We start from the raw sequence: 72,089 nt of genomic DNA, 5'->3' as shown, positions 1-72,089 counted from the left end.
ACAAATGCATTTGCAAAGAGCAAGTTTTATTTTAGTTACCTTTCTACCGGGGGATCTCTGAAGTAGCACCTAAGCTCTCATGCAGAGGTAACTCAAGCGGGGATGCAGGCGGGCAGAATTCAGCCCTGGTAGGAGATCAATGGGCCTGCTGCATTCGCCTATATTTCAAGGCTTCAAGCAGGTGTAGCCTTGCTGTCTTTCTCACAGCAAAGCAAGAATCTCAGGCACAATGATGAGGTGCCTTAGAGTTTCTCACATGCCTATGTTATCTAACAGAGAAGTTCTACTCATCAAGCACACAAGGTCAGTAAAACAATTAGTGTGATGCATGTGCTTTTTCTACTCCAGAGCTGCAAGTCACTTGAGTGTATTTACATTTAACCAACCTCCTCACCATTCTTACGCTATATTCCCATACCATGTCCCTGTTCATTGCAGGGGGGTTGGACTAGGTGACCTTTGAAGGTCCCTTCCAACCCAAACTATTACATGATTTTAAGAAAGGAGAAAAGGCATAAAAGTGGCAGTGATGTTCAAGGTAGGGGGAAAAAGGAAAAATCCTGGAGAAGTCTTGAATGGCAACCAACTCTCCTCATACCTTGTTTAAAAGTTTCTTTGTACTTGAGTTAAATTGATTGTCCATTGTTTCCTTTTGTACATGGATGGGAATATAGCAGAAAATTTGGTGAGGAATTTAGTTAAATGTAAATATGCTCAAGTGACTTTCACCTGTCTGTAGAAAAAGCACATACATCACACTAATTGTTTTGCTGACCTGTGGGAAACTACAGCGGGTCTGTGGAATCCTTGACAGAGAGTATGGGAAGAGATCAGCCTTGAAGATATTAAGGTTTATCCTTGAGAAGGATGGGAGTAAAGGAGTATCTGGAGATATTAAGTTGTACCCATGAGAGAGAAGAGATGTACCCGTGAGAGAGAAGGGAGTAGGAGAGTAACATGGATGATAGCAAAATTAGCCAATGAGATGTTACTGCTGTAACTTGTAACCAATAGTGAAGAGACACATGAATTGGTAAAACTGTATAAAAATGCACTTGTAGCAATAAATGGCATCTACTACTTTCATCCTGGAAGAACTTGGTCCATGTCGTTTGTCCATCTCATCTGTGACATCTGGTGACCCCGATGTGATCCTGCATGAAGAAGTGTTGGAACAATAAAGGACTCAGCATTCTGATTCAATGTGAATCATGCCAAGCCATTTATTACAGAAACAAGCCTCCTTATATATGCAACTATTCTCTGATCACGCGTCCACGCTCCAAGCATGCATTCACTGACTGGATATCATGCATGTTCACGAGCTGTCCACGTGCTGAAGTCTCACCGCTGATAGGAAAGCCGATCCACGCCATGCTGAGGCCCCATTACTGCAGAGTTGCTCCCACGGCAGGTCCTGCCTTCAGCTCTCTAAGTTGGCCTTGAAATTCCTGGCTGGTTCAGTAACAAATCTCCATCTAACAGCAACCCCTCCACAAAGAAGGATCTCGCATGAAGAAGAGACAGTGGTGAAGCTGTGACAGCCAAAGACGAGCTGTGGAGATGGAGCCCGGTACAGCTGACAGAGCAGCAGGGGGGAGCTGCCAAAGATCTGGATCCTTGAAAAGACATCACGCCAAGAGTAGGTGAGCTACCGGGAACATGGGGGGGAACTTATTTAAAGAAGAGGGTGCTATATTATCTACATGGAAGCTACTTCTGAAAAAGCAGGGTGTTAGCCTTCCGGAACTGACTTTACGAAAAATGTTACTATGGGGCAAGATGCAAGGTTTAGAGGTTAATATGGTGACATCACTTAGTGTGTCGCAATGGATGGACTTGGGAAATAAACTGTTTGATAATGCTACCCAAGGGTCCACAGAAGCAACTGAACTCTTAACAATGTGGTGCTTGTTATTAGATGTGGGAGGTTTGAGGGATTTTCTTGAGGTTGTTGTGTGGATGGGTTTCTATTAGATGGAGATTTATTTCTGAACTAGCCAAAGGAATCTCAAGGTCAGCTTGAAAGCTGAAAAACAGCACCCTGAAAAACAGCAGTGAGACTCGGGCGCGTGGACAGCTCGTGAACATGGAAAATATCCAATCAGCTAATGCATGCTTGGACCGTGGAGGTATCTGTTTAAGCATATCATAGTTTGGCAAGTCTTTGCCTGTTATATGGTACAGTAAGTTCACAGACTGTTAAATCATGAGAAACCGTTGACTCAAAAAGTGTGTTTTGTAATATTACAGAAGATCATGAGTAACTTAGTTCCTTACCGCGTGAACGTGATGTTAATATTTTGTGTGTAATAGCTGTTAATTTTCTTTCTAGAATGCTAGCTTTATTCCAATATCCAGACTTGTGCAACTCTGTGATAGGCTATGTCTCATCTCGATGTGCTGGATTTGGCTTTTTTGTATGCACATCAAGTAAAGAACCCTGGTTTTGGGATAACAGTTGTAGTGCACCAGATGAGACACAAAAATAAAAGCCTTGCCCAGTCCAGCTTGCTGCGGCGGCGGGGGGGTGGGTGCCGATTGGGCTCCAGCATGCACTGATCTGTTTTGTCAGGGAGACCCAGTGGCACCACTACCAGGCTGAGCAGTAGGCGGCCCAAAGGTGCAATGCAAAAATTGAGATATTGTCTTGAATAAGTGTAACTCTGATCTATCTGCGTATTTGAACTTGGTATTTGGTTTTCATATCTGAGCTCAGTATTTTAATTTGCATATTTATATTTGGTACCAAAAGAATTTTGTTTGGGGAGATAATTACAAAATGGGAACCGGTTCCACTGCTAAAATTCCACCTTGCTCCCCCTTAGGATGCATCCTTATGCATTAGAGTAATTGCTTATATTGTTATCTAGCAATTTTGAGACCAGAAAAGAATTTAAATTGTTAAACTCTGCTTTGCATTGGAAAAAAAAAAAAAACAAAACACCAGACACAACAAAAAACAACCAAACACCTAAATGCTATGATGGATGTGAACCTGATATTGTATGAGGTTGTATTTAAAAGTTGCTGGAATGTGAACTGATTTGGATCTAGGAAAATGGAATAATGGATTGATGTTTAATATTTTGACATCTGTAAATTGTGAAAGGTAAACGGGGCTGAGGAATGCAACAACTGTTGAGCTAATTGGAATTATGTATAAAACTCAGCTCATTGTAACCGAAGAGTTTGCCAGAGCCTCCCACTTTGCACCAGCAGTTACGCCAGCTGCGTGGCCTTGGCTATGTGTGAACTGCAGCAAGAAGAGAAAGAACAACAAAAAAAGGAAAAAACCTGTTTTCCCGCTGCTAAGCAGAGAAAGGGGGGCTTTACTCCCCCTGCTCCGTCTTTTTTTTTTTTTTCCTGGAGTATTGTCATCCATCCTTGTTGTGGCACTGTGTTGCTTCTTGGCTTTGAATCAGGGGTTGTTGGTGTTGTTTCTTTTTGGCTTCTGTCTTGTCTCCTACGTTTTGGCACATCTGGGGAGAGAGCTCATCATTTTACCTCCTTGCTGAAGTCAGTCTTTTCACACTGGTCAGCTTTTGGGGGTCAGAGTGCTCAGTGCTTCTCTGGGTCAGACTGGTATGAATTGGGGTGTGGAGTGCAGCCAGGTTGGTTTGATGTGGAGTTCGAACTGGTTTGTTTTCATGCTGGGCTGGAGATCCTGCCATCCCAGATGAGGGCGAGAGGGAGGTTTTATTCCCCCCTCCCCGGTGATGTTACTGCTAGGGAACTTTAATACTGCATGAAGGAGTCTGACATTGAAATTTAAAGGCATTGCCAGCGGGTCCATAGTTCTAATGAAGCTGGGAAATTAAACCGAAACATTTATTTTAATATACTTATTCTGTGGTAACTAGTTGTAAGAGACTTCTTAATAAATTCACCATGCTAGTTTTTGAGGTCATGGGAGAGAATGAAAGAAGGACTGTTTTTTGAGACCAATAGAATGCCAAATTTGGAACAAAGTTTTAATACATGAATTCTTGTAGTTGCCAGAAAGTCCTATACCTCTCTTCGGTCAAGATTTGTTAAGTAAATTGTAAGCTCAAATAACGTTTTCTGAGAATTCTGTTTAGTTGCATGTCTTAAAAGAAGCTGCTTGGATGGTGCAGATCTGCTTGTGCAAGTGAGAAATCTCCAAGGAAATTTCGAATGCTGCATTTCCACTAGTATTAACAGCCAATGTTTCAATAAAGCAAATACTACACTGATAGAACTGAAAAAGGACTTTGATCCGGTAAGGGAAAACAATATCCAATAAATATGACAGCTGAAATGGAGTTGGAAACTTTGAAGAATAAATTTATAACAATCTTACAGGCTGACTGCATTCAACTGGACTTGCAGATTTGCCTGTTTATAGCTACAACACAGAAACAACCTGTGGCTATTGTGGGACAGTATGATGAGAATGCTAACAGACTGATATACCGATTGTTACTCTGATCAAGAAATGCAGGGAATTAATGTAAGTCTTAATAGGCCATGATCCTTTTGTCATACATGTACCATTTGTGAAATTTAATTTTGATTTTTTATTTGCAATCTATGTCCTTGTAAATTGCATTAGCTGATTTTTTTAACAGCACAGCTTTTGGTATGCCTAAATGTAAATTGATGCAGAACCTGCAAGTCTTTAACATCAGGTCACAGACCATACTTGTAGTTGGTCTGATCCTACATACTTGCACAGTTTTTGTTTATGGTTCTGGGAAGTCTCATAAAGCTGTAGTGGTCTGGCGCGAAGATAACAATTGGCATCATTTTGTAAAAATTATTGAAGGTTCAACCCAATTAGCAGAACTTGGCACAGCTTTACATTACTTAGAGCTTTTTAAGGAGGAAAGTCTAAATTCGATTTGTGATTCTGAGTACGTATTCAAGGTCCAACGCACGTATCTGATTTTGAACAGGTTTGTTTTTCTTTTGTGTTTTTAAACAAAAAGGGGGGAGAAGTAGGGAAAACACCACAAAACCAATTGTCAAAAGCATTGTATGTGATGAATCACTTCTGTCTAAGTGGTGCAGCCTACATTTGCCCTGTGATGAAACACTTTGCAAGCATGACCCAAAACCATGCTATATCAGAAAACCTACATTAGTTATGGTCAGATCACTAGTTAATGATAAATGGAAAAGGCCACATGAATTTATAACCAGGGGAAAAGATTATGCTTGTGTCATTACAGGCCGAGGATTGAAGTGGATTCAACAAAGATTCAACGGATGCAGATGGACAGGAGGGAGATAAGTTGTGGGGACTGTTTCAGATGTAAACCATGGATCCTAATTCAGTGTTATAGGTGCTCACAGACCTGGTGGTCTAGAAGCGTATTAGCAAGCAGGTGGTGTACCTTCTGTGGAGAATGGCAATTTGAGCAAACAGCAGGAGAGCCAAAAGGGTGATATTACACTTAGATAGTCAATGCAAAAATGAGGTAAAATTATGAGACATTCCTACCATAGTATCTACTGCACTCCTTCTCCCTAGTCTAGCAGCTGGTAAAGCTTTAGGAGACATATCAAAGTTAAGCTATTGGTCTTTTAAACAGGCTAATCTAACTTCTGAGATACTAACTCAATTAATAGTAGATGTTGATGGTATTAGGCATGTTACACTTCAAAATCATGTTGCTATAGATTTTTGTTGTTATCGTAAGGACATGGTTGTGATGAATTTAAGAGAAAGATGTTATATTAACTTGTTTAATCATTCTGGATCTCTTCATAGTACTTTAGACAAACTAAAACAGTACGCTAATAAGATTGTCATAGTAGAATTATGGTTTGACAAATGGTTTAAAAGCTTTGAAATAGGTGGGTAGTTGTTTGATCTTATTACGTAAGGCTTAGCTACATTATACGTAATTGTAATCACTGTTGTTAATCATATGTTGTATGCTGCAGTGTATTTCAAAGATGATTCTGCGCGTTGTAAACAAGGCCTGGCTGGTTCAAAAACAAAAAGGGGGAATTTTGGGAGATTTGAGGGGTTTTCTTGCGGTTGTTGTGTGGATGGGTTTCTATTAGATGGAGATTTATTTCTGAACTACCCAAAGGAATCTCAAGGCCAGCTCAAAGGCTGAAAAACAGCACCCTGAAAAACAGCAGTGAGACTCGGGCACGTGGACAGCTCGTGAACATGGACATTATCCAGTCAGCTAATGCATGCTTGGAGTGTGCACGCGTGATCAGGAAATAACTGCATATATAAGGAGGCTTGTTTCTGTAATAAATGGCTTCGCTTGAATTCATATTGAATTGTGTGGAGTCCATGATTTTTCGCCCTCGCAATTAGAGACTTTGAAAGAGTTAAAAGAGCAACAGGATCAGGCAGAGGCAGCGAACAGGAATGGTCTTCCTGGCTCTCCTGGGCCAGATTCGGAGGAAAAGGTGAGATTACGTATTATTCCGAGCCCCCTGTTACTAAAGATTTGTCAACACTGCCCAAGTCTGTGTTATCTGATGATATGGATAAGGGTCCGCGGCACTCTCTTGGAAAGTTAAAAGGAATAGATGAGGAGCGTACGTATGTGTGGCCTCGAGATCAGGCAAAAATCATGGAAGTCGTATACATATGTGTGGCCCCAAGATCAGATAAAAGCTATGAAAGACTCACATGAAAAAGTAGCGTTGGGTTATATATGATCTCGGGAGGGGCCCCATCGGAGCAGCAGTCAGAGCAGTGCATTCAGCCGACTGCTGTGCCATCATCAATCGTGGTTCAAACGTCTGCTCCACTGTCATCAATTGCGGTTCAATCGTCTGCCTCACCACCATTAATCACAGTTCAACCTTCTGCCCCGCCGCTATCAGTCACGGAAGAAAAAAGTGGACTTTTTTTCCTATCCCCCCTTGCCCAGAGATTCACATGAGGAGGATTGTCCTGTGGTGAGCCAGAGCGAGTCCAATAACACAATTCCTATAAATTCAGGTCCCCCCAACTTGCCCCCGCCCCCCTCCCGTGCTGCTGCAGAGCAAATTCCTGAGGGTGGGGATAGAGTTTCAGAGCGTAAACCGAACTTACCAAAAAGCTGGGATTTACCTCCAGCTTCAATTACAGTTAGACCACGGGACCCTGTGCGTTTTTGGAAGAGGGTGAAGGCTAAAGCTATGGAAATAGGGGACTGGGATCTATCGGAAACTATATCAGTTCCTTCCCCTGTTACTGAGCCGCCACTTGTTGAATCTGCTGGATCTACGGTGTTTCCTGTAGTATATCATAATCCTGCAGAGGGGGAGCCCCACAAGCACGTTCCTTGTTCCTGGAAAGTAATCCAAGATTTGCAAAAAGCCACTGCCCAGTACGGCTCTAATTCCCCTGTGATTATGCAGCTGTTATGTTTGTTATCCATGGAAGCTATGACTCCCTATGATATTTCTCAGGTAGCTCAGATTATTTTTCAACCTGTATAGCTCACGGTGTTTCGAAGTATTTGGCAGCAAAGGGCTGAGGCACAAGCAGTGGTAAACATACAATACCCAGACACTGATCCCCGTTCTGTTAGTGGTGTGGATGTGTTGCTGAGCTTGGGACAGTATACTAATCCTCAACTTCAAGTGCAATGGCCTCCTCTGGTGCTGAAACAAGTGAAGGCCATAGGGATGGAGGCTATAATTAGAACAGTAGAGTTGGCAGAACCAAAACAAAGATACACCACTATCAAGCAGGGTCCTAAAAAGTCTTTTCTTTCCTTCATTGAAAAATTACAAGTGGCTGTTGAACGTCAGGTGTTTGATGTGCACCTTCGGGGACTGTTGGTAAAACAGTTAGCTCGTGATAATGCTAATGCAGATTGCCAGAAACCGATTGAAATTTTGCCAGGGGATTCAACTTTATAAGCAATGATTACTGCTTGTGCTAAGGTCGGTTCAGTGGAACATAAAATGACTGCACTCGCTGCTGCTATGGCAATAGCAAGAATACAAGATCAAAAGTGCTATGAATGTGGTTGCAATAGTCATGTAAGACTCATCTGTTCACGTAAAAACAAACAGGTTTCAAAAGCTGCAAGCAGACCTGGCTATGATACAGCCTCAGTAATTTGCTTCAAATGTGGAAAAAAAGGACATTTTTCTAGGCAGTGTCATTCTAAGTATCATTCTAACGGACAGCCACTTCGTCAGGGAAATGACAAGAAGAGCATAAAGGGGCATGTGCAGACACAATTGCCTCCTTCAGCAATGCCTTGCAACCCTGGCAGCCCGTTTCTGGGGTCAGTGCACAGGCAGCCCTCTGTGACAGACTATCAGGAAAAACCAGCGGAGCAGCCGGGATGGATGTATCCAGCACCCACACAGTAACTATAACAACTCAAGAGGTGCATAAAGTGCCCCTGGATGCTTGGGGGCCAATTGGTGGGGGACTGAGTACCCTGCAAGGATTAATGGTACACGTGGGGGTTATTGATGTGGACTATACAGGATAAATTTGTGCCTTGGTTTCCACGGCGACCCCACCTGTGACAATACAAAAAGGAACACGTTTAACTCAACTTGTGACTTTTTTGAGTTCTGTTCCTAGGACTGAGCAAGTTCTTCGTGGGGGCAGTGGATTTGGTTCAACTGGAAAGCCACTTGGTTTTTGGTCTCAAACAGTGTCAGAAAAATGGCCACAAATGGTTTGTACACTCATAATGAATGCTTTTGTCCCCAGCCAGGTGAAGCTTATTGGACTGCTTGATACCGGAGCAGAAGTCACTATAATTTTGCAACAAGACTGGTCTCCTTCTTGGTCCTTGGTTTCAAATGCTGTGGGGGTGATGGCACTAGGTGGAGTCGCAAACAGTTTGATGTCAGCTAAACCGATAGTGATTGCTAATCCTGAAAATCAAAGGGCTACAGTGAGAACTTAGGTGACCCCAGCCCCATTGAACTTGTGGGGGAGGGATTGCTTAGGGCAGTGGGGAGTACGGATAACTACAGATTTTTAGCATGGGTCACTGTGATGCAGGGTGTTTCTCAGCCCACTTTAGCACTAAGATGGTTAACTGAAAGACCAATATGAGTCGATCAGTGGCCCCTTGCTCAGGAAAAACTTACAGCCCTGCAGTCTCTTGTGATGGTGATGGAACAGCTAGCTGTGGGATGCATAGAGGTCTCACATAGTCCTTGGAACACTCCTGTGTTTGTTATCAAAAAGAAATCTGGAAAATGGAGATTATTACATGACCTACGAAAGGTTAATGAGGTTATGGCAACTATGGGAGCTTTGCAACCAGGTTTACCTTCTCCTGCAATGATTCCAATGAAATGGGAAATTGTAAGCGATTTGAAAGATTGTTTCTTTACTATTCCTTTAGCAGAACAAGACATGGAAAAGTTCACCTTTACTGTTCCATCTGTAAATAATGGAGAGTCAGCAAAAAGGTATCATTGGAAAGTGCTGCCACAAGGGATGAAAAATTCACCTACCATATCACAAGGATGATCAAGGGAGTAGAGCATCTCCCTTATGAGGAAAGGCTGAGGGAGCTGGGTCTCTTTAGTTTGGAGAAGACTGAGGGGTGACCACATTAATGTTTACAAATATATAAAGGGTGAGTGTCACGAGGATGGAGCCAGGCTCTTCTCGGTGACGACCAATGGTAGGACAAGGCGTAATGGATTCAAACTGGAATACAAGAGGTTCCACTTAAATTTGCGAAAAAACTTCTTCTCAGTGAGGGTAACAGAACATGGGAAAAGGCTGCCCAGGGGGGTTGTGGAGTCTCCTATTCTGGAGACATTCAAAACCCACCTGGACGCCTTCCTGTGTAACCTCATCTAGGTGTTCCTGCTCCGGTAGGGGGATTGGACTAGATGAACTTTTGAGGTCCCTTCCAATCCCTAACATTCTGTGATATGTCAGTGGTATGTGGCAAAAGCTCTGAGTCCGGTACGTGCTTTGTTTCCATCAGGGTATTGCTATCATTCTATGGATGACATCTTGTTGGCCACAGGAACGCCACAAGAATTGAGTGATATGGAAAATAAGGCACGTGAGTCATTAAATCAGTACGGGCTGGTTGTTGCACCTGAGAAGGTGCAACGACAACAGCCATGGCTTTATTTGGGCATGAAAGTTTTGGATCAGTGACACCACAACCTATAAAGTTGCAAGTAAAAATCAAAACACTGAACGATGTGCAAAAATTGGCAGGAATGATCAATTGGGTGAGGCCTTCTGTAGGAATCCCCTCTTCTCAACTGCAGCCATTGTTCGACCTATTGCGAGGAGACACTAATATTTCTGCCCCTTGCACTTTGACAACAGAAGAACAGCAGGTAATTGCAGAAATTGAACAAGCAATCAGTAGTAAACATGTATGGAGAATTGATTTGACAGTGCCTGTACAAGCAATTGTTTTGATTGATCAATGCATTCCTTTTGCTATGATTGCACAATGGCACGAGAAGTGGGGAGATCCTTTACATATTTTAGAGTGGGTCTTTTTGCCAGCCAAGTCAAAAAAGACAGCCCCAGGTCTTTTTGAACTGGTGCCTCAGGTGATTATTAAAATCAGATCACGTTGCATGGAATTAATGGCAAGAGACCCAGAAATGATCATGCTTCCTGTGCAAAGTCATTATTTTGAATGGTGTATGGCTAATAGTTCTGCACTACAAGCAGCTATGATGAATTATATGGGTCAAATCAGTTACCATTTGCCCTCACATCCAGTGATTAAATTAGGCAGTCAGGTAAGATTTGGTCAGAAGCAATTGAATCAATCGAGCCCAGTAAATGGACCTACAGTGTTTACAGACGGATCAGTAAGGACAGGTAAGGCAGCCATTGTTTGGAAGGATGGGCCACAATGGCAACATCGAGTAGAATATCAGGAAGGATCACCACAAGTGGTCGAACTTAGAGCAATGACCATGGTTTTTCAGGCCTTTCCTGGCCCTGTGAATATTGTGACAGAGTCTGCTTATGTGGCTGGGCTTGTACAATGGTTGGATAAAGCTGTATTGGGACACGTGTCTAATGAAAAGCTATTTGGTATTTTAAAACTGTTATGGCTTGGAACTCAGAAGCGTCATCATGAATATTATGTCATGCTTGTTAGAAGTCATACTACATTGCCAGGCTTCATAATAGAAGGAAATGCAAAAGAAAATTCTCTAGTTTCAGCAGTGACTTTAGGACCTGCTCATGATGTTAAGCAACAGGCAATAGCCTCATATCATTTCTATCATCCAGGTTATCATGCTTTGAGACAACAATTTGGCATCTCAAATTCTGAGGCACATACGTGCCAACCTTGACAGTGCCTGCATTTCCACTTGTATAACCTCAGCCTGGGAGCTTAGGTGCTACTTCGGAGATTCCCCCAGTAGAGAGGTAACTAAAATAAAACTTGCTCTTTGCAATGCATTTGTGGCCTCTGGTTCTTCTTGCGATGTGCCTGCGTATGTGTACACAGTACATGTGTGTAGTAGCAGCATGTTGGCAGACATGTCTACAACACCATTTTTGTTAAAAGAGATTTACTGTGTTCCCAGGGAGTTGGGAAGCTTTGGGGGTATAAATCCCCTTTTTGAAGCTGTGGCAGAAGCCAAGTTGCAACCTCTAGCCATTCAGGGCCAGGCTGGACAGGGCTCTGAGCAACATGATCTAGTTGAAGATGTCCCTGCTCATTGCAGGGGGAATGGACTAGATGATCTTTGAAGGTCCCTTCCAACCCAAACTATTCTATGATCACCACCTTTCACTGGAATAGCCTATAAGCTGCATATAGGTCAAAGTCTATAGGCTAGCTTCCCCTGCTCTAGACAGTGCAATGTGGCACTTTTGTAGATGCTCTTACATAAATCATTTTTAACCTAACTTTTCCCTTTCAATGAAATATTTTACTTTTTTTATATTGCACATTGGAAATAGTTATTTCCAAAAACCTTTGTTCTATAAGGGCATAATTACACCAGCATGTTTTGGTGACAGCAAAAGAAAATGAAATTTCCAAGTATACATAAGATATATATCTGAGTAGCACAGGGACAACTTTTAGCTAGGAAGTGACAAGTGCCCCACCCCAAGTTTCTGGTGAAATACTTGCCCTTACTGACAGCCAGTTGTACCATTTGTTCTGGACGTCACGCCCCTCTTTCGGTCAGGTGGCCTATTGTGATTGGCTGGAAGCATCCATTACCCCACGGGCCGCGGGGGTGAGGGTTTATTTTCACCCTTAGCCCCAGCTATTGTAGTGGATAGTCTTGTACTCTGAGCTTTGTTATTTCTTATTGTTGTGTGTTAGACTTTCGCCGTCCTGGACCACAGGTAGGGGGTGAGCATGGTGTCGGTTCGCTGAGCTGCCGGGGTTGCAGTTCGGTTTCTGCGGTGGGCCTTGCTTGTGCCTGCTAGAGTGCGGGCGACGGGTGGTACCTGGGGAGGAGTCGTCGGAAGCTGGGTAGGCTTTAGAGCACCGTTCGACTGGCCAAGGCTCTGCAGGAGCCGGCCAGGGTCTGGCGGGAAAGGTGTTGTGCAGTGGGACCGGAGGGCGATGGGCGGGTGCCGTGAAGCGCCAGTGGGCGGTGATGTGGAGTGGCAGCAATGATGTGCTTAACATTGTTCGCGAAGGTCGTGTGAGGACTACGTCCCCCGTGGGGCCCACCGGGGTGGTGTGATTAAATCTTCCAGATGTGCGGCTCGGAGTGTGTTTATGTGCTGTTTGGCTGTCGGACAGCGGGTAGGCGGGTGCACATGTATTGGCTGGGCCGCGGCGTTAACTTCGGATTTCCTGTCGCATCAGGGTGTCTAGCGCAAGGAGCTGGCGATCCACTGCCGCAGCGTTGCGCTTCCGCGTTGGGCAACAGTGGGGGTGGGGTGTGCTCGCGCTTGGCGCTCCTAACGTAGCAACATAGTAGCTTCAGCCAGCTGCTCCTCGTATTCAAAGTCACTTATCGAATAGATCTCGATCACCCCAGGGCCAGGTCGTGAGATCAGGCAGCAGCGGGCAGGAGGCGTCTGAAATACAGTTTTGTGGGGCAAGAGGTGTAGGGTAGGTAGCAAACACATTCTTTGTGTGGATGAGCAGCTGTATTCTCACAGCTGCACAGTGCTTCTCAAGCCTTTGGAGCACCTGATGCTCTTATATAGACAGGATTTTTCTATGCAGCAGAGATAAGGATATATATGTTTTCACTTTTATTGCTGTCTCTGAACTTACTATTTTAGTATCATCAATAAGACAGGAATTAATTTGGTGAACTCTTTTGCTGCCACAGTGGAAGGGTCTGCAGGCCTGTTTTGCCCTGTGTTCTCTCTCTCTGACCCATGTTTCCTTATCTTACTATAAATGCTTTAAAATATAGTGGAAATAAGAATTATACAGTGAGGAGGAAATCTAGGAGGAGGGGAAAAAAAAGGTACTAATCAATTAATACCTTTGTGCAGAAACCTTGGGGAAATTTTTATGTAAATCCTTAAACTTGTAGTTTGATCAAGTTTAATTTTTGTACCAGCTATTGTTAACAGTCTAAACCTGTATCTGTTCATAACTGCTTAATTCTTTTAAGTTGCAACTTACAATCAACAGTAGTTGCAATTATATTGTTCTTAATACCCTTATAAAAGTGCTAAACCTGACTATAACCTTACTATTCAGTCTAATAGTAATAAGGTACAGTAGTGCCCAGCTTTATGGGTAATTTTATATTGTACTGTAGTAAAAGGTGGTGGGTTTTGGTTTGGATTTTTTTGTTGTTGTTGTGGTGGTTTTGTGTTTGTTGTGTTTTGTTTGTTTGTTAGTGAAAGGTAAATGGAGGGTTAAAGCTCTGTTTAACTGTCAGTTATATCATCCATGATAATCATAGATTGCATTTGTGTACTCTAATGTGCATTAAAAAGTTACAGAATATGAAGCTTGCTAAGTGGTTTTGGTATATTGGCAGGTTTCTTTTGCCTGTTAAGATATTGGGGAGGGGTTGTCTCTGAACAGTTGAAGTACTGATGTTTCAAGTGTCCTACAGCTATATAGGAAAACAGTATGTCTTAATTTTTCTTAACTAGTTATTATTTATATGCAATTTTATGTAGGGTTTTAGCTGACATAAGTGGGGGTGTATGTGTATCTATTGCACAGAAAATAGCAAATAATGTATATTAGAAGATGTCTTCCGTGAGCACATCTTGGCTTGTTATGATGTTTGTATAGGGTGGTGCTGTACAACACTCTATATACATGCTTGCATAGTTGCATGTAGAAATGAATTAATGTCAGAGGACTGCAATCAAGCAGGTCTCAGTAGAAATGATGGACAAGGTCTCAAGAATGACTTGCTGCTTCTACCAGTGGTTGGCTGCCTTCTGACATTGCTCTGAATACAGGAGAATTCCTTGGAGCATTCCCATAAAGAGGTGCAAGGAAAAGAGATATGTAGCATTGATTTCCTCCTCCCGGTCATTTCCCTTATTGAAAGCTTTTCTTCCCACCACCCAAATTAATGTTGCTTCTGTTAGCAAACTGCTATCTTGATGTTGGTTAAGAGCATCAAATTAGTAATGTAGTGTATAGGGGAAAATTTTCATATGTCACAGAATACCAGGTTGGAAGGGACCACAAGGATTATCTAGTCCAACCTTTCCTGGCAAAAGCAGGGTCTAGACAAGATGGCCAAGCACCCTGTCCAGCTGAACCTTATAAGTGTTTAATGTTGGGGAATCCACCACTTCCCTGGGGAGATTATTCCAATGGCTGATTGTTCTCATTGTGAAAAATTTTCCTCTTGTCTTTTCCATGTGACCCCTTGTAAAAGGGAGGCTCCATCTTGTTTGTAGCCACCCTTTAAATACTGGAACATGGTGAGAAGGTCTCCTCATAGCCTTCTTCTCTCAAGGCTGAACAAACCCAGTTCTCTTAGCCTTTCCTTGTATGGCAGGCTTCCTGGTCCTTTGATCATCTTTGTGGCCCTTCTCTGGACCCTCTCCAGCCTGTCCACATCTTTTTTGCATAGTGGGGACCAAAACTGAACACAGTATCCCAGGTGTGGCCTGACAAACACTGAGTAGGATACTGACTTGTTTATCTCTGCTGGTGATGCCCTTGTTGTTGTGACCCAGCTTTGCCACAGCAGCACACCATTCACTCATACTGAGCTTGTTGTCCACCAGGACCCCCAGGTCCCTTTCCACAGAGCTGTTCCCCAGCTGGGTAGATCCTGGCCTGTGCTGCACTCCTGGATTATGTTTTCCCAGGTGCAAGACCTTAAGTTGTTGAACTTTGTAAGATTCTTGTTAGCCCACTCTTCCAGCCTATCCAAGTCATCTTGTAGGGTAGCTCTCCCTTCTGAAGTGTATACTTCCCCCCTCAGTTTGGTATCATCAGCAAACTTCATCAGGGTACACTTCATACTGTCATCCAGATCACTTATGAAGATATTAAACAGTGTTGGGCCCCATATTGATTCCTGGGGGATCCCACTTGTGACAGGCTGCTAGTTTGAAAAGGAGGCATTTACTGCCACCCTCTGGGTGTGGTCTGTCAGCCAGTTCACCACCCACTGCACAGACCGCTTGTCTAGACCATAAAGCGTCAGTTTCCCTAGGAAGAGGCTGTGGGGAAACTATCAAAAGCCTTGGAGAAATCCAGGTAGACAGTGTCCACTGCTTGCCCTATGTTAACTGAGAATGTTACTTTGCCATAGAAGGCCCACCAAAAGTCACTCACCTCTTCTGGTCATGTAATGTATTTTGATTTGCTGTCAGAACCAGCTACTCCTACCAGTTTAGAATCATAGAATGTCCTGAGTTTGAAGGGACCCACAAGGATCATCAAGACCAACTCCTGTCCCTGCATATGACAACCCCACAGTTCACACCATGTGTCTGAGTGCGTTGTCAAGTCTCTTCTTGAATACTGTCAGGCTTGGGGCCATCACTACCTCCCTGGGGAGCCTGTTCCAGTGCTCCACCACCCTCTGGGTGAAGAACCTTTTCCTAATGTCTAGATGTCTAGCCTAAATCTCCCCTGGCACATCTTCCTGCTGTTCTCTTGGGTTCTGTCATTGGTCACTAAAGAGAAGAGTTTGGTGCCTGCCCTTCCTCCCCTTGTGAGGAAGCAGTAGACTGTGATGAGGTCTCCTCTTAGTCTCCTCTTCTCCAGGCTAAACAAACCAAGTGACTTTAGCCGCTCCTCATACGGCTTCCACTGCAAACCCTTCACCAAGTTCGTAGCCCTCGTCTGGACACTCTCTAGTAGCTTAATATCTTTTTTTTTATACTGTGGCGCCCAGAACTGCACACAGTACTCCAGGTGAGGCCACACCAGGGGAGAGTAGAGTGGGACAATCACCTCCTTCGAGTGGCTGGCAATACTGTGCTCAATGCACTCCAGGACACAGTTGGCCCTCTTGGCTGCCAGGGCACACTGTTGGCTCATGTTCAACTCGACATCGACCAGAACCCCCAGATCCCTCTCTGCAGAGCTGCTTTCCAGCATATCATCCCCCAGTCTGTATGTACAGTCAGGGTTGCTGTGTCCCAGGTGCAAAATCCGGCACTTGCCCTTGTTGAACTTCATGCAGTTGGTGATTGCCCAGCTCTCCAATTTGTCCAAATTCCTCTGCAGGGCCTCTCTGCCCTTGGGAGTGTCAACAGCTTCCCCCCAATTTTGTGTCATCAGCAAACTTACTAAGCAAGCCCTCAAGTCCTGAGTCTGAGTCATTTATAAAGACATTGAAAAGTGCTGGCCCTAAGGTGGACACCTGTGGAACCCTACTAGTAACTGGTCACCAGCCTGACATAACCCCATTTCCTTTAACCCTTTAAGCCCAGCTCGTCAGCCAGTTGATCACCCACTGCATTTTATGTTTATCCAGTTGTATGCTGGCCATCTTGTCTAGGAGGATACTGTGAGAGACAATATAAAAGGCTTTACTGAAATCCAAAAAGATTACATTGACAGACTTCCCTTGGTCAACTAGGTGGGTAACCTTGTCATAGAACAAAATTAAGTTGGTCAGGCAAGACTGTCTGGGACCAATGACTGTGGTGTCGTTCAGATGTTTTTTGATAACTCCCAGAAAAATCTTCTCCATGATTTTGGCAGGAATAGCAGTGAGGCTGACAGGCCTGTAGTTGCCAGGGTCATCCCTGTTGCCCTTCTTGTAGATTGGGACAATGTTTGCCAGCTTCCATTCTTCTGGGGCCTCTCCAGATTCCCAAGAGCATTGAAAAATCACAGAGAGAGGTCTCGCTATGATGTCAGCCAGCTCTTTAAGCACCCTTGGATGAATCCCATCAGGCCCCATTGACTTGTAGGGATCTAGCTGGGTAGCAAATCCCATACAAGTTCTGGATTCATTGGGAGTTTATTGTTCTCACAGACATGGTTTTCTAGCCCAGGGTAATTGGGACCCTCAAGTCCATCATCAGTATTGAAGACTGAGGTGGAGAAAGCATCTGTTTTGTCTGTGTTCCTGTTCATGAGGTGACCGTGCTCATCAAGTAATGGGCCAATGTTATTTCTAGTTTGTCTTTTGCCATTAATATATTTTAAAAAGCCTTTTTTAATTGTCCTTCACAGTATTGGTGAACTTCAATTCTAATTGAGCTTTGGCAGCTCAAATTTCCTCCCTACAATGGCAAGCAGCATCTCTGTAGTCCTCCCATGTTGCCTGACCTTGCTTCCATTGACAATGTAATTTCTTTTTTTGCTGTATTTCAAGAAGATCCCTGCTCAACCAAGGTGGCTTTTTGCCTCACCTGCTAGATTTTCAGCATTTTGGAATGGCCTGGTCCTGTGCTTTTAGTAGGTGGTACTTAAAAAATGACCAACACTGATGGGCCCCAATACCTTCAAAAGCTCTTTCTCAGAGAATCTTACTAAGTATTTCTCTGAGCAGCCTGAAGTCTGCTCTCCTCATATCTAGTGTTAAGGTCTTGCTGGCAGTTTTTCTCCCATTAGCAAAGATTTTAAACCTGACTGGTTCGTGGTCACTGTGGCCAAGGGAGCCACCCGTTGCCACATCTCCCACAAGACCCTCTCTGTTAGTGAAAATCAAACTTAGGAAGGTGCCTTTCCTGGTCAGTTCCCTTAGTACCTGCACCAAGAAGTTATCGTCCAGATGTTTCAGGAATATTCTGGACCTGTTGGTGCCAGCTGTGTGATATTCCCAGTTGACATCTGGCAAGTTCAATACCCCATAAGGACAAGGGTAGATGATTTGGAGGTTTCACTTAGTTCCTTAAAGAATAACACATCAGTGTTGTCATCCTGGCTGGGTGGCCTGTAGTAGACACCCAGGATGACATCCGCTTTATTTGACTGACCTTTAATCCTTACCCAGAGGCTCTCAACTTTGCCATTGCCAACTGCCAGATCCATGCACTCTGTTACATACAGTGCCATCCCCCCACCTCTCCTACCCTGCTTATCCCCGAGTAGCCTGTAGCCATCCATCATGGCACACCAGTCACAGGATTCATCCCACTAGGTTTTGCTAATGCAAATTAAATCATATCCGTGGGACTGGGCCAAGGCTTCTAGTTCATCCTTCTTTTTCCTCATGGGCGTAGGCCCATTAGTGTAGAAGTACTTCAAGTGTGGTTGATTGTGCCCTTCACCTCATGGCACAGTCTGAGGAATCTTGCTGCTAAGCACCTCCTCAAGCTTTGGTGTGCTATCTCACTGCTCATCACTGACCTGCCTGCTACTGCCCCCTTCCCCCTTCCAATCTAGTTCAAAGCCCTATCAATCAGCCTTGCTAGCCCCTGAGCAAACACCCTTTTCACCTTCTGTGAGAGATGCATTCTGTCAGGTGTTAAGAGACATCTTTTTCATGGTCAAAAAACCCAAAGTTCCATTGATGACACCAGTCACTTAGCCATGTGTTGATTTGCTGGGCCTGCCTGTTCCATTCTGTATTCCTGCCAACTGAAAGGGTGAAGGAAAAAAAAAATCACTTGAGCACCTGAGCCTTTGACCAGACACCCCAAAGCTCTGAAATCCTTTTTGATTTCCTTAATACTACTTTTTTCTGTCTCTTCCCTGCCAACATTAAAAAACAATAGCAGGTAATAGTCAGACAACCTTACCAGCCTGAGGAGTTGTTAAGCCACATCTCTTACCCTGGCCCCAGGGAGGCAGCAGACTTCCCTCTGGGTTGGGTCAAGTCAGGATGTCAGGCCCTCTGTTCCCTTCAGAAGGGAGTTGTCTATGACAATTACCTTTATTTTTCTCTTTACATGTGAGATTTTAATGGGTTTGCTGGGTTTCACGTTGGGACATGGGTTGCTTAGAGGACCCCTCCTTCCCAAAAGAGTCTTCATCAGCAGCATCAGCTGCTTGCCCATCCAATTCCAGGGCCTCATACTTGTTGTATACAGGCACCTGGGAAGGTGGGTCAGGCTGAGGGTGTGTTCACCTGCTGCTCTGAGCAGTAACCCATTCCCATTCTCTCCTAGCTGCTGGGTCTCCCCTTTCAACCTGGTGGCAAGAGGGTAGGGGGTCCTTTGTATCTGGTGCCACAGTTGGTTTCTGCTCCAGGGATGGTAGACTGTGAGTCCACCAGTCAATCTCCTTTTCTGACTCTCTGATGCTCCTCAGCCTGGACATCTCCTCCTGAAGCACTGTCACCAGGCTGAGCAGCTCCTCCACTTGGGTACATTGCCCACACATAAGCTTGCTGCTGCTATCAGTCCCTGAGCAGAAACTCGAGCATGCTCTGCAACCTGGGACCTGGACAGCTACATCTTCCCTCCCAAGTTCAGTTTGGGTGGCTGCATCAGTTCTTGCAGCCAGAGGGACAGTGAGGGATGCTGAAGGTACTGCTCTTTGGGTGGATACCATGCCTCCCGCTGTACTTAGCTCCTTACTAGCGGGTCGTAGCCTCTGTTTCAAGTGGCAGGGTCCTCCCTGCTTGCCCTTCCGCTTCAACTGCCACTCTGTTTGCTGGCCCTGTTCGCTGCGTTCGTAGTTGCCTGCAATCCCTAGGGGCTGTTTAAATATCCTGGCAACGCCCCCGCCGTGTCAGCCTCTGGCACGAGATCAGCTAGTTTCCGGGCGGTCCCTCTGTCTGTCTGCAGATTTGCCTGATGCTGGATCTGCCCCTCTTTTCTCCTTGATCCGTGCTCTGCAGCAGAACTTAACGTAACTGCCGCTGTGCTCCTTGCTCTCGTCGCTGAGTTTATGCAGAAATACATCAGATCAGGAAAACCCTTCCCCTAAATGTGCAGAGGACCACTATTTTGTTAAACATCATAACTCACATGTTTTCACACTACTCTGTGATTTGCTGACAGCTATTTCTTGATAGCGTCATACCCATGTGTTCTTGTCCTGGTTTTGTTAAAAACAAGTTTTTCTTTTAGTGAATTTGCCTGTCAGCTAAAGCCTTCATATTAGCTGCATTTTCCTGGAGAACCCAACACATGTTTTGGTTAAACCTAGCAATGGAATGCAAACTTATTGATAAGCACGGATGGACATCTCGCGAGAGGGGCAACGAGAAACTGGTGACCGAGAGACTGACCAATGGTGTATAACATTCCATTCACGTGAATACTTCATATAAAAGTGGGAGATCACGAGGATCTCGGCCCTTTTCCTTCCCTTCTGCTTATGGCCGACATTAGGAGAGGACCTTGCTGGTCGTCCCTGCGAACTGAGGCCTAGTGAGAGACTGAATTCAGCTCCGGTTGGCTACAGAGCCTAATCCAGGACTTTGGGTGCTGGCTCTGCAGTTGCTGAGACTTACAAGATTGGTTTTGTATATTTTGTATTATTTTCTCTATTCTTATCAGTAGCATTAGTAAAACATCTTTAACTTTTCCAACTCTCTTCTCTCTGTCCTTCTTTCCCTCCCGATCGCCTGTCCTGAGTGGGAAGGGGGGAGAGGGAGGGGCAAAAGGGGGAAGTTGGGGGGAGAGTAGGTTAACAATACATCTGCCAGGGTTTGATTGTCACCCCGCAATCTTAACCCTCGACAGTTCTCAGCCCTGGGATTGGCTGGCAGAACTAGTCGCCCCTACCAGTATACCCAGAAGCATGACAGAAAAGGAAGCCCTCCGCTTCAGACAGTGTCACTCCAAATGTGTTTTTGCACTTTTTTATGATTGGCTGAGGTCCATTTTTTGACACTGTCATATTCGCATAATCTCAGATATCCATCTAATTGGCTGCATATAAAAATATGTGATAGATGGAAAATAAAAATATTTGCACACTCCTTATAGTTCTATATGTGTTCTAAATAGATATTTATATGTAGATGCACTATTTTAAATATACTTCTGTATCTGTGTATATATACACATGATTATTAAGATAGAGAAGTTGTATATCTATAAAAGCATAGGTATAATTTTTCTGAAACATTCTTTAATAAGAGCTAATGGCGTGACTAATTGAAGTTGAAATGTGAATAGAAAGTAATTAAACAAAATAAAGGTCAGGTTTTGGGTCCCCTACTTTAAAAGGCTGCAGAACAAGCCCTAACATGTTTGGGGTGGGGACTTCATGAGGGTGGAGGGGCACCAAAAGGATGGAGGGGGCATGGACAAGTCTAGATGTGCCCAAGGGCTACGAACCCCTCCTAGGAGGCCCATCAAGGGACCCCATGGGAGAGCCCTGTCATGTGCAAATAAGAGACCAGTCCTTTGAGCTGGATGGAGAGGCCTCTGCATCTGGGCCTAGCCCAACAGGATGACTGTGCAGTGTTACTGGGGTAAACTTTCGGCTTTGTGTGGTCCTGCAAGGCATAGGCAATGCTGTCCATGAAAATGGATAGTCAGAACAAAATGTGAACACATGCATGGAGATAGTAAGGAAAAGACCCTAAGGCAGGGGTGTCAAACTCATTTTCATTGGGGGTCACATCAGCCTCGCGGTTGGCTTCAAAGGGCCAAATGTAATTTTAGGACTGTATAAATTTAGGAGTACTGAAAATGAGCTCGACACCCCTGCCCTAAGGGATTAATTAAAAAGACCACATGAACCAGAAGAACTGGCTAATGGGCTTGTGAATTGTAAACTAGATTTTGAGGTGAGTAGCACATAGAGGGTGGGTGATGGTGATAATGGTGGTGTTGGGAGAGCTTCCTTTGTCCATGGTTGGGGGAGATCTTGCAGCTACCTGCAAGACCATTATGGGGTGCAGGCTGGTGCTATATGTCTTTCCTTGTCCTTAGGTTGATAATAACATTATAGAACATATTAAACAGCTCCAGCTGACTAAGGAGGGAGAAGCCAAATTGTACTGTTATATGTTTGTGGTTTTCTTTGGGCCTATAGCAGCTGTTTAATATCTTAATCAGTGACACAGATATTGTGATCAAGTGCACCCTCAGCGAATTCATAGATGACACCAAACTGAGTGGTGCAGTTGACATGCCTGAGGGATGGGATGCCATCCAGAGGGACCTGGACAAGCTCGAGAAGTGGGCCCATGCGAATCTCGTGAGGTTCAGCAAGACCAAGTGAAAGGCCCTGCACTTGGGTCAGGGCAACCCCTGGCATTAATACAGGCTGGGGGACGAAGGGATTGAGAGCAGCCCTGCAGAGAAGGACTTGGGGGTACTGGTGGACAAAAGACTGGACATGAGCCAGCAATGTGTGCTTGCAGCCCAGAAGGCCAATTGTATATTGGGCTGCGTCAAAAGGAGTGTGGCCAGCAGGTTGAGGGAGGTGATTCGACTCTGCTCTGGTGAGACCCCACCTGGAGTACTGTGTCCATTTCTGGAGCCCTCAGCACAGGAAAGACATGGACCTGTTGGAGAGGGTCCAGGGGAGGGCCACCAAGATGATCAGAGGGCTGGAAGACCTCTTCTATGAGGAAAGGCTGAGAGAGTTGGGGTTGTTCAGCCTGGCGAAGAGAAGGCTTTAGGAAGACATTATTGCAGCCTTTGAGTACTTAAAAGGAGCCTATAAGAAGGATGTGGACAAACTTTTTAGAAGGGCATGTTATGACCTGTCAAGGGGTAATGGTTTTAAACAAGAAGGGGGGAGGTTCAGGTTAGACATGAGGAAGAAGTTCTTTACTATGAGGGTGGTGAAATACTGGACCAGGTTGCCCAGAGAGGCGGTAGATGCCCCATCCCTGTAGATATTCAAGGCCAGGCTGGATGGGGCTCTGAGCAACCCGATCTAGTTGAAGATGTCCCTGCTCATTGCAGGGGGGTTAGAGAAAGACACACACAGAGTTCGTGTCAGCAGCAAGAGCAGAGCCAGGCAGAGCTGAGCTGAGCCCAGCAGAGCAGAAAGCAAGCAAGCCAGCATGTTCTCTTTAATAACTCTGTCACGATTTATAGCTTTACAGATAAGGGCCTGAACCAAGAGGATGTTTTTTTCAAAAAATGTTATTCCAAACACATTACACTCATCTTGTGACTGTTTTCAGTCATGTTCTCATGCATATCTTGTGGGTGGTCTTCCAGCCCAACATTTACAAGTCCATACATCCTTGGGACGTTCTTCCAGCCCTAGATATCATTCTCACTCAGCCTGGGCTATCACTCCTCACAAACATAAAACTTCTGCATAACCTGTCCAAGGCCACTTTGTGTTTTGACTAATTGCTGTGAATTAATCATGTTAGTATTAGTCTTCTTTGACTGCCCAGATGGTCGTGTTAGCATTGATCTTCTTTTATCATCCAGGCGGCTGGAGCTGTATGTCCTGCTGTTCCCACGTCTCCCCCTTTTTTGTTTTGGAACATCGGGTTCACAATGAGTGCAGCAAGGACCCTGGCTTCATTCTTCTTTATATTCTGTATTATTCTCCAGATGATTCAGAGGATGACAAGAAAATATTACACAAGCACATTCAATCCGCACAAAAACCTGTATGTGCAGATTGAGGCCTGAAAACCATGCTTTTGGGTTTAACCACTTTACAATACCAGAAATGTCATCCATTATGTTTTTCTGTGTTAATTCTTGTAAATCATGTAATTGTTTTAGCAGGGCACTGACTAAATCCTGAACCATGCCTAGCACATTGGCTGAAAATGCTTCCTGGAGATGTTATTTCATTTGATTCCTCTCATGAACACTATAATTCCATTTCAATGATGTTACACATAAATTCTTTTGAGTATATTCCCAATCACAATGCAGTTTTATTCTGGTAGCCAAAGTGTTCTGTCCATCTCCTATCCACAATAGGGCTGTTTCACATATATTTATTACTGAGATGTTAAGCGTTGTCGAGTTTTATTCTTCCCCTGAGATGAGTGCTCTCCAGTCTCAGCAGAAGTTGTCTTCACAGAAAGAAGTTTGACTTTTTCTTTATGTGACTGGGCCTGTTGAGTGCCATACTCTTGTCTCTCTGGAGTTTTCTTCTGGCATGTTCTGTACAGAGCCACCAGCAAGAAGACAGCAAGGGTAATGACTACCTGTCACTGCCATCATAGTACTTGTGTTTTCTTATAACTTCTTCAGCTGCCCCCACATAATGTCATTGGCCTCTTCCTTTGGTCTTTTCCTTTTTCTTGTCACACTCTATTGCAGTGACAGACGTTTTATCTCTGGCACTGAGTGCTGCACCGTGTTTCTCCAACTCATAGTAAGGTTTAACATATTTCGCAGGAAGCCACCCTGGTCCCATTGGAAGAACACACACATATCCCCTTCCCCAGGTGATTAACTCTACAGGCCCTTGCCATTGACTGTTGTGCAGGGGATCCTGAAACAAAACCTTTGGTCTCTGAGACAGTGAATCTGGAACACAGAAGTGTTTTTCTACTGCTGTGATAGAGAAGGGAGGCATGATATGATCCAAAAGTTTAAAGTATCATCTGTTGCATTGTCTAATTGTTGTTGAGGCACCACATTTCCCCCCCTTTTTTTAAAAAACATACGTTTTAGTGTGGAATGTGCCCGTTTGATAATAGCCTGCCCAGTGGGAGAATACCTGTGACATGTGACACACCCCACTGCTGTAAAAAATATTTCATGGATCTGGCAATGTAGCCAGGACCATTGTCAGTTTTAATCTATTGTGGTGCACCCAACATAGCAAAACAGTGGATCCAGTAGTGCTGAATATCCTTGCTTTTCTTACTAGTATGAGCAGATGCACAAAACATACCTGAAAATGTATCCACAGAAACACACTCATATTTCAAATGGCCAAAAGATGAGACACATGTAACATCAATCTGCCAAATGGCATTAGCTGTGAGCCTGCGAGGGTTAACTCCAAGGGAGGGTGAATTTGTAATAAGGTCTTGACATTCTGGGCAAGAGCGAACTATGTCTTATGCTTGAACAAGTGTGAGATCAAACATCTTTTTTACAGTAGCAGCATTTTGATGGAAGAAAGCGTGTGATGCCCTGGCAGACTGGAAGTGAACTGTAGCTACAGTATAAGAGTCCACAACTGCATTTCCTTCTGCTGTGGGACCTGGTAAAGTGGTATGAGAGCATATATGAGTAACAAATAGTGGGTGTCTTCAAAGCTGTAATGCAGTTTGCAATGATATAAACATTTCAAAGAGTTGCTGTTGTGAGATTTCTTTAAGGAAGATGGAGGGGATGTGCTGTAGGACCTTGACTACGTACTCAGAATCACAAATCAAATTTAGAGGTTCCTCAAAAAGCTCTAAGGCATGTAAAGCTGCAGCAAGTTCTACTAATTGAGTTGAGCCATCAATAAATTTAACAGAATGATGCCAATAGTTACCTTCCCACCAGACCACTACAGCTTTATGAGACTTCACTGATCCATCAACAAAAACTGTGTGAGCATCTGGGATCAGATCAAATACAAGTATGGTCTGTGGCCTGATGTTAAAGACATGCAGATTCTGCAGCAATTTACATTTAGGCATACCAAAAGCTATGCTGTTAAGAAAATCAGCTAGTGCAATTTGCAAGGACATAGATTGTGAATAAAAAAAAAATCAAAATCAGATTTCAAAAATGGTACATATATTACAAGATAGGTCATGGCCTATTAAGACCTGAATCTGCTCCCTGCCTTTTTTAGTCAGCACAATAATCAATTCTAGAGGCTGAGTAATAGTTTTATGGAAATAATTGGGCAAAAAAATCCATTCCAAATATAGCAATCTGTTTGCTTTCTCATCATATTATCCCAAAATACCTACAGGTTGTATCTGTGTTGTAGCTATAAATAGACAAATCTGCAAGTGTAATTGAATGCAGTCAGCCCATAAGGATGCCATAAACTTGTTCATCAGTGTCTAACCCCATTTTGGCTTTCATGTTTATTGGATATTGGTTTTCCTTACTGGATCGAAGTCCTGTCTCAGTTCTATCAGTGGTAGTATTGGCTTTACCAGATACTTCAGCCGCCCATACTAGGGGAAATACAGGATCCAAAATTTCATTGGAGATTTCTCACTTGCAGCAAGCAGATCTGCACCTTCCAAGCACCTTCTTGTGGGATATGCAGCTAAACAGAATTCTCAGAAAACGTTTTTTTAGCTTAAAATTTGCTTAACAAATCTTGACCTAAGAGAGATACAGGGCTTTCCAGCATATATAAGAATTCATGTGTTAAAACTTTGTTCCGAATTTGGCATTACATTGGTTTCAAAAATGGCCTTTCTTTTTCATGACCCAAGAACTAGCATGATGAATTTACGAAAAAGTCTCTTAAAACTAGTTACTACAGAATAAGTCTATTAAAAAAATTATATTGTGGTTTCCCAGCTTCATTTGAACTAGGGATCTGCTGGGGATACCTTTAAATTTACCCTCAGTCTCCCTCATTCACTATTACAGCTCTCTAGCAGCAATATTGCTCTGGCGAGGGGGAGAAAGCCCCCCTTGTGCTGCTTTAGCAGTGGGCAGCCAGCTTTTTCTTTTTTTTTTCTTTTTTTCTTTTTTTTTTTTTTTTCTTGCTGCAGTTTAGACACAGGCAAGGCCACTGGGTGTAATCTCTGGTACCAAGTGGGAGCTGCCAGGCTCTAGCAGACTTCTCAGTTACAATGAGCTGAGTTTATCTTGCAGCTTGACACAGGCCTGAAATTTATGTTCAAGGTATACAGCTGTCAAGGTTTAAAGCAAGGTGAGTACAGCATCCGAGGAAAAATATGCAGGCAAAAACTGAGAAGTACAGCCACCTAGAAGAACTTAGCTGAAAGGAAAAATCACTAAAAGAGAACTGGTCTTGTTTTTGACAAAACCAGGACATTCCAGCCCTTATTCCATACCATTTGAGTCATACCCAAATCACTACTGCTTTCTGCCTGTCTTCAAATGTATATACACACACTCAAATATGTATATCACTAATTCATGAATGCAAGTCTCTCTCTATCACAGCAGTCTGTCTCCAGGCAGGAGAGATGATGTGTAATCTGGTACGATTCTTATCCCAGTTTTTAAAGGTTCCACCTCCCATTGCCTTCAGGGTAGTGTTTAACAAACAATTGTATTGCTCAATCTTCCCAGAGGCTGGTGCATGATAGGGGATATGATATATCCATTCAATACCATGTTCTTTGGCCCAGTTGGTGATGAGACTATTTTTAAAATGAGTCCCATTGTCTGACACAATTTTTTCTGGAGTACCATGTCACCACAGGACTTGCTTTTCAAGGCCCAGAGCAGTGTTCCAGGTAGTGGCATGAGATACAGGATATGTTTCCAGCCATCCCGTGGTCGCTTCCACCATTGTAACCACATAGTGCTTACCTTGGTGGGTTTGAGGGAGTATAATACAGTCAATCTGCCAGGCCTCCCCATATTTATATTTCAACCACAGCCCCCCATACCACACAGGCTTTAACGTTTTGGCCTGCTTGTTGCAGCACGTTTCACAGCCATGGATAACCTGCGAAATAATGTCCATGGTTAAGTCCACCCTTTGGTCCCGAGCCCATTTATATGTTGCATCCCGTCCTTGATGGCTCGAAGCATCATGGGCCCACTGACCTAGAAAAAGTTGACCTTTATGTTGCCAGTCCAAATCCACCTCAGCTACTTTAATCTTAGCAGCCTGATCTGCTTGCTGGTTGTTTTGATGTTCCTCAGTGGCTCAACCTTTAGGCACATGGGCATCTACATACCATACTTTTGCAGTCAGGTTCTCTAGATGAGCAGCAATGTCCTGCCACAATGGGGCAGCCCAAATAGGTTTGCCTCTGCACTGCTTCCACTGCTTTAACAGCCCCCACAAGGAATTTGCCACCATCCATGAGTCAGTATAAAGTAGCAGCCACTTTTCTCTTTCAGCAATGTCTAATGCCAACACTATGGCTTTTACCTCTGCAAACTGGCTTGATTCACCTCGTCCCTCATCAGTCTTTGTGACTTGTCATGTAGGACTCCATACAGCAGATTTCCACTTTTGATGTTTTCCTACAAGATGACAGGATCCATACTGCTTTTCAGTCTCTGGTAATTCATTATATGGTGGGGCTTCCTCAGCATGCATCACCTCCTCTTCTTCAGGTGATACTCCAAAATCTTTGCCTTCCGACCAATCTGTGATCATTTCTAAGATCCCCGGGCGATTAGGTTTCCCTATTCGAGCCCGCTGGGTGATTAATGCAATCCACTTACTCCATGTAGCTTCAGTTGCATGATGCGTGGAAGAAACCTTATCCTTGAACATCCAGCCTAGCATTGGTAATTGGGGCTCCAGGAGGAGTTGTGCTTCAGTACCAACCACTTCTGAAGCAGCTCAAACTCCTTCATATGCTGCCAGTATCTCTTTCTCAGTTGGAGTATAGTTGTCCTCCAAGCCTTTATATCCTCTACTCCAAAATCCTAGAGGCTGACCTCGAGTCTCACCTGGTGCCTTTTGCCAGAGGCTCCAGGTAGGACCATTGTCCCCAGGTGCAATATAGAGCACATTCTTAATACCTTGTCCTGTCCAGACTGGTCCAAGGGCTACTGCATGTACAATCTCCTGTTTAATTTGTTCAAAGGCTTGTTGTTGCTCAGGGCCCCATTGAAAATCACATTTCTTTCGAGTCACTTGATAAAGGGGGCGCACAATCTGGCTGTAATCTGGAATATGCATTTTCCAGAAGCCCACAACACCTAAGAAGGCTTGTGTTTCCTTTTTGCTAGTTGGTGGGGACATAGCTGTTATTTTGTTAATCACCTCTATGGGGATCTGGCGACGCCCATCTTGCCATTTAATTCCCAGAAACCGAATCTCTCGGGCAGGTCCCTTGACCTTACCTCTCTTTATGGCAAAACCAGCTTTCAAAAGAATTTGAATTATTCTCTCACCTTTCTTGAAGACTTCTGCTGCTGTATCACCCCATACGACTATGTCATCAATGTATTGCAGGTGTTCTGGAGCTTTACCTTGTTCCAGTGCAGTCTGGATCAGTCCATGGCAAATAGTAGGGCTGTGTTTCCACCCCTGGGGCAGTTGATTCCAGGTGTACTGGATACCCCTCCAGGTAAAGGCAAACTGTGGCCTGCATCCTGCTGCTAAAGGAAAAAATGAGGACATTAATGAGAAAAATGCATTAGCAGTGTCAGTTGTGGCATACCACTTGGCTGCCTTTGACTCCAGTTCATATTGCAGTTCTAACATGTCCGGCAAGGCAGCACTTAACGGTGGCGTAACTTCATTTAGGCCACGATAATCTACAGTCAGTCTCCATTCTCCATTAGGCTTTGGCACAGGCCATATAGGACTATTGAAAAGTGAATGAGTCTTATTGATCACTCCTTGACTCTCTAGTTGTTGGATCAGTTTATGAATGGGGATCAAGTAATCTCGGCTGGTGCGATATTGTTGTCTGTGCACCGTCGTGGTAGCAATCGGCACCTGTTGCTCTTCAACCTTAAACAGTCCTACAACAGAAGGGTCCTCTGAGAAAGACCAGGCAAAGTAGACAGCTGTTTAATGTCCTCAGTCTCTACAGCTGCTATACCAAAGGCCCATCTATACCCTTTTGGGTCCTTAAAATACCCTCTCCTTAGGTAGTCTATACCAAGGATGCATGGAGCATCTGGACCAGTCAAAACAGGGTGCCTTTCCCACTCATTTCCAGTTACGCTCACTTCAGCCTCTAATACAGTCAGTTCCTTGGATCTCCCAGTCACTCCTTCAATGCTGATGGATACTGACCCTTTATGATTTGATGGCGTCATTGTACACTGTGAGCCAGTGTCTACCAGGGCTTTATACTCACGTGGTTCTGATGTACCAGGCCATCGAATCTACACAGTCCAATAAACTTGGTTGTCGTTGTCCCTCTCCTCCACCTGGCTGGAGGCAGGCCCCCCCTAATTGGTGCTTTGCATAGTCTCTGGTAGGGAGACACAAGAATCCCTCCTACTCTGGGTGGAAAGCCTCCCACTGGAAAGTGGAGCAGCTTTTCTCTTGGGAGCTTTCTTTTTCAATTCATGTACCCATTTTTGTAGATCAGCTGTGGGTTTTCCATGCCATTTACTCCTATCTTCCCCCTGGTCACGCAGAAAAAAGCATAATTCTCCTCATGACGTGTTGTGTTTCTCTTGGGCTGGTGCTGCAGAAGGGTGTCTTTTCCTAATAGCTGTGGCTCGGGCCCATGCATGTGACAAGTAGGATCTATCCTCCCTTTTGGACAGTTTGTCACACAGTTTCTCCACAACTGCAACACAGACTTGTAGGGGAGAAGAGAGAGTGTCTTCATACTGCCACAACATGTCTGTTACTTCACCCACAGTTGATAGATCGTCTTTTGAAAGGGTGAGTAATCCTAAAGTGCAGGTATAAGACAGTGGTGTACTCTACACAAACTTCTGCATTATACCTCGAGTAGAAACTTCTGCATTATAGCTTGAGTACATGGCACTTCATCAGGATCTATAATTGTCTGTGGGTCCCTGTAAATTATCTCTCGCACAGCCAGTTCTCTCAGATACCTAATACCTTTCTCCATAGTAGTCCATTTGGTTGGGCAGCATATGATATCATCTTTTAAAGGGTACCTGATTTTTACTGCTGACCAAATTATTCTCTAGAGGCTTTGATTTTATTTCTTCTTTGCAATTGCCTTATCAATGCCACCATCTCTGGCCAGGGATCCCAATTGACTGGCTTCACTGCCATCTAATTCCAAACTATTGGCCCCACTGTCCCAGCATCGAATGAGCCAAGTGACAATTTACTCACCTTCATAACGGCTTAAGTCTTGTTTCACAGTCCTCAGCTCCTTCAGAGATAAGGAGCGTTCTATTAGCTCATCCTTTGCTGGTCGCTTTGCTTTAGAAGGACCCACTGCTTGTTTTGCTGTAGAAGGACCCTGTTCTTCTCCTCTGATTCTTCTTCATCGTCACCTTGTTCTATTCCAGAAACAACCTCTCCCTGCTCTTCTTTATCTTCCTTCACAATGAATTCCAATTGTGCTTTCTTTTGCTTCCTTGTTGTTGGGGCAACTAATACTGCTGAAGTCTGAATGGCCACATTACATGTTGTGGAGTGTTAAGTGGATTGTAGTAACTGATGTTGCAGTTGTAGTGGCTGCAGTATCCAAGTCAGGAACTGGAGTGGCTGCAGAGTCTTTTGAGGGGAGTGCAGTAGCTGTCACGGGTGTTTCAGTGACTGCAGTGTTTGTAGCTTTAAGAGCGGCAACTCCTGCCACAGAAGTTAGAATCACTACAATCTTCCTAAGTAGTTTTAGCACCAGCAAAGACTGACACACGTTCCAGAGACTCAGTAATACTAAGAAGCTTCGCTCAAAGGTCCAGGGATATTCAACATTTCCAAAAGCATCTGTAATTTTCTCTAATGATGCAGGCAGAAAATAGTTAAATAGCTCTGCTAAAATCTCACTCCTGAAACTGAGAAAACAAAAGGCACAAGTCTCTTCAATTTCTTCTGCTTCTACCAGAAAATTCAAAAACTGCATACTCCCAAAGCATGATAACAATGAGTAGAAATACATAATTGACTTAACTAAAATCACGTAAATCAGTGATACACAACCTAGGAACAAAGCTATTATAACAACTTTATCCCTCCTTCCAAAAATAATGTTCTACACAAAAACATAAACAGGAAGAACTAACCCCCAAAAAAGGCATTATTAAATCCAACCAGATTTGCAACAACATCCTTTAAATCAAAAACAAACTCAAACCACAATCTGCTTTATGACCCTTAAAGCACACAGATCTATCATTTCCCAAAGTTTCCTCCTACCAGTGGATTTTAACTCAGACCGTGCACATCAAAGTCCAGTGCTCTCTCGCTTACACTACCCCGTAAGCTGTTTACAGTAATTGTCAGATACCACTCTTAGCCTATCTTCCTCAAACCCCATCCCTGCTCCGGCGCAATAAAATCTTTCACGATTTCTCATGCAAGTCGGAGTTGCAGCACCACTAAAACCTGTGACGGTTTCTCTTATCTCTCCCCGTATCGTCTCGTTTCCCTGTATGGGCCACCAATTAAATGTCAAGGTTTAAAGCAAAGCAACAATAAACTGTGGCAGATGCTTTCTGTTACCCCCTTTACCCTCCCTCCACCCTCTCCTTTAGATCAGAAAGATAAGGAAGATAAGGAGTAAGGAAGAGAGACTTAGACTTCAAGTTGGAAGGTTTTAAAGGGTTTTACTAATGCTATTAATGAATAGATAATAAATACAAAATATACAAAACCAATCTTCAATGCTCGATATGTAATTGGCATCCTTCCAGCAGTGGCGGAGCTGGGTGGGTGGAGCTGGTGTGGCTCCAGTAGCTGTAGGGCAGGTACCTGGAAGTCATGGGTGGGGCTTCACAACAAACTGGAAACTGGATTTCAGGGATTGCAGGGCCTCGGGCCTAGCATCACACGCATGCAGAGAGGGTCCTCTTCAGATGCCCGCCATGGTCAAAGAGAGACTGAGACCCTCGTGATCCCATCTTATATAGGGGGTATGACGATTATGGGATGGAATACTCATTTGGTCAGTTTTAGTCACCTGTTCTGTCCGCCCCTCCTCAAACATGCCCCTCTCACAATGGAACGTGGGAAAACTTATCAGTCTTTCTTGGCTACCATAGTAACAAATCTAAACATGAGCTTCTTCAGCATTCCATTGGTCTTCTTATCAGCACTGAGTACAGCATCCGAGGAAAAATATGCAGGCAAAAACTTAGATATGTACAGCTACCTAGAAGAACTTAGCTGAAAGGAAAAATCACTAAAAGAGAACTGGTCTTGTTTTTAACAAAACCAGGACAACAGCACAGGCCTGGGCTCTTTTTGCCTTTTTTTTTTTTTTTTTTCCATTTCATTCCTGCTATTATACACTTTATATGCAATTCCAATTAGCTGAGCAATGGTTACATTCCTCAGCCCCATTTACCTTTTGCAATTTCTTACAGATGTCAAGAAACAGCATATTAACCATTGATCCATTATTTTCATTTTCCTAGATCCAAATCAGTTCATATTCTAGCAACTTTTAAATACAACGTCTTCCAAGTTCACATCCATCATAGCATTTAGTCTTATTTCCTATATCTCCAACTAGCACATAAATTCCATGCCAATCAGAGTTTAACAACTTAATTTTGAGACCAGAAAATAATTTATTAGATAACAGTAAGAGCAAATTAACCTACAGTACTGTACTTCATCCCATTTTCCAAACTTCTGCTGAACATTAATTGCAATATAGTACTGTAAATTATATTCATATGTACTATTATAAGTTATATAATATATAGAACTTATTATAACTTTATTTTATATTTATTATTACTTATATAGTATTATAATTTTATATTCAGGCTATTGTCCTCATTATCCAATTTATACAAAAGCCACAATTAAGTACAATATCATTTCAAATTTTATTTATCAGAGGATGATTCTACTTGTTTCTGAAACAATTTTGGCAGCAAAATGTGTTCCTCGGTCAGAGGACATACCAATTGGGATACTAAATCTAGGCATAAATTTAATTAACTTAGCAACCTTATGTAAGCACAGCAACAAACAAACACCAAATTTCAATTCTGGACACTTATTTTTCTTAATTGAGGGCAATCTCTTTTCCAGTGTCCATCTTGTTTACAATATGCACACTGATTTTTCTCTGAGCTTCTGAGGTCTGATATCTCACCTTCATCCTTTTCCTCTACTTCAAATCATTTCCCGACCTCGGTTTACTCCCTGATCTTTATCAGAAATTCCCTCTAAAGTCACAGTTAGAGCTTTTCCTTTATCTTTCTGCCAAACTCATGACACACAATCCTTCAAGCAACATCCAAATCCATAGCATCATTTCCTTGCAATTTTTGCAGTTTACATATGAAACAACACCTTTTCAGATCTCTGTCTTTGCCTTGCTCTTCTCACTTTAAAAACAACATCAATTGCAACAAAATATTATACTTCAAGGTTCTGTTCTCTGGCCACTTTTCCCAATCATCGAACTTACACAGCAGCCACCATTGATTACAATATTTCACAAGATCCTCCTTCCTCATATTTCCAAAGTACTTTCCTGTGTTTTAAAACACACCCTAATACTGATTTCTTAAAAACATGACTGAAAACAGACGTAAGTAAAAACCATGAGAAGGTGGGGGGGGAGGAGGGGGAAGCACAGAGCAGCTTGCAGCTCAAGTGGGAGAAGGGGGAGAGAAGGCTTACAGCGCACTTATGTAAACAACACAGCAAAGAAACAATTGTAACAACAACCAATAAAACAATTAACTTATATTCCTGATAAGCTGCTTGATTTTCAGAAAAGCAATACCCAGAAGCATGTAATGTGTGCTGTAAAACTTGCAGATATAGCTTACATTCAGAGGAAGCAGCTTGTCCCATACTAACACAATCCCACAACTAACTCATTCAATGAGGGCTGCTGTCCCTGTTATACACAGGGATGTGTGGCCACAAATTACAATATAAAATTTACCCGTCTGATTGTGTGATCACCGCCACTCACACTACTCGATGAAGAGTCTCACATGCACGTACACTCACATGGGCACACACATGGGGCACCATTTGCGGTGATTGAGTACGATGTACACAGAGACACACACAGTTCGTGTCAGCAGCGAGAGCAGAGCCAGGCAGAGCTGAGCTGAGCCCAGCAGAGCAGAAAGCAAGCAAGCCAGCATGTTCTCTTTAATAACTCTGTCACGATTTATAGCTTTACAGATAAGGGCCTGAACCAAGAGGATGTTTTTTTCAAAAAATGTTATTCCAAACACACCACACTCATCTTGCGACTGTTTTCAGTCACGTTCTCATGCATATCTTGTGGGCGATCTTCCGGCCCAACATTCACACACCCATATGTCTTTAGGGTGGTCTTCCAGCCTGACATTCATACACCCATACATCCTTGGGGCGTTCTTCCAGCCCTAGATATCATTCTCACTCAGCCTGGGCTATCACTCCTCACAAACATAAAACTTCTGTATAACCTGTCCAAGGCCGCTTTGTGTTTTGACTAATTGCTGTGATTTAATCATGTTAGTATTAGTCTTGACTGCCTAGATGGTCATGTTAGTACTGATCTTCTTTTATCATCCAGGTGGCTGGAGCTGTACATCCTGCCATTCCTACAGGTTGGACTAGATGACCTTTGAAGGTCTCTTCCAACCCAAACTATTCTATGATTCTATGAAGCATAGTAAAACTTTGCTAAGCAATTATATTTCAATCACGTCATCATCCACATGCTTCTCTGTTGATCTAGATGGGGCTTGTCAAACTCATTTTCACCCGGGGCCATATCAGCCTCGCGGTTGCCTTCAAAGGGCTGAATGTAGTTTTTAGGAGTGTATAAACGTACACATTACATTCGTTCCTTTGAAGGCAACCAGGAGGCTGATGTGGCCCCTGGTGAAAATGAGTTTGACACCCCTGATGTAGACTATGCTGGAGTTACTTACCTATGATGCCAGACAATGGGAGGGTTTCACAGAGGTGTTAGGGGGGCTAGGGTGCTGGCATTATCTTGATTGTCCAGTGTTGGAACGAATAAAGGACTCAGCATTCCAATTCAATGTGAATCACGCCAAGCCATTTATTAGAGAAACAAACCTCCTTATATATGCAACTATTCTCTGATCACTCATCCACACTCAAAGCATGCATTCACTAATTGGATATCATCTACGTTCACGAGCTGTCCATGTGTTGGAGTCTCACTGCTGATAGGTCCGTTGATTTACGTCATGTTGATGCCCTGTTATTGCAGAACTGCCTCACTCCCACAGCAGGTCCTGTTTTCAGCTTTCCGAGGTGGCCTTGAAATTCCTTTGGGCCTGGCTAGTTCAATAACAAATCTCCATCTAACAGAAACCCATCCACAGTCCAGGTGTATCTTTTAGTTAGCTTTGAGATTCCACATAGCAAAGTTCTTATCTCCAGGGCGGGGCTCTCCTCCTTGTGATGAGCTGGGTCCCTCTAGTTTGCTTGCTTAAGCGTAGCTATTCAGTATACAATGTAAACTATTTATATATCTCTTCATGAAGTTAACACAATGTCATACTATAAAGACTAATTGGTGTAATACTTAGAGAATTAGTTTTTTCTAACAACATGGAGCACCAGCCTGCACCCCATAATGGCCTTACAGGTAGTAGCTATAAGATCCCTTATGACCATGGGCAAAGGTGTCTGTGTGACAAGTCAAAATCCAGTTTGTGATTCACAGGCCCATTGGCCAGTTCTTTTGGTTTGCATAGCCTTTTTCAGGAATGCCTTGAGGCCTTTTTCTTATTTTCCTCACACACATGTTCTTCTGAAGTTGGCATTTTCTTCTGGTTTTCCATTTTTGCAGCCAGCATTGCCTGTGCATTGTGGGACTGCACAAAGCCCAAGTTTTGCCCCAGTAACACCATATGGACATCCTGTTGGGCTGGGCCCAGATGCAAGAGCTTCTCAGTCCAGTTCACAGGACTGATCTCTTCCCTGCATGTGACAGGGTTTTCCCAGGGGTCCCTTAGTATGATTCCTAGGAGGAGTTCATAGCCCTTGGACCCATTTCAACTTGTCCGTGCCCCACTTCCCCCACCTTTTGGTGCCTGCGGTGGGTTAAATTTGGCTGGCTGCCAGCTGCCTGCCAAGCCGCTCTCTCATTCCCCCTTCTCAGCAAGACAGAGTGAGAAAATAAGATGGAAAAGCTCATGGGTCAAGATAAGGACAGGGAGATCTCTCACCAGTTACCATCACAGGCAAAACAGACTCACCTTATGAAGGATTAATTTAATTTATTGCCAGTTAATCACATGTAATGATAAATAAGAACAAATCTAAAACCACCACCTTCCCTCCACCCCTCCCTTCTTCCTGGGCTCAACTTCATGCCCAACTCTTGTACTCTACTGCTCCTTCCTCTTCATGCTGTTTGCTGCTCTAGTGTGGGGTCCCTCCCACAGGATACAGTCCTTCATAAACTTCTCCAAATTAGATCCTTTTCCCGAGCTGCAGTTCTTCACAAATGGATTCAGCATGGGTCTTTTCCACAAGTTTCAGTCCTTCCGGAACAGAATGCTCCAGTGTGGGTCCCCCATGGGGCCACAAGTTCTGCAGGAGCCTGCTTCTGCTTGGGCTCTCCTTAAGCTGCAGCTTCCTTCAGGGCATATACGCCTGCTCCAGCATCATCTCCACAGGCTGCAGTGTTGATATCTGCTCCCCTGTGGAGCTCCATGGACTGCAGGCGGACAACCTGCTTCACCATGGTCTTCACCGTGGGCTGCAGGGGAATCTCTGCTCTGGTGTTTAGAGCATCTCCTCCCCTTCCTGCTTCACTGACCTTGGTGTCTACCGGACTGTTTCACATTTTTCTCAGGCTTCTCATAGCTGCTGTGCAGCATTTTTTACCCTTTCTTAAATATATTTGTTGTCACAGAGACAGCACCACTGTCACTGAGCGATGCTTTTTTTCTGTGAGGATGACTGAGCACTGGTGCAGGTTAGAGATATTCAAAAGTCATCTGGACATGGTCCTGGGCAACTGGCTCTAAGTGGCCCTGCTTGAGCATGGGGGATTGGATCAGTTGTCCTCCAGAGGTCCCTTCCAACCTCAACCATTCTGTGATTTAAACTTTAATTATTCATGACATCAGCTTTTATTAAAGAAAGTTTTAGCCATTTTATACCTATGCTTTTACTTATTACATATTTAATTTTTATATCTTTATAATTGTATATATGTACACATACATATACACTGTTTTCTATATATACTTATACATGTATCTATGTATAAATATATGAAATATATCTTTGATACATCATTGTACTTTACATATATTTCTATATATGTTTATATTACATCTGTTGCATATAAATGTATATATTTTTATATCCGAACTCTTCCTAGTGCAAAGGAAGCAGGCAAACAATCAGAGGGAGATCTGAGAATATATGGGTATCATAGCGTCAAAAAAGGCTGTCAGCCAATCACAAAGCAGTGTGACAACAAATGGGGAATGATGTTGTCAAAAGTGGGGGCTTCCTTTTCTGTTATGCTTCTGGGTAAATTGGTAGGGGTGGCTGGTCCTGCCAGCCAATCACAGCAGATGACATGACGAGAAGAGGGGATTGACTTCTGGGGTTAATAGTAAATTTTTCTCCCTGCGGGGGGTCAGATTTGTGCCAGAAACCGGGAGCAGGTTATCTCTCATTTCTTATCTTGGATATCTATTATGTAATTAAAAAATTAATAAAAAATGTGTTGCCTTCACTTGTCACAGTTCTCTTACAATTATGTGTTGGGTGGGTGACTTTATTTCCTGTGTTATTTCCTAATGTTTTACAGATAAATATCATATGTTTTGAGGTGTATATTTTTAGAAGTAATAGAAGAACAAAGAATGGGAAATGTCAATACCAGTCCTGCTTGATTTGCTGTCTCTAGCCCATGTTTTTGACCCTTGTGCAGAGTTGGTTGTGCTGACTCTATTGCTATCTTTCCTTTTAGCCATCAGCTTGTTGCAATTAGAGTATTTTATCAGTGAGAGAGATCTTTTTGGTTCTTAACAAACAGTGCTACCTGCAGGATTACTATCTGTCGAGGGTTAAGATTGCGGGGTGACAATCAAACCCTGGCAGATGTATTGTTAACCTCCTCTCCTCCCCCCCATCCCCCTTTTGCCCCTCCCTCTCCCCCCTTCCCACTCAGGACAGGCGATCGGGAGGGAAAGTAGGACAGAGAGAAGAGAGTTGGAAAAGTTAAAGATGTTTTACTAATGCTACTAATAAGAATAGAGAAAATAATACAAAATATACAAAACCAATCTTGAAAGTCTCAGCAACTGCAGAGCCAGCACCCAAAGTCCTGGATTAGGCTCTGTAGCCAACCGGAGCTGGATTCAGTCTGTCACTGGCCTCAGTTCGCAGGGACGACCAGCAAGGTCCTCTCCTAATGTCAGCCATGAGGAAAAAGGGAAAAGGCAAAAGGCCCGAGATCCTCGTGATCTCCCACTTTTATATGAAGTGTTCACGTGAATGGAATGTTATACACCGTTGGTCAGTCTCTCGGTCACCAGTTTCTCGTTGCCCCTCTCGTGAGATGTCCATCCGTGCTTATCAATAAGTTTGCATTCCATTGCTAGGTTTACCAAAACATGTATCTGGTTCTCCAGGAAAATGCAGCTAATATGAAGGCTTTAGCTGACAGGCAAATTCACTAAAAGAGAAACTTGTTTTTTAACAAAACCAGGACACTATCTGATAAGCAGCAGATAAATCTGTTAATAATTAATAATAATAAATCAGTAGTTGGATGTAGAGAAATCTAATGCTCATCAAAAATAAAGGCTTTTCAAATTAATTCATCTAGCATAATGTGACATTGATGTGTAATGCACTTCTGTTTTTCATTCATAACATACTAATCCTTGAGTGGCATCTGCCACCTTTGTAAAATATTCAAAAATCAGAAAGGTTTTTATATTAAAAGTATTTTTTTATTTTTGATGGTTTTTCCCTCAGAGTTCTATCTCAAACATATTAATGTATTCTTTAAGATAATACAATTATTTATAATTAACCTAGTCTTTGTATTCATTATTCCTTTTCTCTGTGGTTTAGTCAACTTTGATATTTAACTGGATTGGGTCAGATAAATTTATAATTTAATTTCTATGGAAAGCCTGCTTTATACCTGAAATAAAATAATGAAAATATTGTAAAATCTTAATCAAGTGAACTGTATTCTGGAAGTACTTATAATGTTTGTTGGTCAAGTGAATCCTTTTCATGTTAACTTTTATTTTCAATTGTTTCCTATTCTTTTTAAATGTGTGAAGAAGCAGCAAGGAAAATCGTATGCCATTTCGTTAATTTTCTCCTTGTTTTGATCCTATAGTAAAGACTTAATTACACATTCTGTTGAATTGGCATCCCTCTCATTCTCCTTCAGAAGCCAGAAGAAAGGGCAACTCTGATCTGTAGAAATCTTTCTAAATGGAAGTACTGGTTGCTGACTTGAACACATTTCTCCTCATTTTCCTTTGTACTGTTCTTGAACAGTGAGCAAAGCTAAAAAATGCTTAAGAGCTGGAAAGCAAAACAAAAGCTTTTCTCAAAATACAGCTTATAAAATTAATTTACTTCAAAACATAGCTGTGTGTATTGGGTTTGCATGGCAAGGTTTTGGTAGCGGGGGGACCACAGGGGTGGCTTCTGTGAGAAGATGCCAGAAGCTGCCCCCATGTCCTACGGAGCCAGTTCTAGCCAGCTCCAAAACAGAGTGGCCACTGGGGAATGGTGACCTAATCAGCAATGGTGGCAGCACCTCTGTGATAACATATTTAAGAAGGGGTAAAAAAAGAAAAAAAATAGTTGTGCAACAGCAGCTGTGAGAGAGAGGTGTGAGAATATGTGAGAGAAACAACCTTGAAGACACCAAGGTCAGTGAAGGAGGAGGAGGTGCTCCAGGCACTGGAGCAGAGATTCCCCTGCAGCCTATGGTGAAGACCATGGTGAGGCAGGTTGTTTCCCTGCAGCCCATGGAGATTCCTGGTGGAGTAGATATCCACAATGCAGCCCATGGAGGACCTCCTGCCATAGCAGGTGGATGTGCCCAAAGGAGGCTGTGACCCTGTGGAGAACTTGCGCTGGAGCAGGCTCTTGGCAGGACCTGTGACCCCATGGAGAGAAGCCCACACTGGAGCAGGTTTGCTGGCAGGACTTGTGACCCTGTGTAAGGGACCCACACTGGAGCAGTTCATGAAGAACTGTAGCCCATGGGAAGGACCGACGCTGGAGAAGTACGTGGAGGACTATCTCACATGGGAAGAACCCAAGATGGAGAATGTCATGAAGGACTGTATCCCATGAGTGGGACCCCATGCTGGAGCAAGGGGTGTGAGGAGGAAGGAGCAGCAGGGACAATGCATTATGAACTGTTTGCGTCTCCCATTCCCTATCCCTCTGTGCCACTCAGGGGGAGGAGGTAGAGAAAATTTTGGGAGTGAAGTTGAGCACAGGAAGAAGGGAGGGGTGGGGAGAAGAAGTTTTCAGATTTGCTCTTATTTCTCATTATCCTACTCTGATTTTGATTTGCAATAAATTAATTTCCCCCAATCAAGTTTGTTTTTCATGTTATGGTAATTGCTGAGTGATCTCCCTGTCCTTGTTTTGACCCATGTCCTTGTTGAGGACAGTGTATGGGAAAGGGACCTGGGGGTCCTGGTGGACAGCAGGATGACCATGAGCCAGCACTGTGCCCTTGTGGCCAGGAAGGCCAATGGCATCCTGGGGTGTATTAGAAGGGGGGTTGGTTAATAGGTCCAGAGAGGTTCTCCTTACCCTCTACTCTGCCCTGGTGAGACCACATCTGGAATATTGTGTCCAGTTCTGGGCCCCTCAGTTCCAGAAGGACAGGGAACTGCTGGAGACAGTCCAGCGTAGGGCAACAAAGATGATTAAGGGAGTGGAGCATCTCCCTTATGAGGAAAGGCTGAGGGAGCTGGGTCTCTTTAGCTTGGAGAAGAGGAGACTGAGGGGTGACCTCATTAATGTTTACAGATATATAAAGGGTGAGTGTCACGAGGATGGAGCCAGGCTTTTCTTGGTGACAACCAATGACAGGACAAAGGGTAATGGGTACAAACTGGAACACAAAAGGTTCCACTTAAATTTGAGAAGAAACTTCTCAGTGAGGGTGACAGAACACTGGAACAGACTGCCCAGGGAGGTTGTGGAGTCTCCTACTCTGGAGGCATTCAAGACCTGCCTGGACGCCTTCCTGTGTAACCTCATCTAGGTGTTCCTGCTCTGGCAGAGGGATTGGACTAGATGATCTTTTGAGGTCCCTTCCAATCCCTAACATTCTGTGATTCTGTGAGGAGAGGGAGTGATATAGCTGCTTGGTGGGCACCTGGCAGCCAAGCCAAGTCAACCCACCACAAAAAAGCATTACAGTACCCAGTCAGTCAGGTCTAGTCCATGGTTATGACTGAGGTAGTAACTGTTAGATGCCTTTTTTTTTTTTAAGTATGTTTATGCATATTATTGTGAATGGAATAAATATGCAGCTGAGTACAGGAAAAGTTACTGTGGATGTGCTAATGGATGTAGATGGCCTCAAAAGAAAGGGGTTATGAGGGATCAAATACAATAAAAGGATTAAAAAATAGAGTGGAAAGAGACTTCAGATTTTTGTACAGCATTACTCAATAATATGTTTTTAACATATTTAAGAATATCAGGAGTATATTTATAGTATTTGTTACTAAAAAGGGGCCAACATAATTTTTAAAGGCAAACGTCAGTGATACTTCTGTTATGAGACACTCTGTAGAGTATAAGACAAAACTGAGTAGAGAAGTACTGGTTATGGTTTCTGAGTGATAAAAAAATCTGATTTCTGAGATGCCCTCTCAGCTCCTTTATTGGGTAAAGGTTCTATTTGTGATCAATCTCTGTTTTATTTTTAGGAGAATAGCTCATTGCTTAAAATGGACATAAATGGAGAGTCCAGAACTACCATACCTACCTTCCCTGTACCTCTTGCAGAGGTCAGTTCTGCAGGCAAAACAGAAGCAGAGAAACCACGATGTTCCAGTACCCCCTGCTCACCAATGCGACGGGCAGTTTCAGGCTATCACATTCTTCATATGGATTCTAACTACCTGGTTGGCTTCACGACTGGAGAGGAGCTGCTAAAATTAACCCCAAAGTATACAGGAAATGAAGATAACAAAGGAGAATCCAGGCCTAATTTATACTCTAAACAGCTTGATTCAGGACTTGCATGTTCCCCCCATTTTTACAAAACTAGAAGTAGGTACTATCAGCCATATGAGATCCCAGCAGTAAATGGGAGGAGGAGGAGACAGATGCCCAGCTCAGGGGATAAATGCACTAATGCTTTACCATATAAACCTTACAAGGCACTTCACGGTCCTCTGCCTCTTTGCCTTTTAAAAGGTAAAAGGGCTCACTCTAAATCCCTGGACTACCTCAATTTAGACAAAATGAGCATTGCGGAACCTGCTGACACAGACATGCTACAATACCAGCTCCAACATCTTACCCTTAGAGGGGACTGTGTGTTTGCAAGAAATAACACATGAACTATAATCTGTAATTTAGAATCACTTTCAAGTTATTTCTCTGTTGCTGCAAAACTCCACTGTCATACTATGTACATGACTGTCCACATTGTAAGTGGTATCAGCTAAATGTTATCAGAAAGTAATTTATTTGAATAGAATTTTGACAGTGTGTTGTGTTACAAATACTTGGAGGGAAAAAATCTTTCCAGAGCAAGCAGCTTCTAATGCAGATTTCACTGCAGCTGGTAGATATTTCTTTGGACACTTTTTAACAACGAAAGGGCTTTTGATTTTTGGATTTGGGTTTGAGGTTTTTTGTACAGTTATCTAGTATTTATGGTAATTTAATACTGAAAAATTGATGGTCTACTTAGTTGTTGCTAATTTTGGCTTGATGTTAGAAATTGCTCTTGAATAACTACTCAAGTTATATTTTTGTTTCTTACTGTATTCTACAATAAAAATATATGTATGTTTTTTTTACATCATGGGAAGGAACATGAGCTTGGCTAAATTGGATCACTTGTTATTTTAAACTATCCCATTCAAACATTTTGAAACTGGCTTTGCACTGGTAATGAGGAGGAAATTCACTCATAAAATAAACCTTTGTTCATTTGCTACTTTAAACCTGTTAAATTATTTTTTAGTTTCTGCATGGAAGTAATTTTTTTGCCTCCTCTGTTTTATAAAACTATTATGGAATAAGTATTTGGAAAATTAAAAACTTTTTTTGAGAGTGAAGGGTTTGGTTTTTTTTTTGTTAATATGATTTTTTACGTTGTCCTGACATGTAAACAAGGATTCACTTCAGATTCCAGACATGCGAATGTCTGCATCAGTATGCCAATAAAGTTTTTAATTTTAATTCATTATTTCTATATAGTATAGTAATGGAAAATGTTAAATAACTCTATTATTACTTTAGAAATTTAGTTTATCTGAAGGACTGAACACTTTATTAGGACCTGGAAGGCAGATTTTTAGATGGAGTACAAGTGAAGTGTTTCTGTATCAGCCCCAAATAGCTGATTCTGGATTATTCAACAGAGTAGATTGAATACACTAGCTTAATTTGTTCCTTAAGAATTTTTTGTCCAAATATGACATCAAATGCAGTTTTGACAGCTGTATTCTTAGATTAATATAATCTAAGAATACTTAAAATATTTAAATATTTAAAACATGTTAGTAACTTATGTTTAAAAATGAAAAAAAGTTTTTAGATGTTTTAGGTGCAATCTATTACTGAAGTAGTGTGCAACTTTGTTTACTTATTTAGAAGTTAAAATTAAGATCAGGTTGTTTTGAAACATAACTTATTTGATCAGTTGTTTCTAGTAAAATTCAGGGGGTTTTTGTTTCTCCTTCAGAATTAATAGCAAGCACTAGTCAGTGTATATGTTGTGGAAAATGAAGAGTTATTTTCATTCTGCCACTTACTCCAAAATTGTAACTGAAGGCAGTGAAAAAGAGACCAGTAGACTATGTTTTACTGGTTTGGTTAATGTTTTCAGGCTTATTAGAATATTTACAACTGATGTGTAAAGAGTTAGCTACACCTCTGTAAATTTAATGTATTGAACAATGATCTCTAAAGTAAACTTCTACTATGTAGTCTTTAGATTAAAAAACAAAATATGGTCAGATGCCAAAGAGATGAAGGTTTTGTCTAAGGAATAAACACCACTATTTATAGAAATGCCCTATGAAAATTTATTTCTGTCTGAAAAATAAAGACTGATATAAATACCTATTTTGTGGAGTCTTTTGCTGTATAGAAGAATGAGGACATTTAAAAACACAGCTTTAGACTAGGAATCATTAAAACCTGAAAGCAGGAATCTTATACTTCTGTGAAATATTTAGACAGGATGCTTCTGTTGTTTCAGTAAATCAGACATAAAATTGTTAGTATATTTTGTGCATGTTGTTACTTTGTTCCTGTGCAGTAATTGTATAGCTAGATCGATAGAGAGGCTGGTGGTTGTCTTGCCAAGTTCAAACATAAAAATTTGTTAGAACTTTTTCTGTCTGATGGCTTGCTTGTGAAAGTGATTGCACCTGATAATATTGCTTAACTGGTTTACTCTTGCAGTTACACTTGCATAGTACATAATCATAAAAGAGCCATTTTTTTAAGTTGGATTTGTAATATTCTTAATTACAAATCTTAAATTCATATAGTGATTTCCTGGTTTTACTTTCAAAGAAGCAAAATCTCAAGAGAAGATTAAAAGTTTTTTTATCTCTATTTTTTATATTTATAAAGTCTTACATTAAAGTAATCTATAAAAATTAAAGGCAAGATGATTCTTTAGGCTACTAAAATGAAATTGAATGTGAACAATACATAAAGGTGGTAGAAGCCATAAAAGGTAATAACACTAATCATAGAATCATTTAGGATGGAAAAGACCCTTAAGATCATCGAGTACAACTATAAACCTAACACTGCCAAGTCCACCAGTAAACCATGTCCCTAAGCACCACATCTACACATCTTTTAAATACCTCCAAGGCCAAGGATGGTGACTCAACCACTTCCCTAGGCAGCTTGTTCCAATGCTTGACAACCTTTTCAGTGAAGTTTTTCCTAATGTCCAGTCTAAACCCCCCCCAGTACAACTTGAGGCTGTTTCCTCTTGTCCTATCACTTGCTACTTGGGAGAAGAGACTGACACCTTCCTCTCTACACCCTCCTTTCAGGTAGTTTTACTGAGTTATAAGGTCTTCCCTCAGCCTCTTTTCCTCTAGTCTAAACAACCCCAATTCCCTGAGCCGCTCCCCATGAGACTTGTGCTCTAGACCCTTCACCAGCTTTGTTGCCCTTCTCTGGACCTCAGTGTCTTTCTTGTAGGGAGGGGCCCAAAACTTAACACAATATTCAAGGTGAGCCCTCACCAGTGCCAAGTACATGGGGAAGATCACTTCCCTAGTCCTGCTGGTCACACTATTTATGATACAAGCCAGGTTGCTATTGGCTGCCTTGGCCACCTGGGCACAGTGCCAGCTCATATTCAGTCAGCTGTCTATCAACACCCCTTATCTGCCAGGCAGCTTTCCAGCCTCTCTTCCCCAAGCCTGTAGCAGTGCATGGGGTTGTTGTGACCCAAGTGCAGGACTGGGCCCTTAGCCTTGTTGAATCTCATACAATTGGCCTTGGCCCATTGAACCAGCTGGTCCAGTTCCCTCTGTAGAGCCTTCCTACCCTCAAGCAGGTCAACACTCCCCATCCGACTTGATGTCATCTCCAAACTTACTGAGGGTCCAGATCACTGATAAAGATATTAAAGAGAACTGGCCCCAATGCTGAGCTCTGGGGAACACCACTTGTGACTGGCTGCCAACTGGATTTGACTCTATTCACCCCAACTCTTCGGGCCCAGCCATCCAGACAGTTTTTTACCCAGTGAAGAGTATGCCTGTCCAAGCCATGAGCAGACAGTTTCTCCAGGAGAATGCTGTGGGAAACAGTATCAAAGGCTTTACTGAAGTCTAGGTAGACAACATCCACAGCCTTTCCCTCATCCACTAAGCAGGTCACCTTGTCATAGAAGGAGATCAGGTTAGTCAATCAATACCTGCCTTTCATAAACCCATGCTGACTGGGCCTGATCACCTACTTATCCTGTACATTAGCATGTGATGGCACTCAAGATCTGTTCATGACCTTCCGCAGCACCAAGGTCAGACCAACAGACCGGTAGTTCTCCGGATCCTCCTTCTGTCCCTTCTTGTAGATGGGCATCACATTTGCTAACCTCTAGTCAGTTGGGACCTCCCTTGTTAGCCAGGACTGCTGATAAATGATGGAAAGTGGCTTGGTGACCAATTCTGCCAGTTCCCTCAGTACCCTTCTGTGGATCCCATCCGGCCTCATAGACTTGTGTGTGTCTAAGTGGTGTACCAGGTCACTAACTATTTCCCCTTGGATTATGACAGCTTCATTCTGCTCTCTATCCCTGTCTTCCAGGTCAAGGGGTTGGGTAACCTGAGAACAACCAGTCTTACTATTAAAGACTGAGGCAAAGAAGGCATTAAGTACCTCAGCCTTTTCCTTATCCTTTGTCACTATGCTTCACCCTGCATCCACTAGAGGGTGGAAATTCTCCTTAGCCCTCCTTTTGTTGGTAATGTATTTATAGAAACACTTTTTGTTCCCTTTTACAGCAGTAGCCAGATTAAGTTCTAGTTGGACTTTGGCCGTTCTAATTTTGTCCCTGCATAACCTCAACATCATCCTTGTAGTCCTCCTCAGTGACCTGCCCCTTCTTCCAAAGATCATAAACTCTCACTTTTTTTCCTGAGTTCCAGCCAAAGATCTTTGTTTAGCCAGGCCAGACTTCTTCCCTGCCAGCTCATCTGTCAAGGTTTAAACAAGGCGACAATAAACCGTGGCAGACGCTCCCTGTTATCCCCTCACTTCCCGCCACCCCTTTCCTTTAGATCGGAAAGATGATTGGAAAGATAAGGGGAAAGGAAGAGAGACTTAGACTTCAAGTTGGAGAGTTTTAAAGGGTTTTACTAATGCTACTAATAAATAGAGAATACATATACAAAATATACAAAACCAATCTCAAATGCTTGATGTGGAGGTGGCGTCACTCCAGCAGCGGCGGAACTCGGTGTGCGGAGCTGGGATGGCTCCAGCAGGTGCAGGCCAGGCCCCCAGAAGTCATGGGCAGGACTTCACAGCAAACTGGAAACTGGTTGCAGGGATGCAGGGCCTGAGGCCTGTAGATCACAGGCAGACAGACAAGGTCCTCTCTGGATGCTGGCCATGGTCAAAGAGAGCTTGACCCTCGTGATCACCCTCTTATATAGGGGGTATGATGATTATGGGATGGAATACTTCTGTTGGTCAGTTCTAGTCACCTGTTCCATCCACCCCTCCTCAAACACATCCCTCTCACAACGGAATTTGGGGAAAACTTATCAGTCTTTCTTGGCTACCATAGTAATAAATCTAAACATGAGCTTCTTCAGCATTTCATTGGTCTTCTTATCAGCACCGAGTACAGCATCCTAGGAAAAAATATGCAGGCTAAAACTCAGAAAAGTACAGCCACCTAGAAGAACTTAGCTGAAAGAAAAATCACTAAAAGAGAACCGGTCTTGTTTTTAACAAAACTAGGATATCATCTTTCAGCACATGGGGATGGTCTGCTCCTGCACCTCTAAGATTTCTCTCCTGAAGAGAGACCAGCCTTCCTGGACTCCTTTGCCCTTCAGGACTGCCTCCCAAGGGACTCTGTCAACCAGTCTCCTAAACAGGCCAAGGTCTGCCCTCTGGGAGTCCAAGGTGGCAGTTCTTCTGATCCCCCTCCTTACTTCTCTAAGAATCAAAACCACAGCGACTTCATGATCCCTATGTCCAAGACAGCCTCCAACTATCCCTAGGCCCTGAAGTCTCTTTTGATTGCCCTTGGACTTCTTATCGCAACTTCAGCACTGCCTACATGAAAAAGCAATAATAGATAATATTCTGAGGGCCATACCAGGGTAGGAAGTTATCTCATCTTTAGCTTGTGCCCCAGGGAGACAGCAGACTTCCATAAGAAGTGGGTCTGGTCTGCACATTGGGCCTTCTGTTTCCTTCAGAAGGGACTCCCCTATGGCAATGACCCATCTTTTTTTTTCTTAATGCAAGTGTTTTTGAGGCAGAGCACAGGCTGACTTAACCTTGGTGACATCCTGTCGAGGGTTAAGATTGCGGGGTGACAATCAAACCCTGGCAGATGTATTGTTAACCTCCTCTCCCCCCCATTTCCCTCTTTCGCCCCTCCCTCTCCCCCCTTCCCACTAAGGACAGGCGATCGGGAGGGAAAGAAGGACAAAGAGAAGAGAGTTGGAAAAATTAAAGATGTTTTACTAATGCTACTAATAAGAATAGAGAAAATAACACAAAATATACAAAACCAATCTTGAAAGTCTCAGCAACTGCAGAGCCAGCACCCAAAGTCCTGGATTAGACTCTGTAGCCAACCAGAGCTGGATTCAGTCTCTCACTAGGCCTCAGTTCACAGGGACAACCAGCAAGGTCCTCTCCTAATGTCAGCCATGAGGAAAAAGGGAAAAAGGGAAAAGGCAAAAGGCCCGAGATCCTCGTGATCTCCCACTTTTATATGAAGTATTCACGTGAATGGAATGTTATACACAGTTGGTCAGTCTCTTGGTCACTGGTTTCTCGTTGCCCCTCTCGCGAGATGTTCATCCGTGCTTATCAATAAGTTTGCATTCCATTGCTATGTTTACCAAAACATGTATCTGGTTCTCCAGGAAAATGCAGCTAATATGAAGGCTCCAGCTGACAGGCAAAATTCACCAAAAGAGAAACCTGTTTTTTAACAAAATCAGGACACATCCCCAGCCTAGATGGACCATTGTCCTCGTCATTGTTCAGTTCCACTTGCAGAGCCTCATACCTGTTATGTGAGAACACGTGGAAAGATGGAGTAGTTACAGAGCAGACATGCCTGCTCTGTCAGGCAGGAACCTTTCACCATTGCCCCCTATCCCTTAAGTCACTGCATTCAGCCAGTTGGAGAGAAAATAGGGAATCCTCCATATCATGTGGCCTGTCTGCCTGACAGGCCTGTCTCAGGGAAGGTAGGGTGTCATTCCAGTAGTCTATCTCTCTCTTGGACTCCCTGATACTCCTCAACCTACTCACCTCCTCCCAGAGCTCTGCCAAGCTGAGGAGGTCCTCTACCTGGGTGCACCTCCCACAGGTGTACTCACTGCAGCCATCCCATACTGGCATAAGAGTAGGGCACACCCTGCAGCCTGACCCCTGGGTAGCAGTATGTTCCCATCAGAACTCTGTCTGGGAAGCTGTGTCAGTTGTGGCAGGTACAGAGCTTAGAGAGGATGTGGTCTTCTGCCATGTAGATACCATTGCTCCCTGGTCAAGCCATCAGAAATACAGCGCCCTTCCTGTGCACCCTTCTGCACAATCTGCTGCACCACAACCTTGCTGATGCCCCATGCCCTGTTTGTGGTGCTCCTGGTCATTAGCACTGCCTAGGAGTTTCTTTTACAGGTGTGGGTACTTTGCTATGGTTGCTCCTAGCCCAGGCCAGGTCTCATTAGCTGCTCTTGCACAAGCTGCTGGGTCCTGGTGGGTTTCTCTGCTCCCCTGAGGTTTCTCTGGTTCAGGAAACCCACCTCTACATTGAACTACAGTGCTCTGCTGTAGATCATGCTGTTGCAGAGTAAGTTAAATTAAACTAACATTTTAACTGTATTCTATTATTTTAGCTGTATTCTTTTGTTTGAATAACCTGTTTTAGCATGAGTAGCCAAACTGAGTATGAGTGGCCAGATGTGCTGGAATTCCAGGTTGCATATTGTGAACTTAACCTGGTTGCTTGGTAATGGGGGGCCTTGAAGACCAGTACAAGGAGATAAAGAGGAAACACTGGACAAAGAGAAGCCCCAGACACAGAATTACAATTGGACCAAAAGGTGCGTGAAGGACACGTGGAGAGTGGGTGAATAGATTGTGAGGGTTTAAAAGCCCAAGCCTCTTTTGTCTCAGGGTCCCTCCCCTTGAGAGGCACTCAGTCCAGAGTGTTTCTTTACTGTAACTTTGAATTTATTTTTTATTTTATCTTTGAGTAAATTATTTTTCTTAAGCACAGACATCTGAGACTATGTTATGGGAAACCTAGGGTCAAGAACATTTCTTTAACAGTGCCAGCACTGGAGCTGCTCACCTAATCTTCCGTTTGACAGACCTTTAATACCCAAGCAGATTTGGAATCAAGTACAAGTGCATAAACTGCGATATTAAGCCAAATCTTAATTTTTGGGAAACTAATGGCCTGTTTTAAAATATACCAAAATATAAGGTGACTCATACTAGGTCAGTTTTCTTGGGTGATGCTCTCTCTTGCTGAGCATGCTTATTGCAGTGCGACTCAATTGCTGATTGGGGCTATCAGAAGATATTGCAAAACAAGTAACAGCCAAACTCTTAAAACTCCTCCTAAAAGTGCTCTACTAGGTATATTGGTTTTTTTCTGGGAAGAACAGAGGAGTGGAGAACAGTTATTCTTAAACTGCTCAAAATACAGATGTTACTGTCTGGAGATAGAGGAAGGCTCTGAGTGGTTCAGCAATTGCAACTTTTTTTTTTTTTTGGTGGGCAAAAATAATCTTAAAGAAGAATTACATGAAAAGAGCAGAAGGGCCATAAACTGCATAAAAGAAGTTTCCAAAATCCACAATATCTGAAGAAATGTGAGTTGATAAAAACAGCTTAATTTCAGATAAAGTTAGGCCATGTCAGGTTGTATAGTTTGCTTTTAAAAAATCTAAAAAGCTATCCAGAAGATGAAACTATGGTCTGAAAAAAATCAAAGTGGGTTTCAAAGTGTATTTTCATTTGATAAGTCACAGTTAAAAACAAAACAAAACACAACAACATTAAGGGCCATAACAAAGTAATGTTAAGTTTTACAGATCAAATGGGTCTTTGTAGTATGAAGTAATACTTCCTAAGCAAAGAGTTGTTAATGGATAACATCACTATTGTTTCCAGCTGTTTCAATGCTACCAAAGAATCTGAAACAGAAAATGTACAACACAATCAAATTCTGAAATTGTGGATGCTTAGGAGGTTGGTCTGGATAAAGTGAATTTTTAATGTTAAACTTCATTTTAAAGAACAATATATACTAAACAATAGCAAAAATTAACTTCAATGAAAACAGCAGAAAAAAAAAAAATCTTTGAGAGGAAGACTAATCTTAAAGTGGAGCTATGTTACAGAAATGTAAATGAGCCAGCAATACAATCACGATAGCTGCTCACTCACCCCCTCCCCCACCCCCCCAAGATGGGAGAAAATCAAAAGGGAAAGGAAAAACTTGGATTGAGATAAACACAGTTTAATAAAATAACAATATACTAATACACAACTAGTAAATATATATATATATAAAAAATAGAAATAAAAGATACTCAAGGAAATTCCAAACTAATTCCATCCACACCGAGTAGCCAGCTCCAGGAAGCGATACCCCAGTCCTGAACGGCTGATCCAAAAGTGAGAAAAAAGGGAAAAAAAAAAAAGGCAGAAAATCCTAGAGGCCTCTGCAAAATGGCAAAAGGCCAGACTAAACATCCAGACTGAAACTCTCCCAGCTGTGCCCCAGAGTAAGCAAGAGCGAGAATGCCCAAAAGACCAAGAGAAAGAGGACGGCCCAGAGAGAGAGAGCGGCTATTATTGTTGTATCGTTAGCTTGGGTTAAACCACAACAGAGAGGGGCAGTACTGCAAGAGAAGGAAGAGTGAATGAGTGTTTAGTTTCAGTCCAAATATAAATTAGCACAAAATAAACAACGAAACAATATTTCGTGCAAGAAATATTTTTCAGAATATAGCTATCTCCTCAAAGTAAGAAGAACAAGAGCCTGGAAATCATTATGACATGAGACTTAGATGGAAGAGACCAGGTTATGTCACAAACCTTGTCCTTAATTCTGTGCTGCTCTTGATGTCTGTCTCTCTTGTTCTCTCTTGCATGCTGTCCCTCTCTCTCACACACATGTTCTCAGCGCTTGCTCTCATGCTAGTTTTCTTGCTCTCTCACTTGCTCTGTCATTTTCTCTGTCGCTTTATATCTTGCTTTCTCTCATCTCATGCCTTTTCTCCAGTGTTCCCTCACTTTGTCTTTCTTTTGCTCTTGCTTTTTCCCCCCCCCTCGCTCTCATATTCTCTCTCATCCTTTCTCTTGGTGTCACTTCTCCTGGTTTTGTTTAAAACAAGACCAGTTCTCTTATAGTGAATTTTCCTTTCAGCTAAGTTCTTCTAAGTAACTGCACTTTTCAGAATTTAGCTGCATGTTTTTTCAGACACTCTTTACTCTGGAGCTGATAACAGTAGCAATGGTATGCAGAAGAGGTCCAGGTTTAGACTTATTGCTATGGCAGCCAAGGTTACTGATAAATTTTGCACGTCCTGTGAGAGGGGCGTATTTCTAAGGAGAGGCAGATAGGTGACTAAAACTGACCAACTAAGTATTCCATCCCATCCACGTCATACACCCTATAAAAGCAGGAGATCACGAGGGTCTCACTCTCTTCAATCATGGCTGGCATCTGAAGAGGACCCTTCCTGTCGTGCCTGAGATCCAAGGCCTGGTTCTAGACCCTGCATCTCTGAATCCAGTTCCAGTTTACTATGGAGTCCAGCCCAAGACTTCCAGGTGCCTGCCCTGCAGCCACTGAAGCAACGCCAGCTCTACCAGGCAACGCTGCGCTACCCCGGGAAATTCAAGATTGGTTTTGTATATTTTGTATTATTTTCTCTATTTATTAGTAGCATTAGTAAAGCATTTTTAACTTTGCCAACTTGCAAGTCTCTCTCCCTTTTCCTCCTATTACCTTTCCTTAGTAGGGAGTGCGGGGGGTTAACAGAGAGCATCTGCCACGGTTTATTGTTGCCCTGCAGTAAACAAGTGACATCACTCTTGCTCTCTTGTGTTCACTTTCTCTCTTGCTCATGTACTTGCACTCAGTTTCCCACTCTTGCTCTCACTATCATTCTCACTGTCTTGCTCTCACTTGTGCTCTAACTTGCTCTCACACTTTCTCACTTTCTTGTTCTAGTGCTTTCACGCTCTCGCTTTATTACTCTTGTGCTTGCTCGCTCTTGTTTTCTCACTCTCTCACACTTGCTCTCTCTCATATGGTCTGTCTGCCTTGCTTGCTCTCTTGATTTCTCTCTCTCTCACTTTCTCGCTATTGCTCTTGCTCACCTTGAGCTTGCTTTCTCTTGCTCACTCTTCCTTGCACTCACCTTCTCAGTCCCTCGCTCTCACCTCCACTCTCTTGCTTGTGCTGTTGCCTACACTCACTTTCTCACTCTCGAGCTTTCCCACGTCTTTGCTTTCCATCAATTTCTCTTGCTCTTTTTCTCTCCATCTTTTGATTTCTCACCCTCTTGCACCTTCTCTCACACATTCTCGCACATGCGTTTTCTTGTGCTTTCTCTCAGTTGCACTCATGCTCCCTTACTCGCGTCTCACTTTGCACTCATGCTTTCTCGCTTTCTAGATCTCTCCCTCTCAACTCTCATACTTCTGCTCTTAATCACTTTCTGGCACTCGACCACTTTATTGCTTACTTTCTCGCATCACTGTCACCGGTACCCCCTGCTCCTGACCCCTGGTAACATGGTTAGTGCATAACTAATGCCGTTTTATAAGGCAAATGTCTATTCTCTGAGAGCGAGCAGATCCCATATTAGTTCCCTTTCCCTCATTATCAGGCCCTGAAGGTCCTGTCAACCAAATAGACAAATCAAACAGATTTCTTCTTCCCTTCCCTGTTGGCCTCAAGATTCCTGGGTGCCAGGCCAACTACTCCCCTCCTTACCAGACTTGAAGGTCCCAGACACCAGGCCAACCAGGTGGTGGTGATGACCCCATCACAGAACAGGGAAGCATAGCAGAACACAGAGCACTGTCTATAAAAACAAGCAGTTTTAAGTCCTAAGTGAGAACTTGGACTGGAACTGCTGCTGGACAGTGAGACCCGTGACCTCCCGATGGGACAGGAATTGGAACAGGAATGAGCAAGGCTCATTTGGAGAGCTTTAAACTAGACTTGAAGGGGGATGGGGTTGTAGCTGGGCTTGCATTAGTGGGGCAGCACTCTAGAGTTCATGAAGGCTGGGAGGCCTCCCATACCCCTAGGGTGAAATCAGTGTGCTCAGTTCAATCTCTGAAATGTCTGTACATCAATGCGCACAGCATGGGGAATAAGCAGGAAGAGTTAAAAACCTGTGTTTGGGCAGGAGACTATGACCTGGTGGCAATCATGGAAACATGGTGGGACAGCACACATGACTGGAATGTGGTCATGGATGGCTATGTCCTTTTCAGGAAAGACAGGCCAGCCAGGCATGGTGGTGGAGTTGCTCTTTACATGAGAGAGCAACTACAATGTATTGAGTACTGTCCAGGCACGGATGAGGGGCGAGTTGAGAGTCTATGGGTGAAAATTAAGGGGCAGGCTGGCAAGTGTGATACTGTTGTGGGTGTCTATTATAGGCCACCAGATCAGGGTGAGGAAGTTGATAAGGCCTTCTACAGGCAGCTGAGAGCAGCCTCACAATCACAGGCCCTGGTTGTGGTGGGGGATTTTAACTTCCCTGACTTTTGCTGGAAGGACTACTCAGCCAGCCAGCCAGCCAGCCACAGTGGAAATGGCGACTAGGAGAGGTGCACTGCTGGACCTCATCCTCACTAACAAGGAGGGTCTGGTTGAAGCGATAAAGGTTGAGGGCTGTCTTGGTTGCAACGACCATGAGATGGTGGAGTTCAGGATCTCATGTGGCAGGAACAGGATAGCAAGCAGAATTGCAACCCTGGACTTCAGCAGGACCAACTTTGGCCTTTTCAAGCAATTGCTAAGGGAAATCCCATGGGCAAGGCTGCTTGAAGGTAAAGGGGCCCAAGATAGTTGGTTAGTGTTCAGGGACTGCTTCTACCAGGCACAAGATCATCCCAACACATAGGAAGTCAAGGAAGGGAGCCAGGAGACCTGCGTGGTTAAACAGGAAACTGCTGGGTAAGCTCAAGTGGAAGAGGAGAGTTTATAGATTATGGAAGGAAGGGCTGGCCACTTGGGAAGAATATAAGGCTGCTGTCAGAGGGTGTAGGGAGGCAACTAGGAAAGCTAAGGCCTCCTTAGAATTAAAACTGGCAGGAGGGGTCAAGGACAACAGAAAGAGCTTTTTCCAATATGTGGCAGATAGAACTAACACCAGAGGCAATGCAGGCCCACTGATCAGCGAGGTGGGTGCCCTGGTGACAGAAGATACAGAGAAGGCAGAGTTACTGAATGCCTTCTTGTTGGAGAATGGCTTAAAAATAAGGGACATGGGTCTGCAGAGCAGTTTTACGAGCAGAGCCTGTTCTGAAGGCCTTAGCATAAGTAGCAAGACTAGGCCGCAGTGGGAACCGCTGACCGTTTCAGCAAAATCAGCAAGGACACTGCGACCTTGGCAGAGTCTCATAAACAGCTTTGGAGAAGCAAGAGCACAGGAATGTAGAACAAACAGAGCTAGTAACTGCAAGTAGGAGGACCATGCAAATGTGACTGTTAGAGCTTAAGCCAATTAGTAGGTGACAGGTATGCATAATTATCGTGAACTGTATAAGTATATGCTGTCTGGGCTAATAAATCGAACTATGCTTTATCACTCATATTGAGTCAACCTGCATGTTCCTCTGCCGCTCAAACCTTCTTTGTCTCTGTCTGCTCTGCCAGAGGCTGTTCTGAGGAGGCCCATACCCCTGAGGCCCCAGAGGAAGTCCGGAAAATGGAGGAGTTTGCCTTAGTTGATGAGGACTGGGTTAGAGAGCAATTAAATAGTCTGGACATCCATAAATCCACCCTACACTGCTCTCTAATATGTAATTTCCCAACTTATACTGGAACCTGGGGTTGTTCCTGCCCAGATGCAGGACTCTACACTTTCCCTTGTTAAATTTAATCAGGTTATTCCCCGCCCAACTCTCCAGCCCGTCCAGGTCCCGCTGGATGGCAGCACAGCCTTCTGGCGTGTCAGCCACTCTTCCCAGCTTAGTGTCATCAGCAAACCTGCTGATAGTACACTCAATTCCCTCGTCCAAATCGTTAATGAATATATTGAATAATATTGGCCCCAGTACTGACCCCTGAGGCACTCCACTAGATACTGGCCTCCACCTGAAATATTGTGTCCAGTTCTGGGCCCCTCAGTTCAAGAAGGACAGGGAACTGCTGGAGAGAGTCCAGCGCAGGGCAACAAAGATGATTAAGGGAGTGGAGCATTTCCCTTATGAGGAAAGGCTGAGGGAGCTGGGTCTCTTTAGCTTGGAGAAGAGGAGACTGAGGGGTGACCTTATTAATGTTTACAAATATATAAAGAGTGAGTGTCACGAGGATGGAGCCAGGCTCTTCTCGCTGACAGCCAACGGTATGACAAAGGGTAACAGGTTCAAACTGGAACATAAGACGTTCCACTTAAATTTGAGAAGAAACTTCTTCTCAGTAAGGGTAACAGAACACTGGAATAGGCTGCCCATGGGGGTTGTGGAGTCCCTTACTCTGGAGACATTCAAAACCCACCAGGATGCCTTCCTGTGTAACCTCATCTAGGTGTTCCTGCTCTGGGAGGGGGATTGGACTAGATGATCTTCTGAGGTCCCTTCCAATCCCTAACATTCTACGATTCTGTGGTGGCGAGGGATGCCTCCAGAGTTGTCTGCTTCCTCTGAGGACTAAGCGATTCATATTCTTTTATGTCTTTTTGAGTCTAGATTAAGATTGTTATATTGATATGGCAAGCCAAATATTAAGTTTTGACCCAATCTGCAGAGGGTCCAGGTGAATAGAAACCATAAACTGTGGTATGCTATTTATAAAATTGTGCTGCTCTGATTCTGCTTGTAGAAATCCTGTGCTACACTGATAATAAATTCTATGCTATGCTAACCATAAAATCCTGGTTAAAAAAATAAAGCTTTAATGGTAACTACAACTTAGTGCTGTCATAATTCTGCCAAGGATCCCTAGAAGAACGTGTCTGTCCCCTTAGTGTCAGGTGATAGTTGGGCAAGGTCAAACCATTTTATTATTCAGCATATTGATACCATGCCAAACAGTAAAGATAAATATGATTGTATTGCATGGAACAGACAAACAGAGCTTAACTGACTTTGTTCAAGGTCACAACATATTTATAGGATGGATTCTCTATCACTTTTGATTTTCTATTTTTTATGAATGTATAGATTATCTGTATACATCTTAGCATACTCTGGTTGGTATACTGAAACCTTCACGTTAATGTTCTATGTTATCCATAAAACTATAGCCTGTTACCTGTATTAGGGTTGATCCTATTAAAACCATACCAACATTCTTTGAGTCTAATTTTGTTTATTTTCCTTCTGAAGTAAATGAAAATTAACTGCTCTGCCGTGCAGTTCCTGATGCAGATTGTTGTGTCCCTGATGGACACCGGAACATCATGCCACAGCATCTGCTTCCTGACTGATTGTCTGTGCAAGATCTCATTTTCTAAAAATCAAGAGAAATCACAGGCCTTGCCTTCAGAAATAGTCACTGAAGGTACGCTGATCGCATCAGCAGGTCTTCTGCCTCCCAACACAAAAAGAACAGGGAAGGTAATCAATGCCATCTGCTTGCAAGGAGACGTAACCATTAGAGCAAATACCACTCTAAATGTAGTATTATCAAGAATTATCAAGCAAAACTTTTGTCAAATGCTGGTATACTTGGAAAAGGCAAAAAATATAAATGCTGAGCTGAAAAGCCTCTTTGGTTTTAAATTAACTAAATGTAACATCATGTTTTGAACGCCTTGGAAAGAATCAACTGCAAAAGATTCCACTTTCACATTGAAGTTTAAACAGAGAAGGATAAAATTTCAGAAGCTCATTACTCTGAAGGTGTATGATGATTTTCTGAAAAGATGAATGATTTAAAAAGTAAAAAGAAAAAGATGTTGGGGCACGAATATTTGATCTGAAATCTCACTGTTCAATTCCAGGTAATGTTGCATCTCTACAATTATGGATTGTGGGAAGATTTGAGGCTATTATCTAATGCATACTTCAAAATACAGGATAACATAAGAGAGAACCTTTGTGGCGGATGCACTCGACCCCCCCCTAGCCAAACCAGCAGCAGTTTGGTCCAGGCTCCAGAGGAGGTAAGGGCCTGAGCCGCAGCCAGGCCAAGAACGCCTTCCAGGAGACCCACAAGGAAGCAGAAGGGCACACGGAACGCCGGTAACTCGTGGGCACAGGGAGTCTCGTGCATACCTTTCCTACTGTATGCAATTTGACTACGAGTCAACCACTTTATTCTATAAATACGACAGCCTGGATGAACCCACTTTGAACTCTCCCTGTTAAATAAGTGAGCTGTATGGCAATGGTTTTACTACTCACAGGTGAGTGGATGAGCCCAATTCAAGTTCAGTATTAATCATTTGGCTTAAGTAGATGCATACTAAATGTAATGAATTATTTAGAGATATAAAGTTGAATGATTTTTAATATACTCTTTGCTTCATGTTACTCGGTAAGCTGGATTTGCTGAAATTTTAAGCTGTGAAGTCCTGCTCATATTTACCAGAAGCAACTACAAACTACACTGAACACTTGTAATATAAGGTCTAGTTTGCAGTTTGCTGGGAAAAACGGAACTGACTGGGAAGACAATGATCCAAGGCTAACGCGGAGACATTATAGACATCTGCAAAACGGAGCCTATTTTGCACTTCACTGAGAAGACAGGATTTATCCAGACAAAACAGCACCTGCAAGGATATGGACCAAAACCAATGTCTATAGCTGAACAAAACAAAGGCCCACGTGGAATCAGAGAAAAAAGATCAAATGAGAAGCAAGAAGACCTAAAAGTGAAATATTACTATTGGACTGAATCATGGTATGCATGGTCTATAAAGATATAAAAGTTTGTAGTTTTCTGTGCTCGCGTGCTCAGTTGGACCTCTGTGCAGGTATTCAGCTCGAGCCAGCCTTCCTGCTATTCTACTCCATTTTTTTTTTTTTTCCCCTGAGAATTTTGTTTCCTGAAAGTCTGCTCTGCATACGGTTACAGGCCTCGCCAGAAAGTTTGCCACTGGAGCTTTAAACATAGGCTCCAGAGCAAACAGCCACCAGGGAGGGAATGCCTGAAAGTTTGCTTTTGCGAACGGCTACAGGCCTCCCCTGAAAGTTTGCCTTCGGAGCTCTAAATACAGACTCTGGAGTAAACGGTTATCAGGGAGAGAAGAATCCTGAAAGTTTGCACCGCGACGGATACAGGCCTCGCCTGAGAGTTTGTCTCTGGAGCTCCAAGACACAGTCCCCGGAGCAAATGGTTATCAGGGAGGGAAGACACCTGAAAGTTTGCTTCGTGAACGGATACAGGCGCCTGGAAAGAAGGTAAGCAGCATTTGGCTTGGCATATCTCCCCCGTGCAGTAAATAATAGAGTAAACCCGCCACCGAACTCTTTTAAGTCGCGCTTTTCTTTAAGAAATCTAAACACTGTTCTGCAGCAAGCAGAACCCTAAATTACTCCCTCGCGACAACCTTTAACTCAAGGAATTAGAACAGCAGGTAACTTCTTTCTGAAACACAGGTAAGTGAGAACTTGCTTTTTATTAGAAGACCATTACTTCATGTAAATCATTTGCAATGTCATTTCCCACATGTGCTACTGGGGACTCAGAAATACGCACCCTAGCCCCTGGCTGACACTTTGGTCACAAAGGAAAACATTTTGGATAATTCTCAGATCAAGTCAATTAAACTAAGTGACTACACAACTGATAAATTTAGGTTATTCAGTAACAACAGAGAATGTGTCTGACTGAAAGAAAAGGGACACAGGTTAACTGCCAGAAGCAAGCCTGAAGCAGCAAATGGACGGTGCACTTGCCAAACAGCACCTGCAGTAGTGTAAACTCCACATTCTCCTACTACAACCCCACTGCAAACTCAGCAGTTGGCATGCAATGTTTTATAATCACGTTTAAGCTCCCCCTCCCCCCCCCGAGATGTACCATAGCCAAATATTAAATTTGAAAAGAAGCCATTGAACTTCCTGACATGACTGATTATTAACCTAGATATTTTCCCTGTTCTTCAACACTCTTCTCCAGAGTTGGAAAGAGAGAGCAGCTTCTCCTCTTCAAATCTCATGTCCTATGTGAGTCCTACTAGAGAGGTGGCAGCAGCAGCAAACAAGCCCAAACAAGGAAAACTAGTGTTCAGCCAACATCCTCTTCTCCCCTCCAACAGCACCAAGCTGCAATGGGACTAATATTTTTCTTCTCTCTTTCACATCAGATCCTTCTGTTGAACACTTACACCAGCAAACTTTCTGTCCTAATGCTTTATCCTTAATCTGTCATTTCTTGTTTATGTATTACAATATGTTGTATTGTTTCAGAGATGGCATACACTATTGTATTTTACAGGTATTTTCACCTTCTGTAATCTTCTGCAAGTCAAAGCTACTTGTAAATATTCAGTGTATTAATGGACAAAATAAGCCTTAAAAAAAAAAAATCAAACAGCTGTTTTATATCACAGTAGCTGTCAGACATCTCTCCTCCTCTCTCTGATAAACACACCAAGACAATTATGAATTGCTCTTCATGCACACCTGCAGTGGGTTGACCTTGGCTGGTTACCAGGTGGCCACCAAGCCACTCTATCACTCCCCCTCCTCAGCAGGACAGAGGGGAAGAAAATATGACAAAAAACCCTGTGAGTCAACAGAAGGACAGGGAGCAATTACTGTCATGGGCAAAACAGACTTGACTTCGGGAAGATGAATTTAATTTATTGCCAATTAATCACAGATCATGAGAAATAAGAACAAATCTAAAAACACCTTCCCCCCACCCCTCCCTTCTTCCCAGGCTCAACTTCACTCCTGACTCTTCTACCTCTTCCTCCCCCCTCCTTCTTCACCCACCTTGGTGGCTGCAGGGTTGTTTCTCTCACATATTATCATTCCTCTCTCTCACAGCTGCTGTTGTGCAGTGGTTTTTACCCTTTCTTAAATATGTTAACACAGAGGCACTATCAACATTGCTGACTGGCTCAGCTTTGGCCAGTGGCAGGTCCATCTTGGAGCCAGCTGGAACTGGCTCTGTCTGACATGGGGGCAGCTGAGAGAGTGCCTTGTCACTTGCAATGAATTTAGAAGGCAAAACATCTTTCCTTTTAACACTTTGTTACTTCTTGTATTGCATTTACATGACAAGGCTTTTGGGTAGCAGGACAGGGGAGAACCTCAGAGGTGGCTTCCCTGAGAAGACACCAGAAGCTGCCCCCATATCGGATAGAGCCAGTTCCGGCCAGCTCCAAGACAGACCTGCTGCTGGCCAAAGCTGAGCCCATAAGCGATGCTGTTGGTGCTTCTCTGATAACATATTTAAGGAAGGGTAAAAAATGCTGCACAGCAACTGTGAGAGAGAGAGAAAATGTGAGAGAAAGAACTACACAGACACCAAGGTCAGTGAAGAAGGAGGGGGAGGAGGTGCTCTCGGTGCCAGAGCAAGGATTCCCCTATAGACCATGGAGAAGACCATGGTGAAGCAGGCTGTGCCCCTGCAGCCCATGGAGGACCCCACACCGGAGCAGATATCCACACTGCAGCCCATTTAGAGCCCATACCGGAGCAGGCTCCTGGCAAGAACTGCAGGATGTGGAGAGGAGCCCATGCCAGAGCAGGTTTTCTGGCAGGACCAGTGATCCTGTGGGAGACTCATGCTGGAGCAGTCCGTTCCTGAAGGACTGCAGCCCGTGAAAAGGACCCATGCTGGAGCAGTTTGTGAAGAACTGCAATCTGTGGGAAGGACCCACAATAGGGCACTTTGTGAAGGACTGTATCCCATGGGAGGGACCCCATGCTGGAGCAGAAGAACAGCATGAGGAGGAAGGAGTGGCAGAGACAAAGCATTATGAACTGACTGCATCCCCTGTTCCCCAACCCCCCTGCACCACTCAGGGGGGGAGGAGGAAGAAGTGTCAAGAGTGAAGCTAAGCCTGGGAAGAAGGGGGTGGGGGAAAGGTGTTTTTTAGTTTTGTCTTTGTTTCTCACTGTCCTACTGTTTTTTTAATTGGCAATAAATTAAATCCATCTTCCCCAAGTCTGTTTTGCCCATGACAGTAACTGCTGAGTGATCTCCCTGTCCTTATGTTGACTCACAGGGTTTTTTGTCATATTTTCTTCCCCCCTGTCCTGCTGAGGAGGGGGAGTGATAGAGTGGCTTGGGGGGCACCTGGCAGCCAGACAATGTCAACCCACCCTTAGAATGTTCCTTCTGTCCCAGGTATTGGAAATATTTTGAAACTATGATATGTCACTGTTAACATTTTCAGAACATGATTAGTCTTGCCATAACATAATTGAACAACACAGACACTAAGCATGTACTGTAACAAACTGCATTCCACAGTTCTGGCAATATTAACAATAAAAGCAGCAATGTCAAGATAACATCTACATTCAGTTTATAAGATAAGCTATTTTTCTCCGTAACAAATTGAGAAGTAATGCAATTAATAACTTCCAAAAGTAACCTGACCATAACAGTCAGCTTGCATTTTAACTGCTGATATATATCAGCTAGCTGTCACAACTCCCCTAAACAGTTTCCAAGGTGGGCAAACGGGGAAAGGAAGAGGAAAAACAACATGTCTGTTTCTCACTTTATCTTTCCCTAGCCTTTCTCCCTCTCTAGGTTTTTCTCTGTCTCACCTTTTCATTCACTCTCACACTCACGTTCTTGCTTTTGCTTTCTCCCTCTCTTGCTGTCTCCCTCAATTTCGTTGCCTCTTCCTTTCTTGCTCTCTCTTTCCCTAGCTTTTGCTCTTGCTCTCTCATGGTTTCTTGCTTTTTTTGCTCCTCACATTCTCTCTTGCTTTCTCCCACTCGGTCTCTGGCTTTTGCCCCAAGCTTTCTCAGTATTTCTCTCTCTCCCATTTTTTCTCTCTTCAACTCACTTTGCCTCTTGTGTGCTTTCTCATGCTTTCTCTCCCTCTCTCACACACTCTTGCTTTTGCTGTCTCTCTTGGTTTGTCTGTCTGCTCTCCCTCTTCCCACCTCTCTCTCAATATTTCTCCCTCCCTATCTTACTTTCTCTGTCTTTCTAACTATTTATCTTTCCTTTACTAGCTCTCTTTTCCATTCCTCTTTTTCCTCTCTTTCACTCTACCGCTCTCTTCCCCTACTCTCTTTCTCCTCATTTCTCTTTTTCTCTCCCTCTTTTTTCTCTTTCTCCCCCCTTCTCTAAGTTTCCCTTTCTCCTTCTTTGTCTCTCTGTTGCTCTCTTTCTTTCTATCTTTTTTAATCTCTCTCACCCTCTCTCTCTTTTCCCCTCTGTTTTTATCGCTCTCTCCCTCCCTCCCCCCATTTCTCTTTGCCTCTGTTGTGTGTTCACCCCGATAGGCAGCTAAGCCCCACACAGCCACTCACTCAGTCCCCCCCAGTGGGAGGGGGTAAAAGTGATAAAATGCATGGGTAAGATAAGGACAGTTTAATAAGGAAAGCAAAAGCTGTGTGCACAAGCAAAGCAAAATAAGGAATTCATTCACTACTCCCCATCTTACTTTTCCAGAAAAGCAGGGCTTCATCAAGTGTAGTGGTTACTTGGGAAGATAAATGTCATATCTCCAAACTTCTCCCCTTCCTCCTTCTTTCCCACAGCTTTTATTGCTGAGCATGATGGTATTTGGTATGGAATATCCCTTTGGTCAGCTGTCCTGGCTGTGTCCCCTCCCAATCTCTTGTGCACCCCCAGTCTACTCACTGGGGGTGGGCAGAGCGAGAAACAGAGGTCTTGATGCTGTGGAAGCACTGTTCAGCACTAGCTAAAACATCGGTGTGCTATCAACACTATTTTGGTCACAAATCCACACGAGCTACTACAAAGAAAATGAATTTTGTCCCAGTCTAAACCAGTACATCACCCTTTCTTGATTTTGCCAACTTCCTGGCAACATTTTTTCTCTTTTTTTTTTTTTAAAGAAACAGTACAATAAAAGTCTAATTGAAAAAATACATTTTTCCATTGGAATTTTCCATAGCTATTTTATCTACATGTCTCTCAATAAGTTTAACTCGCAAACACAATAAATGAAAGCTGTTATCAATACAGAATATCAACAACTGTAACTGTTGTTAAAAGACATTTTATGGTATCCCACCGTGTTTCTGCCAAGTTAAATGAAAACACTGAAATTGACTTGCAATACTACAATAAGTGTTATGGCACAAACTTCTCTACATAAGTCCTTCAGATTAAAAGGCAAAGCATTCCTGACAATCTGTGACAGAGTGAAATCCAACCAGCATTCAACATATTAAAGACCAGGAAGCTCCATGCCATTAAATATTTAGGTCCTTCAAATACAAAACCAAAGAAGCAAAACAAGACAGACAGACAGACCCCACCAACCAAACAGAACAACCTTACCTTTCACAAGCTCGGACAGTCCACGCAGCAATTATCCATAATGAGATACTAAAAACCAACAGTACGGTTCCTGGACATATTGTCATTAAAGTCTTCATAACAAAACGGGTATTGAAGTTTATCTTATTTAACGCTCCAATGCTTCTAGATGATGCATCAGTGAAGAGCTTGCTATGTAAAAGCATAACTCTGGCAATAAGATACAGCCTTAAGAACATTGGTATAGATAAAATAATATCCACATCAGCTGTTGTTGTGGATGGAGCATAAGAAAAGGCAAGCCGGGCTGTCCATGTGAATGTATAGTTCCCAGGTATGGGATGTATAGCACATACAAGTATTTCCAAGCAGATAAAGAAAATGCGCTCATAAGTCATGGCTATTCTCCAGTCATCTGCTCCATTGTCCACCATGAATAACTGAAATGATAAAACATAAGGTTAATTTTAGTATGCCATTAACAAACCTTGTTATAATTCCATTTTAAAATACCATTGTTTTCAGAGCTGCTAATGACCACTAAAACCAAAATAAATATGTCACTTCAGCAAATGACATTACTAAGTCACTACTAAGAAAATGTCATTTTGGTTAAGCCAAAAATAATGTTTTGGTGAACCATTTTTAAAACCCTATATGAAACTGAATTTCCACATACTATTTACTAAGATTTTTTTTTTCTAATTTTTGTTTAGTTGTCATTGTTGATAATACTCCATGCCAATTTAAACCTCATCCCTTCAAAATCAGTTGCTTATTCCAAGTTCATAGAATTAAGAAGAATTTAAGAAAGGCTTTTCAGGATGGAAATCTAAATCACAAACTGAAAATACTTTCTGCAGTACAACATTTCTTCTTTAGAACATATCAGTGCTTCAGGCTGGAGAGATTATAGCTTTAGTAGAACTATTCAAGCTCTCTTCAAACTTCAGGTATGAATATAAACCAACACAGGCTACAAAACCACCCAAGAAACTACATAAAGACCCTAAAAGATAACTCATAGTGAAAAATCAGTTTAACTGTACCTCAACTACTAGCAATACCTGAACTGGCTGTTTTAAAGTTAGGTCAACCATGTCTAAATGAACTGTAGTTACACCCTCAAAGAAAAAAAACAAAAAAAGAAAAGCAGAGGCCTGCAAACACCAGAGCTGCCTAGGCAGCCAGGTGAGATCTATTAGATGTACGTAGGTCCTTGCAGAATCAAAGCCTTCAGTTTACCACTCAGGAACAAAAGTAATAAAACACTTCACACTGTTTAGTAAATGTTGTTCCTGAAGATTTACTAACTAAATACTTAATTGAACGATATTTGTTACTCGTAGAGAGTAGGGATATGCAAGGTAACTTTTCAAAAAAGGAAAATAATCCATAACAACAAAGAACGTACAATCTCAGCAACAGGAGATGACCTTCACACCACTTCAGGTCTGAATCTAGACAAGGCTGTTCAGTAAATATGTAATAGGAAACAAAAAACTTTTGCAGGATTTTTAAAACTAGATTATTCAAAAACTTAGAAGTAATTTAAGGGGTGAGAAGGTGAAATACACAAAGAATGTCCTTCTGAATGTAAGAAAAGTATTTCTGGCATGCTGCACACCATATATAGGGCCAAACAAGCAATTCCTCATCTACAATGCTTTTTGCCCCTTTCCATCCTTCAAAAGTTTAGAAATGCAAGCCTGAACTCTCAGTTCAAAAACAAAAAAAGCCCTAACCCAAATTATTTTTTTTTTAATTATTTATTTTTTTTTCTTCCCCTTCATGTTCCTTCTGTTTATCTTGGGTATAGTTCTTACCTCCACTGCAATACTATTAAAGCAAAAGAAACATAATGTTGAATTAAGCTAAAGAAACACGCTCGGTGAATTCAATGTATGCAACATGAGCACATACGCTTTCTTTTGCCTGTGGTCTTTCTGAAGACTTTGTATGCTAGATATAAAAATGAAATTCATACTGGCAGGAAGGTAAATCTATCTATTTATTTATTACCAAAAGGCAGTTGGTTTGCACTTAGCAAATGTATTATTTGATATAAAGGGCCAAACTTTCAAAATACAGTGAGGCTCAAGTGCATTTGATTCTTGTCATTAGCCTGTAAATTCTGTCAGTCAGATCACACAAATGGCAAAACAGCTGTAAAGAGGTCCAGGTATTTAGAGCACCCAGAATACCAATGAATAGTAACCAGTTTAGTTGAATATGAGGTAGATAATATCAAATCCCTCAAATGTTGTGGGGTTTTTCTGAAGAAAAGAATAAACGAATGACGTGGCTGACCATTTCAGTTCTCAGATACATATCAAATACATGTTAAATCAGCAGTGTTTTCATATTTCATTTGAAGTTGCAGAATATGCTGGAAAAGCAATGGTCTTTTGTCCTCCCTTTTTACCTACCGTCTTCACAGATTTCAATATGAATACTGTATGCAGAAAGGCAATTAAAGAAAAATGATACCTTAAGTATTGATTTGATTCAAAAGATGAGAATAGAGGAATGTTGAGTTAAACTTAGACATCAAAATATGATCTTACAATTTTCATAAAAGAAAATTATAATTAATCACTTTTCTTAAAACTTTAGGATGGATATCATTATGAAACATATACTTAAGAACATATTCAGTTGTCAGCAGAAGAAATCCTAATACGTTACAAAGAAAGAAGTTTCTCAGTAGTGCTAAGTGGAATGGGTTATGTTTCCAGGCACAGAAAATCCTTATCAACTCGACTTCGGCTAAGCCAATTGCTTCTAAGAAAAATAATATTTGAAAGTGATAATGTCTTCAGCTGTCACATAATGAGATTTAGGAGGTGAAAACACAGAAGGTAGAAAGCACCAGAAGCCATAGAGGACCACAGAACCAGTACAAATATTCCTATTTTAAAAAAATAGTAACATTTCAAAACCATATTATGAGCTAAATTTCCATACAAATCTGTGTCTCTAAATTCAGTCCATGAAATACAGGAATACCAAACATTCTGGAACAAAATAGGCTGTGGATAACAAGTCAGTTGGGGTGTACTGAAAATAGATAGAAATTAGTACAGAATTTCATGTACATTTTATATGCTCGCAATTATGCAACCTACTAGATGCAATTGTTAATTTTTAATTTGGAAAGTGCAATGGTATTTGCGTGTTCCTGCTTGCTTGGTTGTGTATATTTACTATTCAGAAAGCAAGAAGGGAAAATGAATGAAGGAGAGAAAGAACAGCTCAACAGCACAATTTAAAGTGGAGGGGTGTGTGTATATTTTTTTATATTTTTATATATGGGGGGGTGTGTGTATATATATATATACACACACACACACCCCCTCTCAGCTGCTTTCAGTCAATTCTGTTATAATAACCATGCATTCATTTTACGATGCTACTCCCCATTCAAATGGGGAATGATGCTGCCAATAAAAAGAGAGCTCTTCCTATAAAATTGAGTCCTGCAGCCTATGCAGAAGGCCCAACTCCAGTCAAGGTCAAAGATGCTATGCCTGCTCATAGCTTTCAAATTTCTTATTAATTACTAGTCTAACATTGAAATCTAATTTATGTTCTTCATCAGTGTTCTATAAAGCTTCTTCAAATACAGAACTACCATCTGTTTTTACTAAGTCTGCACTCTATAAGACAAATTAAAAAAAAAGTTCTTTTCATCTGAAAATATATAATGCATTTCCAACATGTGGTATCTAAAAATAAGACATGAATCTTAAACTATGAATAAACTTCTAACATCACACAGTATAAATGTAAAAATAGATAGCACAACATAGATATTAATGGGCATTTGTGTATTTACATAACGATTTGTGTTAAGTTCATATAACACCAGATTCGAAAAAGAGAAACAAATTCAGAGTAGACAGATTGCACGCAATGACAACTTAGATCAGAGACTCCCTGAAGCTACTTAAAAGAAGAGAAATTAATTTTGTAAATCATTAGTATATCAAAACAAATTCCTAGCAGGTTATCTATCTGAGGATGTTGGTGAAAGCAAAGTGCAAGGAAATTGGCCAGTTTCTCTGCGGTCCTGGTAGAAGAACAAATGTCAAAACAGTATCACTGCTCTGCTGTAAGGAACAAAAAGGAAGCGATAAACAACAACAAAGTAGCATCGGCTGTACTCCTTGAGGCATTCCTTGCAGAAGGAGAATCAACTGTACTCACAATGGCACTGTGGCAATTTAATTTAATTTAAAAATCCTAATTTTAAATGGTTAAATACTGGAGTCACTTTACCCTTATAAAAGAACTGATGGAACTATGACACAGACTAGCAAAATATAGCCCCTGTGGCTTCTGTTCTACCAAAGTTTTGACCAAACATTTTTCTATAGCTTCTAGTCCCCAAAATATCGCTTATGCAACTAAAAACAGCATTATAGTCACAGAATGTTAGGGATTGGAAGGGACCTCGAAAGATCATCTAGTCCAATCCCCCTGCCGGAGCAGGAACACCTAGATGAGGTTACACAGGAAGGTGTCCAGGTGGGTTTTGAATGTCTCCAGAGTAGGGGACTCCACAACCCCCCTGGGCAGCCTGGTCCAGCGTTCTGTTACCCTCACTGAGAAGAAGTTTCTTCTCAAATTTAAGTGGAACCTCTTGTGTTCCAGTTTGAACTCGTTACCCTTTGTCCTACCATTGGTTGTCAGCGAGAAGAGCCTGGCTCCATCCTCGTGACACTCACCCTTTATATATTTGTAAACATTAATAAGGTCACCCCTCAGTCTCCTCCTCTCCAAGCTGAAGAGACCCAGCTCCCTCAGCCTCTCCTCATAAGGGAGATGCTCCACTTCCTTGATCATCTTTGTTGCCCTGCGCTGGACTCTCTCCAGCAGTTCCCTGTCCTTCTTGAACTGAGGGGCCCAGAACTGGACACAATATTTCAGGTGTGGTCTCACCAGGGCAGAGTAGAAGGGAAGGAGAACCTCCTTGGACCTACTAACCACCCCCCTTCTAATACACCCCAGGATGCCATTGGCCTTCTTGGCCACAAGGGCACAGTGCTAGTCCTCAGAGAGGAAGAAGGTATTAAGTACAAATGATTGAAAATCATATGGTGGTTGGAGATAGACATCTCAAGCCTTTCCCTAACTAGGGGATGAAAAAACACCTTCTTGCATCATCAGAAGGCATATAATCAAACGGTCTATAAATTATCCAAAGGCCTGTCCTCGATCTTGGAGACTCTATAGGAATTCCTGAGGACTCTACATCCTGAATACAGTGCCACAGAGCAGAGAAGTTAGTAAGTTTAAGTCTTATATAAAAGCCATGAGGCATCAAACACCTTCTGCATGCAAAGCACAGAAGGCAAAGAATAATGTTTTTCACAAAACTACATGAAGGCCTTGTTATCTTATATTTTCCAGAATGTTTCCCACATCCAGAGTTCAGACCAAATTTTCTAGTAGGCCATTAGAAATTGATCCACAAGATCTTGTGGATATAGCTATCTACACGAATGAAACATTCTTAGTTTGTTCAAATTGAGAAACTAGACTATTCTATCATTCGTACATGTATATGCACATACACACACCCCCCTAATTATAAAAATGTCAATTTAAAAGTATGATTGTAAAAGTCTGGTACTTAGTTTCATCGTAAAAATGATTTTTTTTGCATAGCATATTTATTTAAATTTGGTATCTCTGTGCAAAATGAGTTTTTCATGGCTATTGATATCTTGCTATATGTGCTGTGTATGTCAGTGCACGTAAAGAAAATTTCACGTCAACATGTGCTGGTGGATAAGTAGGCTCAAAATGCTTCCCTCAAAGACTGCATTAAATCTGACCATCTCAGGAAGAGATGTGTAACTGAGGCTCCTTATGGTCTTTGTGTATCATATTTTCCAGTGTGCAGCATCAAAAACTTCACATTAAAATATACCTGAATAATATACATCATAGTTCCTATGACAGGGCACATGCAGAGAGGGACATAGCCACAAACATTTCAATAAGCACATATGTGTTACTCAACACGCTTATCAGGTTTGTCCATGTCTTTTTTTAACCTCTGTCCCTCAGCTCATTATAAAAACACTAGCCCAAATACTTGATGAGATAACAAAGGCAGGACACAATCACATAAACTAACATAAGATTAAATTCTGCCTCCCCATATTTTCCTTCTGTTCTAAATCAGATACTGACAGTATTCTTTTTTGCTTTCTCTCTCCAAAGATATTCTGAGGCATTGCTCAATATTTTTAAATGCTACAGGCCAGACTTTTAGCTCTATCATTTGTCTCAAACAACTGCGAAATGGCTTAATCCCTGACAGCCCGTGGTGCCAAGGAACCATTACAACACTTAGCAATTGCTGGGACATATGGAACTTCTTTTCACATAGTTCTCCCTGTATGTATGTGCTTCAGGGACCCAAAGAGGGTGAGATGCTCCTAAAACTGCCATTCTTTCTTCCCAATAACCTTCTATGCAGGTGACAGTGTCAAGAAGTGAAATCCAAGGACTCCAAGGAAAATAAAAAAGAATGTTCCTAGATATCCAGATTTCTTCCCCAGTGCTATAGAGTAGAAGGAATTCCCAAGAAAAGCATTATTAATAAGATATTCCATGAGGCAATCTCCTACTTTAATTTAGTTTGGACTCCTGATGGAACAATCACACTTGAGCTTCCTCAGATTTTT

The 72,089-nt window shown here is 42.7% G+C and overlaps 2 protein-coding genes across 2 annotated transcripts in view; one reads left to right on the top strand and one right to left on the bottom strand.

The window, feature by feature from the left end:
* Positions 1–12,150: 12,150 nt before the first annotated feature.
* LOC136115731 (macrophage immunometabolism regulator-like) lies at positions 12,151–43,849 on the top strand. Its single transcript, XM_065861937.1, has 2 exons — positions 12,151–12,268; positions 42,758–43,849. The coding sequence occupies exon 2, from the start codon at positions 42,779–42,781 to the stop codon at positions 43,394–43,396; it is 618 nt and encodes a 205-aa protein (XP_065718009.1). The 5' UTR covers positions 12,151–12,268; positions 42,758–42,778; the 3' UTR covers positions 43,397–43,849.
* A 21,226-nt stretch (positions 43,850–65,075) lies between these two features.
* LOC136115733 (small conductance calcium-activated potassium channel protein 2-like) overlaps positions 65,076–72,089 on the bottom strand; it is a 14,204-nt gene continuing 7,190 nt past the window's right edge. The window contains exon 2 of the mRNA XM_071801650.1: positions 65,076–65,828. The gene's annotated coding sequence lies outside the window, so the exon portion shown is untranslated. The remainder of the gene's footprint in view (positions 65,829–72,089) is intronic.

Source organism: Patagioenas fasciata, chromosome W, assembly GCF_037038585.1.
Source record: "Patagioenas fasciata isolate bPatFas1 chromosome W, bPatFas1.hap1, whole genome shotgun sequence".
NCBI lineage: Eukaryota > Metazoa > Chordata > Aves > Columbiformes > Columbidae > Patagioenas > Patagioenas fasciata.
The sequence above is the reverse complement of the archived record's forward strand: the minus strand, read 5'-3'. Positions and strand labels throughout refer to the sequence as shown.

Excerpts from the sequence above, each read along its gene's own strand:
- LOC136115731 (XM_065861937.1), top strand. The coding sequence starts at position 42,779 with ATGGACATAAATGGAGAGTCCAGAACTACCATACCTACCTTCCCTGTA.